Source organism: Lolium rigidum, chromosome 7 (genome assembly GCF_022539505.1).
Source record: "Lolium rigidum isolate FL_2022 chromosome 7, APGP_CSIRO_Lrig_0.1, whole genome shotgun sequence".
In the NCBI taxonomy this organism is placed as follows: Eukaryota; Viridiplantae; Streptophyta; class Magnoliopsida; order Poales; family Poaceae; genus Lolium; species Lolium rigidum.
In genome coordinates this window covers 73,420,702-73,488,536 of record NC_061514.1, presented here as the reverse complement: position 1 = coordinate 73,488,536, position 67,835 = coordinate 73,420,702, and the positions used below count along the sequence as shown (strand labels likewise).

General features: G+C 44.2%; 1 protein-coding gene and 1 non-coding gene across 3 annotated transcripts; one reads left to right on the top strand and one right to left on the bottom strand.

The window, feature by feature from the left end:
* The first annotated feature begins 39,082 nt into the window (after window positions 1-39,082).
* On the top strand, window positions 39,083-39,154 carry TRNAP-CGG. The gene has a single exon. It is a non-coding gene; the product is annotated as a tRNA-Pro (tRNA).
* A 2,930-nt stretch (window positions 39,155-42,084) lies between these two features.
* LOC124676171 (SH3 domain-containing protein 2-like) lies at window positions 42,085-46,435 on the bottom strand. 2 transcript variants are annotated; one of them, XM_047212245.1, is made up of 10 exons: window positions 46,305-46,435; window positions 45,090-45,212; window positions 44,941-45,010; window positions 44,666-44,817; window positions 44,170-44,271; window positions 43,169-43,369; window positions 43,012-43,074; window positions 42,719-42,871; window positions 42,541-42,615; window positions 42,085-42,404 (listed from the first exon to the last, which is right to left on the bottom strand). In XM_047212245.1, the coding sequence occupies exons 1-10, from the start codon at window positions 46,356-46,358 to the stop codon at window positions 42,288-42,290; spliced, it is 1,110 nt and encodes a 369-aa protein (XP_047068201.1). In that variant the 5' UTR covers window positions 46,359-46,435; the 3' UTR covers window positions 42,085-42,287. The 2 variants fall into 2 exon arrangements, with proteins under 2 accessions (XP_047068201.1, XP_047068202.1); XM_047212246.1 differs by having other exon boundaries at window positions 44,941-44,999; window positions 46,305-46,411.
* Between the last annotated feature and the right edge of the window lie 21,400 nt (window positions 46,436-67,835).

Sequence of the window (67,835 nt, the reverse complement as noted above, 5' to 3'; positions counted from 1 at the left end):
TGGGTAGGTTGGAAAGGAAATCTCCCGTGGCGCCTTCTCGAAGATATCGACCGGTGCACACACCGCAGCCTCGGTATCTTTGGAGTTTAACTCCTCGAGAGCCACTGTAAGCCGGTGAGAACGAAGACGGGCGGCTGAGGCAGGCGGGAAGGGCCCGGGGCCGGCGGGAGGGGACCAGTAGGAAAGAACAGAGCGAGAAGGGGCCGGCTGGCCCGAGACAGGCGGCCGGGGAAGGCGGTAGGAGAACTGGTGGGAAGAGAGAGGCGGAAAGATTTTAAATGAATTAGTTTTATTTTCTGAAGATTTTGATATATATTATTTTGTGTTTAGTTACTAAACTAGTTAGTTTTATTTTCTGAATTTCTTGGATATATTATTGTATTTTTAAGATTTTAAATAAGATTATTTTTGGTTTTTCTGGAATTTTTTGATATATTATTTGTATTTTGATTTTGGAAATAGATTAGTTTTAATTTTTACATGGATTAGTGATATATTATTGTGTTTTTAGATTTTTAAATAATTAGTTTATTTTCTAATTTATTGATATATTATTTGTATAAGATTTTGAAATAGATTAGTTTAATTTACCTGGGTATTAATGTGTGTATTTTAGATTTTAAATAGATGCAGGTTTTAATTTTAGTCTATTGTTATATTATATGTATTTTTAGCATTTGAAAAAAAGAAAAAGTAATTTGTATATACGCTGACCTAAAGGGTATTTTACGCCGAAAGCGAAGCCACGGCGAAAAATACCCTTTGATGCATGATTAAGGAGGAGAATCCTAACATGAACAAAGTGCCCCCATGGGTCATGATTGTAACTAACTATAGGCGCAGGTGGGCCCTCTTAAGCTTCGGCAGCTGCCCAGTGTGCGCGAACTACTTCATCTCCTTCTGAGCGGCGCTAGCCGCTCACCTACGCAGGCCAGCGCCCGTCGGCTGCGCCAACATACGCGCTCTCCTCCGCCAGCAGCGACATGACGAACGCGGCTTCTACGGACCTTGTGGCAGCTCTCCTCTCGATCGCGCCGCGCCGCGCCGTAAGTAGTAGCCACATACGTCACTGTTGACCGCCCGCAGTCATGGCAGCAGCTTGCAGTATCGCGCGTGCACATGGCTGCGCCATCCGCCCTCCGCCATGGGCACTGCAGTGGCGCCAGCTAACCCTACGTTCCCGGCCGTGGGGCGCAGCCGGCCCCTATCCTGCCATGGCACGAAAGCCGCGCCCGTGGCAGCCCCTGCCTTACAGCCCAGCGCTTCCTCTCTTTTAACTTAAGAGGTTGTTCTAAACTAAAATTAAACAAATTAAACTTAAAATATAAAAAAAGAGCTAACTTAAGGATATGGTTCTAAACTAAAGTAAACTTAAATAAAAAAGTATATGGAGTCCCGATACCAAAAGTATACGCGGAACATTTTATTAAAGCAACCTCGTGTTTCTTTCTTTACATTTTCCTGCTCCCTCCCACATATCTCTTTCTTTCCAAAACCGCACCTCGCGTTGACCCAGGAGAGGAAGTCCTGTCTGGTGCTCGCCGCGATCGTCGCTGCCATCAGTACGCGGGGTCAGCGCCATTGAGCAACGGTGAGGGAGGGTTGCAGGAGGCGAGGATGGCTCTCCCGGGGCTGCGGCGGTGGATGCAGCGATCGAAGGCACTTGGCGACCCTGCTTGAACTTCCCCAGTTGGTCTCCTCGGGTAGTAGCCCGTGTGCACCGCCCGGCTGGAAGCAGCCTCAGGCCGCTAACCCTCCCGGCGGAGCTAGTAGGCCGGCTTGCAGTGACAGCCAGCCACACAGTGTGCGAACCGCACTTCTCATTATGGCGGACGAGAGTATAAAAAGATATAATAAAAAGAAAGTACTTAACAAAAGAAAATCGTGCGCGAGAGGAAAGCAGAAGAAGAAGAAGATAGAGATGGATACAGCATGTCACACTTAACTTCGCCCATATAGGTCTCTCGATCCGCGGTCAGCTATGGTATCCTCTCGCCTCCTAGTGCGTCCTCTCTCTTTTATATGTGAAGAGATGTGATAATACATATGCACACAAATTGTTATTTCTTTACATGTTTACAGATGGAGCATATGGCGGGCTGATAGAGCCCCGGTGATTGTAGCCAGCGCTATGATCCGGAAGGTGAAGAACATACTATGTTAGCCTCATAAGCGGCGATATTCTTTGTGTCTTAGACGTCCAGAAAAGATGAGAAAGAGATCTCTTCTTATCGCAGACGGCGGGGTGAAGGAGAAATGAAGGCCGTCAGCAGATGATGCCGGAGTTTCTTGTCGATAAAACGATCTTGATTAGATAACAACCACACCTCCGGTAATAGGGGTATATATATGCAGTGACCTCTGGTGATCTAAACTTGATTTAAATAAATATGTGTGTGTACCTAACGCATGCGACTCTTTCTTATTTTGGCCTACGGGCGGAGGATGCGTCCCAGTAATGCAGGTGCGTGGTCAGAAGCGGTGGCATAGCCAGGGATGGAAACAAAGGAGAAACATGTATATCGGGATTGTCGGCGGTGCAACGGTATTGTTTGGAGCCCGGAAGCATCGCAAGTTTGATCGCCAATGCGAAGCGTTGTTGAAAGCGTCCTAGAATCACCGTGCGAAGTGGAACAAACGAAGGCGCGTCTTGGTTTCACTTTTTGTCGAAGGGATAAAAAGATTATGAAAAAACATAGATCATTTCGTTCTACCTCCAGGCCCTGAGTCCGATGATGAGGGTAACAGGATAAGGAAAAACAAGGAGGAGAGGAATTTGGTCAAATAGTTAAGCTCAACTACATAAGATCTTGGCATGTCAGAAGTGTAAATATTGTGACTATGTCAAGCAAAGACAAAGACTCGGATTACAAGGCGGTGAGAAAGCGAAACGCGATTGAAAGCGAAATTTGTGGGCAAAGAAATGGAAGGCAGTTCATTAAACTCTCGAAAAAATAAGAAAAATGTGGCTAGAAGAGTACAATCATATTATGAGAGCCAGGAAGAGTGTCATATTTAGGGCCTCAGAGTGGGAAAGATGGAAGAGACAGCTGAGGCGCGGAATCGTCCAGTGCGGAGATGGACCAGGGCAAAAAGCTGGTAATGCGGGTATAGAGAGCCTTTACACACGAGCAGTGTATTCCACCGAAGAGGAACAAACGTTTACCACCAGCCCTTATTGGCGTAATAGGGGATACTCAGAGGAAGATCAAGTTCGTGAAACATGTGGCAAGCAGCCTGGGAATCGGTTTTCGCGAAGGGCGGTAATATAACGCTATCGAACACGTTCTGACGTTGAATAGGATTCTCCCGAAAGATGACCGCTCTGATTCTGGAGAGAAATTCGTAAGAAGAAAAGATGGATAAGATCACCCAGATGTTGTGTGCAGTTGGCATCAGGAATTCAATAAGAGATGAAGGCGTAGATATACTAGTCTAAAAGAAGATGGCATTAGACATGAGAATCATCAGGAGTGGATCTCGGGAAAACAGTAGGCTGCTGATGGCTTCCCGCAGGCCCATAATGGATACGTTTATCTACCCAAACTTGCCGGATGCACATATAGGAGCCTCCGTGATCAAATACACGCGAGGAGCCTCATAAGCTACCGCGTGGGCGATGTAAAGAGATGAAGAATAATAAATGCAGCCAGTATCAATTGAACATGATAAATGTGCCATCGAGCAGTGCTTACCATAGTAAGCTGGGACTATCCATACATGAAGTTATTTCAAAATGTAAGCTATGCTGCGTGTCTGATTAGGACATAATCAGGGTTTACAGGGACAAGATTAACATTGCTACACACCGAAGGAGAAAGAACTGGAATGTCAATAAATTTCATTCTGGCAAAAGAAGTTTTATCAAGTTTCTGAGTGAGCACCAGGCAAACGAGTCCCAGCCTCCTGGTGGTAGTGGCGATGTTGTGATGGTGGTGGTGGTAGTGCTTCCCCTCTCACACTCCTTCCCAGCAATAATAGCACTTTAATTCACCTCCGGCTTGGTAGGTGATCCTTGTGATCGCCAGTAAATAAAAGCGAGCAACCAATAGTACCTCAGGCAGGCGGATCTGGACTATCAGCAGGACCCTTATGTACCTAAGACCACAAAGAATAGGAACCATCACTTTGGCTCACTCTCCACCCACAAGGCAGGAACGTAGTGCCCGAGGAAATCAGCAGCGGCGCAGCTGCACGATTATGAGAAATGGAAGGCGGACTCTGCGGAAAAAAGAGACGCATTAAGCGATTATTTTTCCGATGAGCAAGAAGTGAACTCGTCATTTTCGACACACCGTCCCAAGCGGCGAGTCTGAAGCTGAGCTGTGCGTGAAGACTTCGTAAAATGGCACTCATGTTGAAGAAAAGAAAGCGGGGCGGAGAAACAGGAAGAAGCATTGGAGGCGAAAAGATTATCGTAAAGTAGGCAGGTTACTTGGCTCAGAGGGAACAAATACAATCGATTGCAGCTCTCTGGTGGCCCATGTCGGATGCCCCGATATCACGCCAGCAGCTGCGGCACTGAGAGATTGGCTATATGAAGTGCCCAGGGAACAAGCGACCAACAGGTATGACTCTTGGGTAAGTGTTAGGCGCGAGAAGGCGCCAATGAGTAAACCGGTCATTGCACCATAATGAATAGGCCTAAGTCGAGCTGCATGAGGAAGAGGATGCCTCAACAAATGAAAAATCACTAACTAGAAGAAGGTGGGTACAAGGGTTGCATAAAAATAAAAGCATCAAGAATATATTGTGAGTTAGACTATGAGCATCGACTAGAAAACATTACTATATAGTAGTTATTCACGGAAATTGGGTGTTTCTGACTCATCTGCTTGCAGGGAAACTCGACAAATCTGTCTTCAGTTGCTACAATTATGTAAGTGATTTATTTCTGCCCCATCTGGTTCATTGCCTGCTTTATATATGTCCCTAACTATATTGTTATGTCTATAATACGAGAGATGAAAGATCAGGAATACGGGAGTAAGGAGCATCATGAATGTTAGGTTCATTATTACACATGGGTCAATGAATATGTGTTAAAACATCACACAACCCGGCGTGGAAGACTGTGGTTCTTGATAAGCGGGAGACTTTCAAAAGTGATATTCTGTTGCCGGTTTAGGTGAGTGTTGCGTCTTCGGCACATTCTCTTTGTTTTTACAGCGATGCGTCTCCGACGCCGTCGATAATTTCTTGTGTTCACATGCCCTTAGTATTGATGAAAGTACCTGCATGTTTTATGCACTTTGCTATGTCATATTCGTAGCATTTTACGGAACAACCTATTAACAAGATAGCCGAAAGAAGCCACGGTTCAACGTTGCTACCTGTTGTTTGGTTCAAATCCTAACGAGTAATATTCTCGGGCGTGGAGCGGGACAATCTGACGCCGAGGGCCTATTTTGCCACACAGACTTCCAGAAGACGAAGAACATACGAAGTGGAGCCACGACGCCGTGCCGTACACCACGAGCGAGCATGCGGCCCGGGCGGCCGACTGTCGCGCCTAAGGTGTGGCCCGGCTCGTCGGCCCCCGACGTCTGCCCTTCATTAGCCAGACTTAAAGCCTCCCGACGCGGCCTTTACGATGCGAAAAACCACGATCACGAGGAAAAACCTTCCCGGAGGCGCCGCCGCCGCCGATCCCATCACCGGGGGGATGCGGAGATCTCCCTCGGCACCTGCCGGAGGGGTGATCATCTCCCGGAGGACTCTACACCCCCATGGTCGCCTCCGGAGTGATGAGTGAGTAGTTCACCCCTGGACTATGGGTCCATAGCAGTAGCTAGATGGTTGTGTTCTCCTCATTGTGCTTCATTGTTGGATCTTGTGAGCTGCCTAACATGATCAAGATCATCTATCTGTAATTCTATATGTTGTGTTTGTCGGGATCCGATGGATAGAGAATACCATGTCATGTTAATTATCAAGTTATTACATATGTGTTGTTTATGATCTTGCATGCTCTCCGTTACTAGTAGAGGCTCTGGCCAAGTTTTTGCTTTTAACTCCAAGAGGGAGTATTTATGCTCGATAGTGGGTTCATGCCTCGCATTGACACCGGGACAGATGATGCGAAAGTTCTAAGGTTGTGTTGTGTCTGTTGCCACTAGGGATAAAACATTGGCGCTATGTCCGAGGATGTAGTTGTTGATTACATTACGCACCATACTTAATGCAATTGTCCGTTGCTTTGCAACTTAATACCGGAAGGGGTTCGGACGATAACCCGAAGGTGGACTTTTTAGGCATAGATGCGGTTGGATGGCGGTCTATGTACTTTGTCGTAATGCCCAATTAAATCTCACTATACTTATCATGTCATGTATGTGCATTGTTATGCCCTCTCTATTTGTCAATTGCCCGACCGTAATTTGTTCACCCAACATGCTTTTATCTTATGGGAGAGACACCTCTAGTGAACCGTGGACCCCGGTCCATTCTTTAATACTGAAATACAAATCTGCTGCAATACTTGTTTTACTCGTTTTCTCTCGCAAACAATCATCTTCCACACAATACGGTTAATCCTTTGTTACAGCAAGCCGGTGAGATTGACAACCTCACTCGTTTCGTTGGGGCAAAGTACTTTGGTTGTGTTGTGCGGGTTCCACGTTGGCGCCGGAATCTCCGGTGTTGCGCCGCACTACATCCCGCCGCCATCAACCTTCAACGTGCTTCTTGGCTCCTCCCGGTTCGATAAACCTTGGTTTCTTTCCGAGGGAAAACTTGTTGCTCGTGCGCATCATACCTTCCTCTTGGGGTTGCCCAACGAACGTGTGAAATACACGCCATCAAGCTCTTTTTCTGGCGCCGTTGCCGGGGAGATCAAGACACGCTGCAAGGGGAGTCTCCACTTCTCAATCTCTTTACTTTGTTTTTGTCTTGCTTTGTTTTATTTACTACTTTGTTTGCTGCACTTATATCAAAACACAAAAAAATTAGTTGCTAGTTTTACTTTATCTACTGTCTTGCACTCTATATCAAAAACACAAAAAAAAATAGTTTACTTGCATTTACTTTACTTGATTCATCATGTTTCCTTTTAATTTTACCACAAAGAACATACCGGTAGGACAAGGGTCTATAATTGGGAGAAACAATATAGAAGAATTTTTCACTCATGTCAGTACCACTGAAGATTTTGAAGATAGACACTTGGTAGAACTTGCTCCCACTTATGAAATTGCTGCCGCTGCCTTAGTTCGCATGTTGGAAACTAAATTTGTTAATCTCAATCCTATAATCCAACACATGTTTTTTACACTTGGTGATTTGGAAAAGGGGGGAAAGAAAGATTTTGTTTTAGAAACCCTTCTTAGAGAATTTGGTGGTCTAGCAAGAGAGGCTAGAAAGGTCTTTGCTAAATTTAATATGCTTGGTTCTCATACTAATTTTGTTAGTCTCCTTGAAAAAATGGATATGGATAGAATAAGGTACACTAAAAATACTAATGATGGTGGAGAGATCAAAGCACCAATACCATGTAAACTCCTAGCTATGAATGATGCACTAGAACATAACTATGCTTGGCTTGTTCTCGAAAATTTGTTCGATGAGAGTAGCAAGCCCAAGACTAATGAAAAGGGAGACGCTGAAACTTATGTATCCAATATACTATGCATGGTTGAGAAAACTCCAAACCCCGCTGTAGGTGCACCACCCTTTGATAATACTTGAGATACACTTTCGCGCCTAGGCGAAAGGCGTTAAGAAAAGCGCTTATGGGAGACAACCCATGTTTTTACTACAGTATTTTTGTTTTATATTTGAGTCTTGGAATTTGTTTACTACTGTAGCAACCTCTCCTTATCTTAGTTTTATGTTTTGTTGTGCCAAGTAAAGTCTTTGATAGAAAAGTAAGTACTAGATTTGGATTACTGCGCAGTTCCAGATTTCTTTGCTCGTCACGAATCTGGGTCTATCTCCCTGTAGGTAGCTCAGAAAATTAAGCCAATTTACGAGCATGATCCTCGGATATGTACGCAACTTTCATTCAATTTGAGCATTTTCGTTTGAGCAAGTCTGGTGGCCTAATAAAATCCATCTTTACGGACTGTTCTGTTTTGACGGATTCTGTCTTTTATTTCGCATTGCCTCTTTTGCTATGTTGGATGAATTTCTTTGATCCATTGATGTCCGATAGCTTTATGCAATGTCCGAAGTGTTCAGTAATGATTGTGTCACCTCCGAACATGTGAATTTTTATTATGCACTAACCCTCTAATGAGTTGTTTCGAGTTTGGTGTGGAGGAAGTTTTCAAGGATCAAGAGAGGAGTATGATGCAATATGATCAAGGAGAGTGAAAGCTCTAAGCTTGGGGATGCCCCGGTGGTTCACCCTCGCATATTCTAAGAAGACTCAAGCGTCTAAGCTTGGGGATGCCCAAGGCATCCCCTTCTTCATCGACAACATTATCGGGTTCCTCCCTCGAAACTATATTTTTATTCCGTCACATCTTATGTACTTTGCTTGGAGCGTCGGTTTGTTTTTGTTTTTGTTTTGTTTGAATAAAATGGATCCTTGCATTCACTTTATGGGAGAGAGACACGCTCCGTCTGTAGCATATGGACAAATATGTCCTTAGGCTCTACTCATAGTATTCATGGCGAAGTTTCTTCTTCGTTAAATTGTTATATGGTTGGAATTGGAAAATGATACATGTAGTAAAATGCTATAATGTCTTGGATAATTTGATACTTGGCAATTATTGTGCTCATGTTTAAGCTCTTGCATCATATACTTTGCACCCATTAATGAAGAAATACTTAGAGCTTGCTAATTTGCTTTGCATATTTGGTTTCTCTAGAGTCTAGATAACATCTAGTATTGAGTTTTGAACAACAAGGAAGACGGTATGGAGTCTTATAATGTTTACCATATGTCTTTTATGTGAGTTTTGCTGTACCGTTCATCCTTGTGTTTGTTTCAAATAACCTTGCTAGCCTAAACCTTGTATCGAGAGGGAATACTTCTCATGCATCCAAAATACTTGAGCCAACCACTATGCCATTTGTGTCCACCATACCTACCTACTACATGGTATTTATCCGCCATTCCAAAGTAAATTGCTTGAGTGCTACCTTTAAAATTCCATCATTCACCTTTGTAATATATAGCTCATGGGACAAATAGCTTAAAAACTATTGTGGTATTGAATATGTACTTATGCACTTTATCTCTTATTAAGTTGCTTGTTGTGCGATAACCATGTTTCTGGGACGCCATCAACTATTCTTTGTTGGATATCATGTGAGTTGCTATGCATGTCCGTCTTGTCTGAAGTAAGAGAGATCTACCACCTTTATGGTTGGAGCATGCATGTTGTTAGAGAAGAACTTTGGGCCGCTAGCTAAAGCCATGATTCATGGTGGAAGTTTCAGTTTGGACATATATCCTCAATCTCATATGAGAATAATAATTGTTGCCACATGCTTATGCATTAAAGAGGAGTCCATTATCTGTTGTCCATGTTGTCCCGGTATGGATGTCTAAGTTGAGAATAATCAAAAGCGAGAAATCCAAAATGCGAGCTTTCTCCTTAGACCTTTGTACAGGCGGCATGGAGGTACCCCATTGTGACACTTGGTCAAAACATGTGCATTGCAAAGATCCGGTAGTCCAAGTTAATTAGGACAAGGTGCGGGCACTATTAGTATACTATGCATGAGACTTGCAACTTGTAAGATATAATGTACATAACTCATATGCTTTATTACTACCGTTGACAAAATTGTTTCATGTTTTCAAAATAAAAGCTCTAGCACAAATATAGCAATCGATGCTTTCCTCTTTGAAGGACCATTCTTTTTACTTTTATGTTGAGTCGCTTCACCTATCTCTCTCCACCTCAAGAAGCAAACACTTGTGTGAAGCTGTGCATTGATTCCTACATACTTGCATATTGTACTTGTTATATTACTCTATGTTGACTATTATCCATGAGATATACATGTTACAAGTTGAAAGCAACCGCTGAAACTTAATCTTCCTTTGTGTTGCGTCAATACCTTTACTTTGATTTATTGCTTTATGAGTTAACTCTTATGCAAGACTTATTAATACTCGTCTTGAAGTACTATTCATGAAAAGTCTTTGCTATATGATTCACTTGTTTACTCATGTCATTACCATTGTTTTGATCGCTACATCCACTACATATGTTTACAAATAGTATGATCAAGGTTATGATGGCATATCACTTCGAAATTATCTTTGTTATCGTTTTACTCGCTCGGGACGAGCGGAACTAAGCTTGGGGATGCCGATACGTCTCCGACGTATCGATAATTTCTTATGTTCTATGCCATATTATTGATGATACCTACATGTTTTATGCACACTTTATGTCATATTCGTGCATTTTCCGGAACTAACCTATTAACAAGATGCCGAAGTGCCAGCTCTCGTTTTCTCGCTGTTTTTGGTTTCGAAATCCTAGCAACGAAATATTCTCGAATTGGACGAAACAAAGACCCAGGGGCCTATTTTTCCACGGAGCTTCCAGAAGACCGAAGAACATACGAAGTGGGGCCACGAGGTGGCGACACCACGAGGCGGCGCGGCCGGGGGGGCCCGCGCCGCCCTATGGTGTGGCCCCCTCGTCTGGCCCCCGACTCTGCCCTTCCGCCTACTTAAAGCCTCCGTCGCGAAACCCCTGATGCGAAAAACCACGATACGGAAAACCTTCCAGAGACGCCGCCGCCGATCCCATCTCGGGGGATTCTGGAGATCTCCTCCGGCACCCTGCCGGAGAGGGGATTCATCTCCCGGAGGACTCTACACCGCCATGGTCGCCTCCGGAGTGATGAGTGAGTAGTTCACCCCTGGACTATGGGTCCATAGCAGTAGCTAGATGGTTGTCTTCTCCTCATTGTGCTTCATTGTTGGATCTTGTGAGCTGCCTAACATGATCAAGATCATCTATCTGTAATTCTATATGTTGTGTTTGTCGGGATCCGATGGATAGAGAATAGCATGTCATGTTAATTATCAAGTTATTACATATGTGTTGTTTATGATCTTGCATGCTCTCCGTTACGAGTAGAGGCTACGGCCAAGTTTTTGCTTTTAACTCCAAGCGGGAGTATTTATGCTCGATAGTGGGTTCATGCCCGCATTGACACCGGGACAGTGTGACGAAAGTTCTAAGGTTGTGTTGTGCTTGTTGCCACTAGGGATAAAACATTGGCGCTATGTCCGAGGATGTAGTTGTTGATTACATTACGCACCATACTTAATGCAATTGTCCGTTGCTTTGCAACTTAATACCTGGAAGGGGTTCGGACGATAACCCGAAGGTGGACTTTTTAGGCATAGATGCGATTGGATGGCGGTCTATGTACTTTGTCGTAATGCCCAATTAAATCTCACTATACTTATCATGTCATGTATGTGCATTGTTATGCCCTCTCTATTTGTCAATTGCCCGACCGTAATTTGTTCACCCAACATGCTTTTATCTTATGGGAGAGACACCTCTAGTGAACTGTGGACCCCGGTCCATTCTTTAATACCGAAATACAAATCTGCTCGCAATACTTGTTTTCCTGTTTTCTCCGCAAACAATCATCTTCCACACAATACGGTTAATCCTTTGTTACAGACAAGCCGGTGAGATTGACAACCTCACCGTTTCGTTGGGGCAAAGTACTTTGGTTGTGTTGTGCGGGTTCCACGTTGGCGCCGGAATCTCCGGTGTTGCGCCGCACTACATCCCGCCGCCATCAACCTTCAACGTGCTTCTTGGCTCCTCCTGGTTCGATAAACCTTGGTTTCTTTCTGAGGGAAAACTTGCTGCTGTGCGCATCATACCTTCCTCTTGGGGTTGCCCAAAGAACGTGTGAAATACACGCCATCAGTCAACACCTTCTGCTCCTCGTTGGGATCGACATTCTTACTTATCGAAGATACTACGATACACCCCCTATACTTGTGGGTCATCAGGGGCCCACACCACAGGGCGGCGCGGGCCCCCCCTTGGCCGCGCCGCCATGTGGTTTGGCCACCTCGTGGCCCCACTTCGTATGCTCTTCGGTCTTCCGGAAGGTTCGTAGCGAAATAGGCCCCCGGGTCTTCGTTTCGTCCAATTCCGAGAATATTTCGTTACTAGGATTTCTGAAACCAAAAACAGCGAAAACAACGAATCGGCACTTCGGCATCTTGTTAATAGGTTAGTTCCGGAAAATGCACGAATATGACATAAAGTGTGCATAAAACATGTAGGTATCATCAATAATATGGCATAGAACATAAGAAATTATCGATACGTCGGAGACGTATCAAGCATCCCCAAGCTTAGTTCGCTCGTCCCGAGCGAGGTAAAACGATAACAAAGATAATTTCGAAGTGATATGCCATCATAACCTTGATCATACTATTTGTAAACATATGTAGTGGATGCAGCGATCAAAACAATGGTAATGACATGAGTAAAACAAGTGAATCATAAAGCAAAGACTTTTCATGAATAGTACTTCAAGACAAGTATTAATAAGTCTTGCATAAGAGTTAACTCATAAAGCAATAAATCAAAGTAAAGGTATTGAAGCAACACAAAGGAAGATTAAGTTTCAGCGGTTGCTTTCAACTTGTAACATGTATATCTCATGGATAATAGTCAACATAGAGTAATATAACAAGTACAATATGCAAGTATGTAGGAATCAATGCAAAGTTCACACAAGTGTTTGCTTCTTGAGGTGGAGAGAGATAGGTGAACTGACTCAACATAAAAGTAAAAGAATGGTCCTTCAAAGAGGAAAGCATCGATTGCTATATTTGTGCTAGAGCTTTTATTTTGAAAACATGAAACAATTTTGTCAATGGTAGTAATAAAGCATATGAGTTATGAAAGTTATATCTTACAAGTTGCAAGTCTCATGCATAGTATACTAATAGTGCCCGCACCTTGTCCTAATTAGCTTGGACTACCGGATCTTTGCAATGCACATGTTTTAACCAAGTGTCACAATGGGGTACCTCCATGCCGCTTGTACGAAGGTCTAAGGAGAAAGCTCGCATTTTGGATTTCTCGCATTTGATTATTCTCAACTTAGACATCCATACCGGGACAACATGGACAACAGATAATGGACTCCTCTTTAATGCATAAGCATGTGGCAACAATTATTATTCTCATATGAGATTGAGGATATGTGTCCAAAACTGAAACTTCCACCATGGATCATGGCTTTAGTTAGCGGCCCAATGTTCTTCTCTAACAATATGCATGCTCCAACCATAAAGGTGGTAGATCTCTCTTACTTCAGACAAGACGGACATGCATAGCAACTCACATGATATTCAACAAAGAATAGTTGATGGCGTCCCCGTAAGCATGGTTATCGCACAACAAGCAACTTAATAAGAGATAAAGTGCATAAGTACATATTCAATACCACAATAGTTTTTAAGCTATTTGTCCCATGATCTATATATTGCAAAGGTGAATGATGGAATTTTAAAGGTAGCACTCAAGCAATTTACTTTGGAATGGCGGATAAATACCATGTAGTAGGTAGGTATGGTGGACACAAATGGCATAGTGGTTGGCTAAAGGATTTTGGATGCATGAGAAGTATTCCCTCTCGATACAAGGTTTAGGCTAGCAAGGTTATTTGAAACAAACACAAGGATGAACGGTACAGCAAAACTCACATAAAAGACATATTGTAAACATTATAAGACTCCATACCATCTTCCTTGTTGTTCAAAACTCAATACTAGATGTTATCTAGACTCTAGAGAAACCAAATATGCAAACCAAATTAGCAAGCTCTAAGTGTTTCTTCATTAATGGGTGCAAAGTATATGATGCAAGAGCTTAAACATGAGCACAACAATTGCCAAGTATCAAATTATCCAAGACATTTTAGAATTACTACATGTAGCATTTTCCAATTCCAACCATATAACAAATTAACGAAGAAGAAACTTCGCCATGAATACTATGAGTAGAGCCTAAGGACATATTTGTCCATATGCTACAGCGGAGCGTGTCTCTCTCCCATAAAGTGAATGCTAGGATCCATTTTATTCAAACAAAACAAAAACAAATTGACGCTCCACGCAAAGTACATAAGATGTGATGGAATAAAAATATAGTTTCAGGGGAGGAACCTGATAATGTTGTCGATGAAGAAGGGGATGCCTTGGGCATCCCCAAGCTTAGACGCTTGAGTCTTCTTAGAATATGCAGGGGTGAACCACCGGGGCATCCCCAAGCTTAGAGCTTTCACTCTCCTTGATCATATTGCATCATACTCCTCTCTTGATCCTTGAAAACTTCCTCCACACCAAACTCGAAACAACTCATTAGAGGGTTAGTGCATAATAAAAATTCACATGTTCAGAGGTGACACAATCATTCTTAACACTTCTGGACATTGCATAAAGCTACTGGACATTAATGGATCAAAGAAATTCATCCGACATAACAAAAGAGGCAATGCAAAATAAAAGGCAGAATCTGTCAAAACAGAACAGTTTGTAAAGATGGATTTTATTAGGCCACCAGACTTGCTCAAATTAAAATGCTCAAATTGAATAAAAGTTGCGTACATATCTGAGGATCATGCACGTAAATTGGCATAATTTTCTGAGCTACCTACAGGGAGGTAGACCCAGATTCGTGACAAGCAAAGAAATCCGGAACTGCGCAATAATCCAAATCTAGTACTTACTTTTCTATCAAAGACTTTACTTGGCACAACAAAACTCAAAACTAAGATAAGGAGAGGTTGCTACATTAGTAAACAACTTCCAAGACACAAATATAAAACAAAAGTACTGCAGTAAAAACATGGGTTGTCTCCCATAAGCGCTTTTCTTTAACGCCTTTCAACTAGGCGCAGAAAGTGTAACTCAAGTAACATCGAGAGATGGAGCATCAACATCATAATTTGTTCTAATAATAGAATAATAAGGTAACTTCATTATCTTTCTAGGGAAGTGTTCTATACCTTTCTTGAGAGGAAATTGATATTTAATATTACCTTCCTTCATATCAATAGTAGCACCAACGGTTCGAAGAAAAGGTCTTCCCAATATAATGGGGCAAGATGCATTGCATTCAATATCCAAGACAACAAAATCAACGGGGACAAGGTTATTGTTAAACATAATATGAACATTATCAACTTTCCCCAAAGGTTTCTTTTTAGCATTATCGGCGAGATTAACATCCGGATAACAATTTTTCAATGGTGGCAAGTCAAGCATATCATAGACTTTTTTAGGCATAACGAAATACTTGCACCAAGATCACATAAAGCATTACAATCAAAATCTTTGACTCTCATTTTAATGATGGGCTCCCAACCATCCTCTAGCTTTCTAGGAATAGAAGTTTCAAGTTTTAGTTTCTTTTCTCTAGCTTTTATGAGAGCATTTGTAATATGTTTTGTGAAAGCCAAGTTTATAGCACTAGCATTAGGACTCTTAGCAAGTTTTTGCAAGAACTTTATAACTTCAGAGATGTGGAATCATCAAAATCTAAATCATTACAATTTAAAGCAATGGGATTATCATCCCCAAGGTTGGAAAAAATTTCAGCAGTTTTAGCAGTTTCAGGTAATTTTGCGCGCTTTGCACTAGGAGTAGAAGCATTGCCAACACCAATTATTTTACCATTGATAGTAGGAGGTGTAGCAACATGTGAATTATTAGCATTGCTAGTGGTGGTAATAGTCCAAACTTTAGCTACATTTTCCTTTTTAGCTAGTTTTTCATTTTCTTCTCTATCCCACCTAGCACGCAGTTCAGCCATTAATCTTATATTCTCATTAATTCTAACTTGGATGGCATTTGCTGTAGTAACAATTTTATTTTCAATATCCCTATTAGGCATAACTTTCGATTTCAAAAGATCAACATCAGCGGCAAGAATATCAACTCTAGAAACAAGAATATCAATTTTATTGAGCTTTTCCTCAACAGATTTGTTAAAGGCAGTTTGTGTACTAATAAATTCTTTAATAATGGCTTCAAGTCCAGGGGGTGTATTCCTATTATTGTTGTAAGAATTCCCATAAGAATTAGCATAACCGTTACCATTATTATAAGGATATGGCCTATAGTTATTACTAGAATTGTTCTGATAAGCATTGTTGTTGAAATTATTATTTTTAATGAAGTTTACATCAACATGTTCTTCTTGGGCAACCAATGAAGCTAATGGAACATTATTAGGATCAACATTAGTCCTATCATTCGCAAGCATAGACATAATAGCATCAACCTTATCATTCAAGGAAGAGGATTCTTCAACGAATTTACCTTCTTACCTTGTGGAGCTCTTTCCGTGTGCCATTCAGAGTAATTAACCATCATGTTATCAAGGAGCTTTGTTGCTTCACCAAGAGTGATGGACATAAAGGTACCTCCAGCAGCTGAATCCAATAAATTCCGTGAAGAAAAATTTAGTCCTGCATAGAAGGTTTGGATGATCATCCAAGTAGTCGATCCATGGGTTGGGCAATTTTTAACCGAGAGATTTCATTCTTTCCCAAGCTTGAGCAACATGTTCATTATCCAATTGTTTAAAATTCATTATGCTACTCCTCAAAGATATAATTTTAGCAGGGGGATAATATCTACCAATAAAAGCATCCTTGCATTTAGTCCATGAATCAATACTATTCTTAGGCGAGAGATAGCAACCAATCTTTAGCTCTTCCTCTTAATGAGAAAGGAAACAATTTTAATTTTATAATATCACCATCTACATCTTTATATTTTTGCATTTCACACAATTCAACAAAATTATTGAGATGGGCAACTGCATCTATGCCTAAAAAGTCCACCTTCAGGTTATCGTCCGAACCCCTTCCAGTATTAAGTTGCAAAGCAACAGACAATTGCATTAAGTATGGTGCGTAATGTAATCAACAACTACATCCTCGGACATAGCGCCAATGTTTTATCCCTAGTGGCAACAAGCACAACACAACCTTAGAACTTTCTGTCACTCGTCCCGGTGTCAATGCGGGCATGAACCCACTATCGAGCATAAATACTCCCTCTTGGAGTTAAAAGCAAAAACTTGGCCAGAGCCTCTACTAGTAACGGAGAGAATGCAAGATCATAAACAACACATATGTAATAACTTGATAATTAACATAACATGGTATTCTCTCTATCCATCGGATCCCGACAAACACAACATAGAGTATTACAGATAGATGATCTTGATCATGTTAGGCAGCTCACAAGATCCAACAATGAAGCACAATGAGGAGAAGACAACCATCTAGCTACTGCTATGGACCCATAGTCCAGGGGTGAACTACTCACTCATCACTCCGGAGGCGACCATGGCGGTGTAGAGTCCTCCGGGAGATGAATCCCCTCTCCGGCGGGGTGCCGGAGGAGATCTCCGGAATCCCCGAGATGGGATCGGCGGCGGCGGCGTCTCAGTAAGGTTTTCCGTATCGTGGTTTTTCGCATCAGGGTTTTCGCGACGGAGGCTTTAAGTAGGCGGAAGGGCAGAGTCGGGGGGCTAACGAGGGGCCCACACCACAGGGCGGCGCGGGCCCCCCCTTAGCCGCGCCGCCATGTGGTTTGGCCACCTCGTGGCCCCACTTCGTATGCTCTTCGGTCTTCTGGAAGGTTCGTGGTGAAATAGGCCCCTGGGTCTTCGTTTCGTCCAATTCCGAGAATATTTCGTTACTAGGATTTCGAAACCAAAAACAGCAGAAAACAAGCAATCGGCACTTCGGCATCTTGTTAATAGGTTAGTTCCGGAAAATGCACGAATATGACATAAAGTGTGCATAAAACATGTAGGTATCATCAATAATATGGCATAGAACATAAGAAATTATCGATACGTCGGAGACGTATCAAGCATCCCCAAGCTTAGTTCTCGCTCGTCCCGAGCGGGTAAAACGATAACAAAGATAATTTCTGAAGTGATATGCCATCATAACCTTGATCATACTATTTGTAAACATATGTAGTGGATGCAGCGATCAAAACAATGGTAATGACATGAGTAAAACAAGTGAATCATAAAGCAAAGACTTTTCATGAATAGTACTTCAAGACAAGTATTAATAAGTCTTGCATAAGAGTTAACTCATAAAGCAATAAATCAAAGTAAAGGTATTGAAGGAACACAAAGGAAGATTAAGTTTCAGCGGTTGCTTTCAACTTGTAACATGTATATCTCATGGATAATAGTCAACATAGAGTAATATAACAAGTACAATATGCAAGTATGTAGGAATCAATGCAAAGTTCACACAAGTGTTTGCTTCTTGAGGTGGAGAGAGATAGGTGAACTGACTCAACATAAAAGTAAAAGAATGGTCCTTCAAAGAGGAAAGCATCGATTGCTAAATTTGTGCTAGAGCTTTTATTTTGAAAACATGAAACAATTTTGTCAATGGTAGTAATAAAGCATATGAGTTATGAAAGTAATATCTTACAAGTTGCAAGTCTCATGCATAGTATACTAATAGTGCCCGCACCTTGTCCTAATTAGCTTGGACTACCGGATCTTTGCAATGCACATGTTTTAACCAAGTGTCACAATGGGGTACCTCCATGCCGCCCGTACGAAGGTCTAAGGAGAAAGCTCGCATTTTGAATTTCTCGCTTTTGATTATTCTCAACTTAGACATCCATACCGGGACAACATGGACAACGAGATAATGGACTCCTCTTTAATGCATAAGCATGTGGCAACAATTATTATTCTCATATGAGATTGAGGATATGTGTCCAAAACTGAAACTTCCACCATGGATCATGGCTTTAGTTAGCGGCCCAATGTTCTTCTCTAACAATATGCATGCTCCAACCATAAAGGTGGTAGATCTCTCTTACTTCAGACAAGACGGACATGCATAGCAACTCACATGATATTCAACAAAGAATAGTTGATGGCGTCCCGAGAAGCATGGTTATCGCACAACAAGCAACTTAATAAGAGATAAAGTGCATAAGTACATATTCAATACCACAATAGTTTTTAAGCTATTTGTCCCATGAGCTATATATTGCAAAGGTGAATGATGGAATTTTAAAGGTAGCACTCAAGCAATTTACTTTGGAATGGCGGATAAATACCATGTAGTAGGTAGGTATGGTGGACACAAATGGCATAGTGGTTGGCTCAAGGATTTTGGATGCATGAGAAGTATTCCCTCTCGATACAAGGTATAGGCTAGCAAGGTTATTTGAAACAAACACAAGGATGAACGGTACAGCAAAACTCACATAAAATACATATTGTAAACATTATAAGACTCCATACCGTCTTCCTTGTTGTTCAAAACTCAATACTAGATGTTATCTAGACTCTAGAGAAACCAAATATGCAAACCAAATTAGCAAGCTCTAAGTGTTTCTTCATTAATGGGTGCAAAGTATATGATGCAAGCGCTTAAACATGAGCACAACAATTGCCAAGTATCAAATTATCCAAGACATTTTAGAATTACTACATGTAGCATTTTCCAATTCCAACCATATAACAAATTAACGAAGAAGAAACTTCGCCATGAATACTATGAGTAGAGCCTAAGGACATATTTGTCCATATGCTACAGCGGAGCGTGTCTCTCTCCCATAAAGTGAATGCTAGGATCCATTTTATTCAAACAAAACAAAAACAAAAACAAACCGACGCTCCAAGCAAAGTACATAAGATGTGATGGAATAAAAATATAGTTTCGGGGGAGGAACCCGATAATGTTGTCGATGAAGAAGGGGATGCCTTGGGCATCCCCAAGCTTAGACGCTTGAGTCTTCTTAGAATATGCAGGGGTGAACCACCGGGGCATCCCCAAGCTTAGAGCTTTCACTCTCCTTGATCATATTGCATCATACTCCTCTCTTGATCCTTGAAAACGTCCTCCACACCAAACTCGAAACAACTCATTAGAGGGTTAGTGCATAATAAAAATTCACATGTTCAGAGGTGACACAATCATTCTTAACACTTCTGGACATTGCATAAAGCTACTGTACATTAATGGATCAAAGAAATTCATCCGACATAGCAAAAGAGGCAATGCAAAATAAAAGGCAGAATCTGTCAAAACAGAACAGTCCGTAAAGATGGATTTTATTAGGCCACCAGACTTGCTCAAATAAAAATGCTCAAATTGAATAAAAGTTGCGTACATATCTGAGGATCATGCACGTAAATTGGCATAATTTTCTGAGCTACCTACAGGGAGGTAGACCCAGATTCGTGACAGCAAAGAAATCTGGAACTGCGCAGTAATCCAAATCTAGTACTTACTTTTCTATCAAAGACTTTACTTGGCACAACAAAACTCAAAACTAAGATAAGGAGAGGTTGCTACAGTAGTAAACAACTTCCAAGACACAAATATAAAACAAAAGTACTGGAGTAAAAACATGGGTTGTCTCCCATAAGCGCTTTTCTTTAACGCCTTTCAGCTAGGCGCAGAAAGTGTAACTCAAGTAACATCGAGAGATGGAGCATCAACATCATAATTTGTTCTAATAATAGAATAATAAGGTAACTTCATTCTCTTTCTAGGGAAGTGTTCCATACCTTTCTTGAGAGGAAATTGATATTTAATATTACCTTCCTTCATATCAATAGTAGCACCAACGGTTCGAAGAAAAGGTCTTCCCAATATAATAGGGCAAGATGCATTGCATTCAATATCCAAGACAACAAAATCAACGGGGACAAGGTTATTGTTAACCATAATATGAACATTATCAACTTTCCCCAAAGGTTTCTTTTTAGCATTATCGGCGAGATTAACATCCAGATAACAATTTTTCAATGGTGGCAAGTCAAGCATATCATAGACTTTTTTAGGCATAACAGAAATACTTGCACCAAGATCACATAAAGCATTAAAATCAAAATCTTTGACTCTCATTTTAATGATGGGCTCCCAACCATCCTCTAGCTTTCTAGGAATAGAAGTTTCAAGTTTTAGTTTCTCTTCTCTAGCTTTTATGAGAGCATTTGTAATATGTTTTGTGAAAGCCAAGTTTATAGCACTAGCATTAGGACTCTTAGCAAGTTTTTGCAAGAACTTTATAACTTCAGAGATGTGGCAATCATCAAAATCTAAATCATTACAATTTAAAGCAATGTGATTATCATCCCCAAGGTTGGAAAAAATTTCAGCAGTTTTAGCAGTTTCAGGTAATTTTGCGCGCTTTGCACTAGGAGTAGAAGTATTGCCAACACCAATTATTTTACCATTGATAGTAGGAGGTGTAGCAACATGTGAATTATTAGCATTGCTAGTGGTGGTAATAGTCCAAACTTTAGCTACATTTTCCTTTTTAGCTAGTTTTTCATTTTCTTCTCTATCCCACCTAGCACGCAGTTCAGCCATTAATCTTATATTCTCATTAATTCTAACTTGGATAGCATTTGCTGTAGTAACAATTTTATTTTCAATATCCCTATTAGGCATAACTTTCGATTTCAAAAGATCAACATCAGCGGCAAGACTATCAACTCTAGAAACAAGAATATCAATTTTATTGAGCTTTTCCTCAACAGATTTGTTAAAGGCAGTTTGTGTACTAATAAATTCTTTAAGCATGGCTTCAAGTCCAGGGGGTGTATTCCTATTATTGTTGTAAGAATTCCCATAAGAATTAGCATAACCGTTACCATTATTATAAGATATGGCCTATAGTTATTACTAGAATTGTTCCGATAAGCATTGTTGTTGAAATTATTATTTTTAATGAAGTTTACATCAACATGTTCTTCTTGGGCAACCAATGAAGCTAATGGAACATTATTAGGATCAACATTTGTCCTATCATTCGCAAGCATAGACATAATAGCATCAACCTTATCATTCAAGGAAGAGGATTCTTCAACAGAATTTACCTTCTTACCTTGTGGAGCTCTTTCCGTGTGCCATTCAGAGTAATTAACCATCATGTTATCAAGGAGATTTGTTGCTTAACCAAGAGTGATGGACATAAAGGTACCTCCAGCAGCTGAATCCAATAAATTCCGCGAAGAAAAATTTAGTCCTGCATAGAAGGTTTGGATGATCATCCAAGTAGTCGATCCATGGGTTGGGCAATTTTTAACCAGAGATTTCATTCTTTCCCAAGCTTGAGCAACATGTTCATTATCCAATTGTTTAAAATTCATTATGCTACTCCTCAAAGATATAATTTTAGCAGGGGGATAATATCTACCAATAAAAGCATCCTTGCATTTAGTCCATGAATCAATACTATTCTTAGGCAGAGCTAGCATCCAATCTTTAGCTCTTCCTCTTAATGAGAAAGGAAACAATTTTAATTTTATAATATCACCATCTACATCTTTATATTTTTGCATTTCACACAATTCAACAAAATTATTGAGATGGGCAACTGCATCTATGCCTAAAAAGTCCACCTTCAGAGTTATCGTCCGAACCCCTTCCGGTATTAAGTTGCAAAGCAACGAGACAATTGCATTAAGTATGGTGCGTAATGTAATCAACAACTACATCCTCGGACATAGCGCCAATGTTTTATCCCTAGTGGCAACAGACACAACACAACCTTAGAACTTTCCGTCACTCGTCCCGTGTGTCAATGCGAGCATGAACCCACTATCGAGCATAAATACTCCCTCTTGGAGTTAAAAGCAAAAACTTGGCCAGAGCCTCTACTAGTAACGGAGAGCATGCAAGATCATAAACAACACATATGTAATAACTTGATAATTAACATAACATGGTATTCTCTCTATCCATCGGATCCCGACAAACACAACATAGAGTATTACAGATAGATGATCTTGATCATGTTAGGCAGCTCACAAGATCCAACAATGAAGCACAATGAGGAGAAGACAACCATCTAGCTACTTGCTATGGACCCATAGTCCAGGGGTGAACTACTCACTCATCACTCCGGATGCGACCATGGCGGTGTAGAGTCCTCCGGGAGATGAATCCCCTCTCCGGCAGGGTGCCGGAGGAGATCTCCAAAATCCCCCGAGATGGGATTGGCGGCGGCGGCGTCTCAGTAAGGTTTTCCGTATCGTGGTTTTTCGCATCAGGGTTTTCGCGACGGAGGCTTTAAGTAGGCGGAAGGGCAGAGTCGGGGGGCTAACGAGGGGCCCACACCACAGGGTGGCGCGGGCCCCCCCTTAGCCGCGCCGCCATGTGGTTTGGCCACCTCGTGGCCCCACTTCGTATGCTCTTCGGTCTTCTGGAAGATTCGTGGCGAAATAGGCCCCTGGGTCTTCGTTTCGTCCAATTCCGAGAATATTTCGTTACTAGGATTTCTGAAACCAAAAACAGCAGAAAACAGCAGAATCGGCACTTCGGCATCTTGTTAATAGGTTAGTTCCAGAAAATGCACGAATATGACATAAAGTGTGCATAAAACATGTAGGTATCATCAATAATATGGCATAGAACATAAGAAATTATCGATACGTCGGAGACGTATCACATCTCAAGAAGTATTTCCCAAGTATGTGAGATGATGGGCAGTAAAATATTGGGGCCGATGTATGAAATCGGCAGGTAAATTTTTTTTCCGCAAAGTACAGCCGATGCACGGACATCGACTTTAGAATAAAAAAGCCGATGCGCAGCCATCGACTCTAGAGGTTACCGTTTGAATTTGGGAAAAGTATGCTTGGACCTGTCAAATTAGGTAACTGAATTTGGCCTTATTGGCGTTGTTTTTGGTGAAAGACCGATGCGTTGCTATCGGTTCTTGGTGCGTGGATTTACTTTGGCAATCGGAAGAGCTAAATTGGACAAATTGGAGAAATCAAATTGGGAAACATTCTACTTTGATAGGAGGATTTTTTACAAGTAAGAGCCGATTGCTCTCAAAAGGATGATCTACTGCCTAATGCACTACTACTAGCCCTGCTAGTCCCTAATCTACGGGCCGTCGCTGCCCTCGTCGTCGCCGTCTGCGTCGCTTTCGGCGCTGCTGCCGGCGACGTCCTCTTCGTTGCTGAAGCCCTTGGCGGGAGCTTCGTCTTCATCTTCATCATCGTCGTCGTCGTCGTCCGACCCGGCGCGGAAGCGCTTCATCGGAGGGTGCTCGTCGGAGGAAGAGTCATCCTCCGCTTCTTCCTCCTCGTCGGAAGAGGAGAAGCCGTCCCAGGAGAAGAGGTCGTCGTCGCTCTCCTCCTCCAACCCCCCATCCACAAGGAACTGGAGGTTGTCCTCCCCGTCGGTCAGGGAGGCGTCATCCTCTGACCTGTCGGTGAAGATCCAATCCCTCTCGTCCCACCATTCTGGGGCGAGGGCCTCGTACGCTGTCATCAGGTCGAATTCCGGCTCCAGCTCGCTAGAGGAGGAGGATTGGAAGGATAGGCCCGAGGAGGAAGAGGAGGAGGAATCCATGGTGGAAGAAGGGTTCTCGAGTGCTACAGAGGAACAGAGGATGAGGAGGCGATGAGGAAGCAAACTGCTCAGATGAGTTTAAATAAAGGGGATCTAGTGAAAGACGATTCAATGCTGTGGTGGTTTCCGAGGACATGGTGCCAAAACTGTCAAATCGTGCAGAGAAGTTGAGAAGGCAAGGCATCATGATGAAAGGATACTGTGACGGTTCTGCTCTGGCACGACGTGACCCTACGAAGAAAAAACAGAGTGGTTTGAAATTATCATTACCAAAACCAGGGGGGCATGTGTTATCACCAAAATTTAGCCAGAGCAGGAGATGGGCCGTGATTGAGATGGGCTTGGAGGATATGCGCATGAAGTGTCTCTAAATCGTCCGTGTACGAGAGTTTGGGCTAGATTGCCCGTGTATCTGTATATTATGGTAGATTTGTTAGAATCAAGAGATAGAGTTTAGCTCGTACACGGTTAGGTTTATTCCCGAATTAGAAAGTACACGGACTATAAATATGTACCTAGGGTTATTGAGAAAGGAGGACGACCACGTTCACAACAAACACAATCCAGGCGCATCGCCACCCCTTGTTTTGAGGGTTTCTTCCGGGTAAGCATCATGCTGCCTAGATCGCATCTTGCGATCTAGGCAGTATCGGTTTATTCGTTATCTGGTGTTGCTCGTACTGAAGCCTTGTTGATGGCGAGTAACACCCTTATCATAGATGTTTTGGGGCTTGCATCGATGTTTCTCTGAATACGTTTGCTTAGATATGCGACCCCTCGATATCTAGCTGCCTTTACACCTAATCTTAGGTGTAAGGGCAGCACCTTGCTTCTTCTTTATTTAGTAGATCTGATCTGTTATAGTTGTTCCTTGTTCTTCAAGGATTAGTTTGATATCCGCATGATTAGGCCTTGCAAACGGGTTGAACGGTCCGGTAGTGCGTAAGGCATGGTTTGCTAGTCCTAGAAGGGATTGTTCCAGGAATTGACTTCATGTTGGTTTTTAGGCCTCTTTTAGGACTAGTTTTCCATTATCTTACGTATCTGATAGGCTCGACTACGTGTAGGATGTTCCGATTATGCGGTGAAAACCCTAAACTGTCGTAGATTGATTTAACTTTGTATTGATCAAGCAGGATCCCCATGTCATCGTAAATCCAACGTGAACCATGGGGCAATCGGCTCTTTGAGCCGATCGGGCTCGTATTTAATGTTTACGTGTCTACCATGCAGGAAGCTAATCGAAGCAATCCAACACCTTCCTGACCAGGTATAGGTCAGGTGGCACGCCCTTGCAACCGCCAGGACGTGTGCCGGAGCATTGCGGGCCGTTGCCCGAGGGACCAGGGCACACCAGCAGTCCTGGGAGCCTCCCGGCTCTTCGTGTTGCTCGTCGCTGCTCGCCGGTGGGTTTTGGCAGGCAACAGATAGAAATCATTTTTGCACTTAATAATGCGCCTGGGCGAAAGGACAATTCGAGTACAACTTCCAGGGAGTTTAACGGGCATCAGTACAGGCAGAGCCCGCCCGTACCACCCGCCAGGAGCACCGCCTCGTCAAATACTTTCACCTCCCGCATACGGATCAGAGAGCAGATACTCTCAGCTTTGCGAAACCGAGAAACATCGCCCCAGATCAGATCTCAAGAAGGAACTTTGGAGAAGACAAGATACGAGCTGTTACGTGGATCCTCGGAGGACATGTCATCATCCCCTTCATCCTCATCAACCGTTGCACCGTCATCACCATCATTCTCTAACCATAGTTGTAATCTTGATTGCTATTGTGGATTTGTATTCGAATTCGTTCCATTCCTCTCATTCATTCCACAAGATTATGATGATGTTCTTGATTGTCTCCATGTGTGCGTAGTCTTATTAGTTCTTGGGGAGATGGATAAACCCTAGCATGTACATGAGATGAATCTAAGATAATTTATAGTTTCAAGTATTAATGTGTGTTAGTTATCTCTCTTGTTATTACATGGTGTGCACCATGTAATATTGCCCATTGGTCTTGAGAGGGAACTACTCTTTAAAGTGTGGTAAAGCAAACGACGAGAAGTGACATTACCGTATCAGCGCTTTGACACATGAATAAGGAGGATAAGAGGGATTCATAAAGCTCATATCGATGACCGTGGGGTTTACCCCTTAATAGCACTAGTCCATATGTTGACGCAAAAGGCTAGGTGTTGTGGTTATTTAGAGATGCGATGACCGATGGCTTTCTGGGCGCATCTTATTACAGAGCTCTCCCACACACAACATGCTTGAAAGCATATTTCATCTTGATTAACATGAGTTCTAGTGCTAGTGGTGAATTCAATAATCGCTGAGAACACTTTGTCTTATAAAGTTCCATCCCTTTTTATATATCGTTTTTACTGCTTTACTTACTTTTCCTGCAACCATTTACATCACCCTCTTTTATCATTTTGAGATTAGAAAATAATTATTAAGTAATCTCTAGTAGAAAGTAGCAAGGGATATCAAGATCATTATTAGTAGCTCCTCGCGGTTCGATACTCTTGTTTCAAAACTAGCAACAACTGATCTCTGTAGTTGCAGTAATCAAGCTATTTTCCGGCGCCGTTGCCGAGGAGCTCAGCGTTTTTGGTCTTTATTCTTAGTTGCTTATCTATTATTATTTTTACTAAAGTTGTTTGATAGTTTCCAGGTAGTATCATGGCAGCTCTAGGGCTTATGAATAAGCTTGATGCATCTAAATATCTCGAAAGATTTAACCGTAGGAATTTCCAACATCAGCAGACGTAGATAGTAAAAAGAAGAAAGTCATAGACAAATTCGTAGACTTTATATAATTCAACCGTTTGGCTGTTAAGTTGCCGGTGACTTGTAAACATATTTATCAACATAATCAAGACAGAAGCAGGTCTTTATCTTCACCGTGACGGGCTGAACCTGGGAAATAATGTTTGGATCAATCTTATACATGACATCCAATATCGTCATCGTCGATCTTCACCTCATTTAAGCTACTTTGTAGCATTTTTTTGTCTCAACAATACGATGGACATAGACAGTTAAAAGAAAGAAAAGTCATAAACAAATTCATAAACTTTATCTAATAATTCAACCGTTTGGCTGGTACGTTGCCGTGGCACTCGAGTGGCTTCACCAGACGCGTGTACTATGCATGTGGATGGCGTCGCCAGAACTGACCCAGGAGCATGAATGAAGTTACGGAAATGGCCCCATGAAAATATCAAAGCGTTGTCCCGGCCGCCGGCCGCCGGCGGGGCCGCACCATGATTCGACCGCGCCGACGAGGGAAAAAAAAAAGAGAGCCTAAACCGCGGTTCCCGCGCTCCGTGCTAGGGGCAGTTTCGGTATCTGTCCGGTAGCGTTGCTTGGAAGCACAGCCTCTTCTCCGGCAGCATGCACTGCCAGCCCAGCGCTCTGTTATTCGAGGCACGTCGCGTCACGTAAACTGCTACCCACGTAACGCATCTTGGGTGTCAGTCCCAGACCGGCGGCCCACATGTCATCGAGCGACGAGCTAGAGCTTTCTTCGGCACGGGTTTACAGAAGGTCCCATGGCGCCGAGTCGTCGTCCAGCCTGGCCGGTGAGCCGACGCGTCATGCCGCTGACGTGGCCAGCTCCGAATGGGCGCAGGACTTGGAGCAGACATAGTCTTTGAACGGCTGTCTGTTAAAGACGACGACGACGACGAGGTGACGGCTGCACGCCGGGGTTTTTTTAAGCTTGAGCTGGCGAAAGTCTATGGAACCGTAGACCGGTCATTTACCTTGTCAGGTTCCCATCGACGCAGGGTAAAATGTGAAACGTCTCGCTGTGAAGTCGTACTCCTGCATTTACTGTGCTACTTGGTCTAGCCTTGCAATTGCAACGTACTGTACGGTCGACGCAGATGCTTCCGTCGAGGTAGATGTTCACCACTTTAGTTCTTGCGAGGGCATCTTCAGCTGGGCGATCTAAATAGACATTGCGTGACCGTTTGCGTTCGTGCAGATCGGTAATGCGTCTGCTCTCTACTCCAGAGGGGCGACACATAGTAGCTGGGTCGTCCGCGGAGACGCAAACGCGGCTCGAAAATACAGTACGTTTGCGTGTCCGCGGACGCTGCATAGTCGCACTGAGCGTTTGCTCGCTTCTCCCACAGATCCGTCTGGCAACGACCGTGGCTCGATCCGGCGCGATGCACAACAACTGCCGGGGAGGGCAACCGCCCTAATCGACGCACGAACCACCAGAATGGAGCATCGAACCGCCGTAGAACAACAACCGCATCTCTCTTCGTTATACGCGCCGCCATTAATCCCCGCTCAAGTAAGATCCATGCACCTGCGCTAATTCATCTCCAACCAGACTGCCATTCATCTTCATCTCCAACATCGGCGTGCCACCTGCGTGAAGCTATGAGCAACCTATCGTTGCCATCGGACACCGACAACGAGGGGAAGCCGCAAGGATGGCGGTATTGGTGGGATAGAGCTGCCACACCGAGCAGCTCTAGCTCCCAGCCGACAGAGGGCGGGGGGAGGGGGAGGCTGTCGATGAGAAGGGGGACGCCATTAGCCACGACGGCCAGGACGAGGAGGAAAAGGAAGAGGATTCAGATGCAAGGTGAACACGGCTGTAGGCGGAGGAGGCGGCCGAGGAGACGACGGGGGCAAGGAAGGAGGCAAGGGCCCGAGCTAGGGCACAGGCGCAGGCGGAGGCTCATCATCCATTCACCGACGACGAGAAAGACCCCAATGACCACTCGTCAAAGGGGGACTCAACCCCGTCGGACGCGTCGACCGACACTACCTCTTCGGACGAGGTGACATGCAGGAAGCGCGTCCGTGAGGATGATGAGGCGAGGCCTTCAAACAAGAAGTAGCTAGTTTATATGTTTTCGCAGTTTGTATGTTTAATTTGTTTGAACTTGTTGTACTAATTTTAAAATATCGATTCTACTTAGAAATGTGGGGACAACGATTTATACTTCGCATGTCATGATCAAACACTCGTTGGAGATACTTCGCATAGGCAGCCGTGGAAGCAATTTGGGAAGGGATTCATGCAAACTTTAATCAAAGAAGTATCTCCAAAATATCAATTCTACTTAGAAATGCGTCGGGCTGCTGGAGTTGACTCCCGACGCAAACGGATAATTTGTGCCTAGCGACCATTTCGACGTTCACGGGCCGACACAAACGAAAACGCGAATAATTTAAACGTCTAAAATGCGACGCCCTGTTGGAGATGAACTGAACTCTCTACATTGCTTGTTCTAGTGGAAATTGGGTAGGCCCCAGCAGAAACGTAAGAAAACAAAAGGGGTGAAAATTCATAGCATGTCCCGCTCGTCTAAATAAAAAGACTTCTCAAATTCGAAAACCTTAAATGTAGCCCGGATTACATGTAGCTTGGTTTTCTTTTTCTTTTTTCAATGAGCCAAACTTTGAAACTTTTATTTAAAGTTTTAGAAAATTTTGCAATAAAATACATAGACGTAGAGAATATTGTAATCTATGAGCTTGTAAATTTTCATATTGAAATACATTATATTTTCCCTTGGTAAGAATACAAAATCGCAAAAAATGATAAAATATATATTTTAGTGTACCCTTCATTACTGTTCACCAGTGATGAAATCAAGATTTATTATTTTTGTGGAGCCTAAAATACAACATATGTCATTCTGAAAATTTACATACTTGTAGATTACAATATTATATATATTACAATATTTTTTCAAAAAAATAGCATGTTCGAAATGAAATTTTCATAGGTTCAAAAAACGGCCTACACGAGGTACGCCAAGCTACAAAAGTCCATTCTCTTATGAGATGTCAATACAAAATAATAATAGTGTACATATATCCACGTCTTACGCGTAGAATTTTTTTTGTTACATGCTTAAATAATAAATCTGTTGCTCTAAAAAATTCTTTTTTTTACTGCACAACCTTTTTGATTTTTCCGCAGAGCACAAAATTTCTATTCTATTCATATAACTTTGCATGCATAAAGTAAAACACGTCAACGTGTACAACATGAAGAAATAGAAATTTCATGAATTACTTTAAAATATTTTATATAATATTTTTGTACATCTAGGAACATTTGCTTCTCGAAGCCAAAACGCAGCGTCCAAAAAAGGGTAGTTGGCTTGTAGAGCGAGTATAATATGCAGAAAATGATAAGCTGTGAAATCAAGAGTTCATTTATAAACCATACTCCCTCTGTTTTGAAATAGTCTATATTTTAGCCTCGAGATTTAAACGTTGTGTCATGTCAAACCCTACGCGAACCTAAAAAACATAATTATAGAGGAGTATATGAATTATGTCGGTGGCATGACATGGTTGTCATAGAAATAAAGGATTGTTTCCACTTGGTTTGACTCAAGGAGCTGCACCAAGGTGGAGTACAGGAGAAGTTCGATTGTTTGAAACCATTCAAATCAAACAAGTCTCATATAAAAAAATATCCTAAGGAATGTCATCCAATGACTAAGAGCATGTACAATAGAGCCTAGTCAGCTGGCTCTAAAAAATTAAATATTATATTTTGGCTGAGTTGGATGAGAGAGAAGAGGAGAGAGAAGGGGAGTGGGCTCTCATGGAAGAGGTAGGTCTTGCACGTGCTCCTAGGCATGTTGTGAGAGTGAATGGTGGACCATGTACCACTAAAGTAGTACTTTTATGTAGCTCACTATTGTACATATTGACTATAAGATTGGCTATATGAGACATGGCAATGTATTATAGCCAACGATTGACTCTAATATTGTTCTTGCTCTAAACAATATCCAATCCAATGTACAAGTAGCTAGCACCAGAATACGTTGGCTGTAGCAGGCGGAGAGACCGAGAGGGTGCAACTGCAAGCCACGGCTGGGTGGGTTTGTTTAAAGTGGAGTGCCCGGGAATTTTGTTACGAGGAGGTTTTTGACGGATCGTGAGAAGTCGCACTCGGCCGGCGCGGATAAGTCCACGGGGCCTGCGAGGAATCATGCTGCTGCAACTGCACCGCACTGCGCACCGAATCCAGCACTCATCGATTCCCGATTTTTCTATGGAAGAAAAATTAATAAACTCTCGTCACTCACGTGAGCCCACCGGGCCCACCCGCGTCGGCGCGTCCGTCCGGTCCTGCGCATTCAAACCCTTCACGCAAAAGTCGGTCTGCCCCTCCCTTCCTACGTACTCAGACCAAGATGCTGATGAGAGTCGATCAGTGACTTATAAGGCATTAAATATTATATTTTAGATGAGTTGGAGGAGAGAGAAGAGGAGAGAGAAGGGAGTTGGGCTACTATGCAATAGCCAGCTCTTGCACGTGCTCCTAGGCACCTTGTGAGAGTAAAATGTGGGCCATATATTGGTAAAATACTACATTCTTATAGCCAACTATTGTACATGTTAGCTATATGATGACTACAAATAATATGACATCTTGTTATAGCCAACAGTTGGTTATACTATTGGAATTGCTCTCAAACGAATGAATGGCCTAGTAGCGGTACGGTGGCGTATTGACTTGTGGGTAGCTCTGTCTATACTGAAATCGCCTAGTAATGTAATGGAGCCCTTGGGGATCCGGTATTTTTCTTGACATTCAATTTCCCTCTTGCATGGTATACGGCGTTTCGGTGTGTGAGGAGCGTGGTGGGACTTCTTCGGAAAGGTGTAGCGGTTGCGGATTGTATTAGTTTTTGTCCAACTGCTAATGTCGGTATTTGTTTCTCCATTCTTTCTCTGTCTTTAGAGCTTGGTTGTGTTGCGGTCCAAGCATCTTCGTTGTATCGTGTGTTTGGACAAAAGCCTATTTCGAGGAGTAGGATGCGAGATATGTTGTGCACCTGGCATTTGATTACCAGCATTCACAAGCAAGTTCACAAGCATGGACAATTAAAGGCAGCCATGCCGTCGGTTGCAATGTTGAGGTCATGGGAAGTTTGGAAGGAAAGAAATGTCCGGGTGTTCCGAAATGAGGTTTCTACTTCAAACATGATCTATTCTATTATATACTAAAAGCAAAATAAGGGTGTTTTTCGTGGCACCAGGTTAATCCACATATGCTTAAAAAATATAGACCCATGATTTTAATATTAACGTATGAGATTGAAAGATAAAAAGTGTTACGTACAACAATATATATGTACAAAAGAAACCAATGACACGTAGACTATTAAATATTTAATATTTGTAACTTTTGCAACTAACAGATCGTGAGACTACTCATATACCGTTTAAAAGAGAGAGAAAAGAGTCTGTGCACAGTACTATACGGTTTCAAATAGAAAAAAGAGTTTGTGCACAACGCAAGTCGTGGTAGCTGCTCATATAAAGGAGTTTGTGTACAACACGGACATGTAGACACGTTGATTTTGGTACATGTGCAATTTTCATCATCAAAAAATAATACTGCGGTAGGTGTTTCCATCTAGGTATCACTAGGAGATCATTAGGGAAAATACATGCAGAATATATTTGATGTAAACTAAGACATGGCGGGTAATACGTGCCAAATTACAAAGTGTTAAATTATTTTTCAATGCATAATATTTTTTTATCAAAACATAAAATATAAACACAAAAAGTTTCACATTAGCTCGCATATAAATTCACAACCAGACGTCTGATTGGCCCCTAAAGTTGAAAGAAGCCATAGAGACTGAAATCGTGTATAATTATGCGTCTCAATTTTCTGACTACATGACATTATTGTTTTTGGATTTGCAGGAAATATATTACTCCATCCGTATCTTGGCACATTTTCCTTCTATATACCACAATATTAGAGACAAGTAATATTGATCGGATGAAGTATTAACATTTTTTAGTGATTTTGGATTATACCATTTTTACTCTCCTCAAATTAATACTACCTCCGTTTCTGAAAAATCAACGCGCCCACCTGCCTAAGCACATGCACGCGCAGCTCTCCCTCTGTGTCGATTAAATCCGACTGGAGGGAGTATGGACATATTTCTTACAATGATTTTGCTTTAATTTGTTTTTTTATTAAAAAGGTACGATAGGAGAAATACACACACTCTTTAGATATGTAGTTTAATGCCTCTGGATGATTAATGGAACGCTAAAGATAATAAGGCTTGATAGAGATAAAAACGGTAGTTGATTGTCCTATCATGCATCTTATTTTACGTATAAACATTTTCAAAGTCCTACGCCAGCATGAGAAAATAAACTTATCTAACTTCATTATTATATTTAAATAATCTAGATTGCGTAATTTTCTACCGACTTAGACGAAGCATCTAGACTATATTTGCGTACTTTTCACAAGAAAATAGAGAAAAAAAGTCGGTAAGTCATCGATAATTTAGAATTGTTTGCATCTTTCTATATTATATTTAAATAAGGACTTGCATGTTGACTGAAAAACACACGAGAGTTTCACATTAGCTCGCATATAAATTCACAACCTGACGTCTGATTGGCCCCTGAAGTTGAAAGAAGCCATAGAGACTGAAATCGTGTATAATTATGCGTCTCAATTTTCTGACTACATGACATTATTGTTTTTGGATTTGCAGGAAATATATTACTCCATCCGTATCTTGACACATTTTCCTTCTATATACGTCAATATTAGAGACAAGTAATATTGATCGGATGAAGTATTAACATTTTTTAGTGATTTTGGATTATACCATTTTTACTCTCCTCAAATTAATACTACCTCCGTTTCTGAAAAATCAACGCGCACACCTGCCTAAGCACATGCATGCGCAACTCTCCCTCTGTGTCGATTAAATCCGACTGGAGGGAGTATGAACATATTTCTTACAATGATTTTGCTTTAATTTGTTTTTTTATTAAAAAGGTACGATAGGAGAAATACACACACTCTTTTGATATGTAGTTTCATGCCTCTCGATGATTAATGGAACGCTAAAGATAATAAGGCTTGATAGAGATAAAAACGGTAGTTGATTGTCCTATCATGCATCTTATTTTACGTATAAACATTTTCAAAGTCCTACGCCAGCATGAGAAAATAAACTTATCTTACTTCATTATTTATATTTAAATAATCAAGAATGCGTAATTTTCTACCGACTTAGACGAAGCATCTAGACTATATTTGCGTACTTTTCACATTGTTTATTCTTAGAAAATAGAGAAAAAAAAGTCGGTAAGTCATCGATAATTTAGAATTGTTTGCATCTTTCTATATTATATTTAAATAAGGACTTGCATGTTGACTGAAAAACACACGAGTCAAATATATATTACTTTGATTATCGTTGTGAAGAGTGTCGATGCCTAAAGGTTCATATATTTTTTATCAAAGAAGAATATCACATGTCTAAAAATATAGGAAACAAAAGAGAAAAATAAGATATCTGAATGTTTTCATGGCTTATTAACAAAAATGGTCTTTCTTAAGAAAATTTGTTTTCCTCCTCCATTGCAAATATCACATAAACACATCATCTTGCACTTCTCATGTGGACTAGTATTTTTGATCATGACACATATAATTTTATTGCTAATTACTGCTAATCTAAATATTATGACTGCATAATATTCCAAAAACACATCAATGTGTTAAGCAAATATCATGTATCGATGACATGGCTGGTCATTAATATTATATTCTAGGAATGGACCAATAATTATTCACCTATAAATTAGAAAGATGTCCCTCACTTAGGTGGTATTTAGCTTTAGCATAATATTTGTGTTGATTTTATATCTCTATCTATTTGTAACATATAATAAATATGTGTGTAAAATAATATATTTATTTTCCATTCAATTTTGGAAACACTATGATGATGCCCTCGCATTTGTGAGGGCCACCCTGCTAGTTTTTTTAAAAGTTATATAAGAGGTGACGATGTGGAGTCTCGGTGGGTTACAACGTTGAGTAATGTGATGCCGCGGGAGTAGTCTTTGTGCCGTTGTTCTTGACCTTTGGTGAAGATTTGTTTGGTTTGTAAAACCTCTAAAACCTTGTTTTCGATTAATAAAAAGAGATTTGCTAGTTCTCGAGAACTAGATTCGTAGTCAAGTCTTACGCCGTTTGATTTGCATCTTGATTCGGGTTAGTCATGAGTTACAACATGACTTGCAACTGAGATTTGATGACATCATCTGACAAAGAACTAGGAAATAGTTACACCCTAATAAAAATAGCATTTTTTCCTTGTTTCAGAATAAAATACCAGTCGTTCGTTAGCTAAACAAATAGTGGAAACCGTGCGAAGAAATGGACAAGTCCAATTCATTCTTGGCCATAGTCTTCTTTGGTGCAAGGCCGGCATATCGGTAAGCAATTCTTTTTAATTGCAAGCTGACAAGCTAGACGTGGTAGTGCAGCGTATTTTAAGCAAGGATGGTCGAAACTGTGGAAAGATTCGAGCTACTCGCAGAGTTTCTGGAGTTTGTTTCTTGTGCCACTCCCGCTTCGCTTGTGAAGAAGAAAAGTTATGGACCGGCGCTGATCAAGTTAGGTCGACGAACTCTGAAGAAAAGGGAGCACCTCTGCAGTAGTCTAGTCTCGGCGCTATCGTTCGAACATTCTGCAGTGGTTTATCGGCTCATTCAACGATGATTACATGACAGCATGTCTTTGGGTGGGAAGCAACGATTCGTGTGGCGGAAGATCGTTTGAGCTGCCGTTGGCCTCGCTTTTCATCCCGGCCATCCAAGTGTCATGTTATATATTCGGGTAGATCGGAATGGAAATCTTTTATCTGAGATCGATCGGAATTGAAAGTACAAAGAAGGAGCTGAACCACGTCGAGCCCACCACCACACAGGCCAAGAAAAGCTCTGGCCTGCCGCGTGTGGAGCAGTTGAATCATAGCGATCCGAGCGTTGCGCGACCCACAGTTGCTGGTTGGTTCTGTATAATGCCCCTACATAGCCACATGGACACAGGCTCAATAATGCACAGCACACCAGCGAGAAGTTGCTCAAAATGGAGAGCATTATGCTGAGAACGACCATACTCTCGCAAGCTCCATCTACAGGAGTAGTAGTCCACCGGCCACACACACCATACTCGATATAGCAGCTCCAGCCCTTGCTCCACACGACACGCGCAAAATGGTTGGGCTACCGCAGATCAAGCAGCAACATGTGGTGAGCGGCCCACGTACTGACGATCGATTCCTCGCAACAAGTCAAAAGAGCGTCACGGCTGGCACAGCCATCACACCCCTACCTATGTGAGTGCTAGCTCGAGTATTGCACTACAGCCCTGCTGCCCTGTATACGCATAGAATAAACCGGCGGCTCTTCGGGCTTTTCTCGCCGTTGATTCCGTGCCGCAGCTCTAGCCCAGAACAGCATGCGCCAGGACATGAAAAAATTATACTCAAAGCCCGGGAAAAGCAAGGAAGGCGATAATAGGCTTGCGGCACACAAGGCGTGCGTGCTGGAACAAGAAAGAGAGCTCTCTCTCTCACGGGTCCTGTCAGTGTGGGCATTGGAATGATCAGTGTTACGCTAAAGCGGGGCACCTGGTGATTACAAGGATGGAGCAATGATTAGCAGGGTTTGTTAACACAGTGAGTCAGTCCTGTCGAAGTGTCGATTAGGGCAAGGTATATTTGGAGGGGCGTGCGCCGGCCCTGTTTTTCTTTTCCTTGAGCTACGCACACTGGTAAAGAGAAGGCCTGCACAGCATCACAGGCATGATGGTTCATGGCGGAAAGATGCGTACGGCCAGTATTCTCACTCACTCACACAGTCACACTGGCGCGCGCTCGGTCTCACTCACTGACTCACTCTGATGACTGATGAGTCGCTGGATGTGCGTGAGCGCCGGCCCCTGACTGCTCCTTCCCGTTTGGTCTCGTCCTGCTTGTCCTCTCCAATGGCGCTTGCTTTTGACCACCCCCTCTCTTTGCAACACGCGCTGGGCCTGGGCAATGGCCGTAGCAAAATCCGATGATGCAGATCTCAGTTTTTCAAAAGCCGGTACACATCATAGTTAACTTTGATTTACATCTGATTAGTGCTGCGTCATACTCTCATCGCCCATCAGGCTCATCTAATCACACTATTCCACTAGATCCATGATTTTTTCCCGTTACAAGATGGAACATATTTGCAGATGCATATTACTACTCTCTTCGCATCGAAAATGATGCAATATCTCTAGCCCGGGTGGTTCACAAATCACAAATGGTAGATGGATCTATGGTTCAACCGGATGGTCCAGTCGTTGATTGATCAAGATGGGAAGTCCATGATCAGAATCTCTAGCCGGATCCGTACCGACATATAGGTTAGCCAGTTCTTTACATGTACAACAAGTTATACCAGGTTAGGTTAGGTTAGTGCTAACAGAGTTCGACCTGGACTACTCCGTGTAACCCTAGATCATGGCACCTTTACAAGCTAGATCTCGGGAGCCCTTGAGGCAGAACCCTGATGACAGTCAATCGAGATTTTTATCACCTGTCGATTTACAAGGGAATATGGGAATGGTCGAGCCATGGAAGCCTCCTCGAATGCATGAAGATATTAGCCAGTTTTGGATGAGGTGCTTTGAAAAGTTTGGCTTGACAAGGTCATGCAATGGGATTGTTGGATTAAGCCATGCTCATCAACCCTAAAACAAAAACTCCATATTATCCGAGAACAAAAATTTTGTTTCCGCGACTGCTCCGCTGAAAAACGATGTTCCGTATTTATCTCCATTTCCACCAATAATTTTCCTTTTCCATGTTTAGAAAAAATTCCATACACTGTATTTCCATTCCATTTTCGCTTTTACGCGAAGAAATAAAAAAAATTCCACTCTATTTTCATCCCTACTCGTGCCTCACAATACCGATGGAAAGAGACTAGGACCGGTACTTGTAAAATACTTTTGTTTTTTATCCTTGGCGCTCCCAAGAAAACCCTAGCTTAAACGCAGGTGTTAAGTATGCACAAATCTTTGGATAATTATCTGTTTTATGTGGTAAGTTCTCGTTTTCTACTCTCTTTTTTTGCGGGTAAAAGTTTCTACTTAATTAATAGTATGGGCTACAGCTTTTGGCCCCGTTTAAAAATAAAGATACTATCATCACCCATCAGGTTCATGTGCTCACACTAGTCCACTAGATCCTTAATTTCCGGTAGAAGGCCTAACATTTTTGCGGACACATCATATTACTATCTCCGCGCCGAAAAGGATGCAATATCAAGATACATCTAGATTAATTGAGACCTATGTGGACGGAGAGAGTACTATTACATGTGTCCATAATTTTTGTCGTGGTTTTAATTCAAATATGAACTAACACCACGGCAAAAGATTATGAAACCGAGATAGTGGCGGCGTAGGTTGCACAAAGGTGATGGGCAGTCGGCCGACGTTGTTATCACCTGTCGACTCGCTTACAGGACGAGTGACTCGGTTCTTATCACCTAGTCAGTGGCGCGCACTGGTGTGCAGGCTAACGGATTTCTGCTTACACGATCGCCAAGGATACAAGTGCTGCTGATTCGGTAGCTCACCAGAAAGTGAGGCCACTCTGCCTAAAGTCATGCGCGCTAGCTGCATCATCTGCATGACACATGGGCAGTTAGGCTCGGAGTGGGTGCAGCTACGACGAGGTAACATTTGGTACACTTTTGGTCACATTTGAAAGGTGAAGACTGACCAAGGGAAATGAATCGAGCGGCATATGCATGTTGATAAACAGCCACAAACCAACCAACACAAGACCGTGGGAGCTCAAAAGTTAGTATTAGTTGCAAGAATTTTCGTTTATAATCAATCAGGGTGTTTGGTCTAGTGGTATGATTCTCGCTTCGGGTGCGAGAGGTCGCGAGTTCGATTCTCGCAACACCCCAATTTTTGTTTCCTTTTTTTGCTATTTCTCTCCAAGGAAACCATTCTGCTTTTTTTTTAGCAGCCATTCTGCTTTTGCTATGGGTCATGCTGATAATCCTCCGGAGGATCAAAGGCCCCGAACCTCCGACTGGAGCGTTCGACACGTGTCCCTTCCCCTGTCATTTCTCTCTCCAGAAATAAACCCAAAAGGCTAACGAGAAACTCGTCTGCTCGCACAACCACTCTTTCCCCCACATCATGTTCTGGTGGCGTCGCTACTCCCGTGACGCACGCCCGCCGCCGTCGAACCAAGTCGAGACCGTCGCCGGAGAACAACGTCGAGGGCTTCGCCGGAGAAAATCGTCGGGGATTTGCCATAGAACCACGTCGAGGGCGTTGCTGATGCAGCATCCTCTCCCCGCGCCGTGCATCCCCTCCATTCCACGCCGGCGTCGCTGCTCCGTCGTCGTAGAACGCTAACGCGACGTCGCCGGTGGAGCAGCACCGCCGTCCACCATTGCAGTAACATCTTTGGCCCCTTAAGCACCACCACACACTAGCGGTAGCATCGCCTCCCCCGCTTGCAGCATCCCGCCCCGATTTGCAGCTGCGCCGCCTGCTCCCACGTAGCTCCGTGACCCACCCTTGCAGCAACGCCGGTGGTCTTATGTAGCACCAGTGCACACCTTCAGTAGCTGCGCCGCTGCCTGTTTGCAGCATCCCAGTGGCAGCGCCACCAACGGACGATGGAAGCATCTTGGGAGGCCCGCGGGAGCACCACCGACGGACGATGGGAGCATCGGCGGCCGCCCATGTGAGCAGCACCGGCTGCCCGTGGGAGCAGCGCCGACCGCCCGTGGGAGCATCCCCGGCCGCTGTTGGAAGCATCGCCGGCCGCCGTGGGAGCATCACCGGCTGCTCATGGAAGCAGTGTCGGGCGCCCGTGGGAGCATCGCCGGCCGCCGTGGGAGCATCACCGGCTGCTCATGGGAGCAGTGTCGAGCGCCCGTGGGAGCATCTCCGCCAGCCCGTGGGAGCATCGCTGGCCGCCGTGGGAGCATCACCGGCTGCTCATGGGAGCAAATGTCGGGCGCCCGTGGGAGCATCGCCCTGCTTCTCTCGCCGTCAGTAGATCCCCTCGCGAAAGCTAATCGATATCGGGATCGACGGCGGCGCCGCGGGCGAGGGAGAGGGACGGTGGCGGCGAGCTGGTCGGAGTAGAGGTCACTGGCGCGGCGTCGGCCTGGTTCTTCGATTCCTGCTCGGTGGCGTGAATGAGAAAGAGGATGGGGGATTTTTCTGTGAGATGAGGACGTGGGGATTGAGTGGACGGGGGAGTTGGGACGAGGAGATAAGGCAGTGGGCCCCGCAGCACATGTCCGTTTTGTTTCTCTCGTTGTCTCGCACAAGAGGGACGCGTGGCGCAAGCTCGATCCGGAGGCCACGCGCGACGGAGCCTCCGGCCGGATATAAGCATTTTCCTTTTGCTATTCCCACCATTCTGTATTCATTATGTACTCTCTGGATACGCAAAAGTGGCCCGCTCGATGGCCCAAAGCCCAGCCAATTTAGCTGAAGCGCCTTTTTGTCGTTTGGCTATCCTGGAGACCACGACGTTGGCCTCACAGCACTGATATAAACCCTGCTCTAGGAGTACAATTGTTTCGTTGCTTTCCTTGGCGCTGCCAGAGAGCCCCAGATAAAGCATCCCTTATCGAAAAAAAATCAGGTATACACAAATCTTGGGATCATTACCTTTGCGTAAATTTCGCCTGCAGTTTAGACATCGTCCGGTTTTTATCTGGAGTTGTGTAGGCAAAGCCATTGGTGCACCAAGTAGACATGGGGGGTTCTCACAGTTCTTATGGTGGTTTCTCCAGTTCGTTCCCGTTTCATAAAATGTTCAGATTGCCAGCTTGGCAGCCATATGCTAGGCAATTTGAAAGCTTCAAAGCAGGGCCTGTTTTGCCAATCCTCTCTCCACTCCGGTGCCAATGCTGTGGTGAATACATTGATGCATGTCATGCGATCTGTATCATCCTAATCTGGAGTTCCACGCCTGGAAGATAAACCTCAGGATGATCCTCAAAGAGACTGATTCCTTCTGCTGTTGATACGTGCTCACTCCTGGAGCAGGTCCTTGCGCTGGCTGGAGTTTTCTTCTGATGTCCAACGTCGTGTCAGACATGGCCGAAAAATGTTGGATGTGGTGCCTTTTTGAGCTCCTCATGTTGTGTAGCTTTATTTACAGACTCCTAGTAACGTACACTAGCAGTAGGCAGTGTTTTCTTTTGTACTCTGGTTGTAACTGGGCGTTGGCACTCTGTTTCCGTTGCTTCATAATGGAAAATCGATCTCTGTCAAGATCTCTTGGAAAAAAAGACATCGTCCGGTTTGGAGGTAGGAATAGGAATGTAGGATACGGCCACGATCCGGACGCCGGTATACAAGGTGCAATGTATGGGCTATGGCGCAAAGAATCGTTCTGCTTAGGGCGTGGCTGACGGTTCTCCGCCAGGTGTCGGCGTCGCTACTGCAGTCCAGGGAGTCTATACAAAGGATCGGAATCGTTCCGTTTACGGCAACGTTGATGTGCCCTGGAACAAACGTTGATTTCCACGCTATCCTGCTCCAGAACAAATCAACAACAACACCCTCTTCGTTTTTTTTTTGAGTTTTACAGCCCCTTCGTTTTCTGGATATGCCTTGTACCCAGGTCCCAGGATGATAGATTTGGTTGGCTGAACTATCTTCCCAATGTGAGATGCTATTACTATTGACCATTTCACCTCCAGGCTCCAGGCTCCAGCAGCAGGTCTCCTCTAGCGTGGATGCAGGAGTCATGGCCAAATTAAGATGGGCCTATTTTTCTTCTGGTTTCACATTGTACATTCACACACCTACTATCGTAACGGAAACTATAGTATGTACTGTACAGAAATTCATCAGTTCAAACAACAAACACAAAACTCGCTTCAGTGTTTTGAAATGTAACATCTTCACAGCCTGTCTTAACAGGACGAAAATTTTATCTATACACATGACTTACATTAAGAAATACTACTGTAGGAGCCTGCTAATAGGGGAGGGGTGGAGACAGACACTGTTCAACTATTAAAATCAAACACCTATACCTATATATGTTCCAACTCCTAGAAAATGTGCGGAACTTTGCTCGCTAGAACACGCTCGCGCCTCTCGATATAAGCATGCGGGAACCAGCCTGCTTTCCCCTTGCATTCACCTTCCGCCCAACCATTGCTTGATATCTGAGTTTGGACGAGACAACATCAGATGAAGGTAAGTGTAGGTTCTCAGACCACTTAATAGAGAAGCCTTGAATCCATTACTAACTTAGGAGAAGCGTACAAAACAAGGAAACGGAAAATAGAAAAATATTATTACCTGTCGGACGATAACAATGTCGCCAACTGACAAGTTAAGTTCAAACTCACTCTCAGCCTTGAAGGAACCGAGGGCCTGCATCACAAGGAATATAAAGAACTTATTTAACAAGAATCCCTCATATTGCCAACTTCATGTACATTTAGCATTGTATTTTTTATACAGGACTATGCCCCACCTCTCCCAAGAAGAAATCCACAGAGTTGACTGACTGATCAGCAGAAGTGGACGCAAACATGTCATTAACTTCATCATATGATGGTGGTGGTGGCATATAACTTTCTGCTGCAGGGGTTGGAGGTGCTTCGATTTTTTGGCGCTCAGACACCATCTAGCAATCAAAATATTATTATTAAATTGATGCATGCCGTGTTTCTGCATGCTTCACATTGCACAATTATGGAGGTGCCAATTAAAAGACTAAGATACAAATGTAAGCAGATGTAACAAATGCTGGAATCCCATACTTACTTCTTCCTCCAAACGGTCAAGTATCTCCAGAACATTCTGATGGTAAGCTCTCTCGGCCTCAACCTTTGGGCCAGAGAAAGAATGTCAGCGACCACATAGTTTTCTGATATAATGTGCATAACAAAATGTTGGAATGAATGTTACTCTTGATGTTCACCATTGCAATGAGACGTTGTAATGTCAATCTTTGCTGCTGCCCCTCTACAGCAGCCATTGCTGAAACAGCTTCCTTTCCTAATCCCACCATATTTGACTTCAGTTCTTCAAGTTTATACTCAGCTGCTTCCAACTTTGATATAACTTCTCCATTCCCAGCTGATTCTCTTACTCTGTTTTGGCGTCTCGAAACTTCAACAACCTGCGAAAGGCAAAAGTAAGCAAGATAAATAATGTTGTTTGCCTGTTCAGACTAACGAAACGATGTATCCCGAAAGCGCAAGAATGTGACTGACTAGATTAAACATGACCTGACATTGTAATAAGATACTGTATAAATGTTATGTGGAGAGCCACGTATGGGCCCCAGCCCTGACTGCACAACCTCATGGTCCAGCTCAAAGTGGCTAGGATGTCCTTATTAGTATAGAGTATTGATTAGGTTCAAATTCGGATTAGGTACAGAGTCCTGTTTAGATTAGTTTTAGAGTCCAGATTGTATCACGTTTGAGTCGGCTTGTCAGCCAAGATATCTCTCCTATATATTGGGCTTCTCCCACGTTCAATAAAGCATGAGAATTCAGAGTATTAATTTTTATTAGGCTTAGGGCAATTAGAGTTTGTTCCAATAAAGTGCTTCAATGCAATGGAAGCTTATCAGAAGAGGCTGAATTAGTCTATCCATAGACACGGTAACAGTGTGATCGTTCCTGTACACAAAAAATACAATTGTCCAAGTTGAGAACTTCTATGGAACAAAGCCAGTTCAGGGAGTCTCAATATATTCCTCATTTTACTCTATGCATAGAACTTTCTCAACTATTCATCTATAAGGCTTGCAGTATATGAATACATAGTAGTAGGAACATAAACTAAACATGATATAATAGTGTTGAGGTGTGGTACATATAGATTATGTAGCTCTTGAATGAGTGTTGTCCTGAACTTCCAAAATAACTACAAGGGCATTATTACAGAATTACAGAAGCAATGATTTTTCACCTGAGCATCAGCTTCTTGCCTCATTCTGTCGTATCTCTGGGCTAGATGTCTAGCATCCTCCAGAGGGGCACCCATTACCATTGCCCGTAGCGGCTCAGCCACCTAGAATTCAACAATTAATTACACACTATCAGACATACTCTACCCCCTGGTTAGACAATTGGATGTAAGAACATAAAAAAATACTCACTCCGATCCATAATAAGTGTCATGGTTTTAGTTAAAATCGACACTTATTATGGATCGAGAGAGTATATCTTTCCAGTTATCCCAAATATTATTATACAATCTATAAGAAGCAAATATCCTTAGATATCACAGTAGTTATGCATTTTCCACCATATATCATATATCCTAGCAAATTCATTTGACTATTTGCAAGAGTTATGCATATGAGTTAACTACAATAAAAAAACAGGGTGCATTCAAATTTACCAGCTATGTGGATCGTAAGTGTCACAAGGTAAGAAACACATCTAGCGGTTGGAGAACATACCTGTGTACCAAATGCTTTAAGCATGTTCCCTCGTTCCTTTTCTATGAGTGAACGTGCCTTTCCAAAGTATGTAGCAGCTCTGGATAAAGTATTACCACTTGTACATGTGTTTTCAATGCCGTATTTCTGGCTATCGTCCGACAATTTGTTCCCTACAAATGTAGATTGCATAGCAAATCAGCATACATTAATGTAAATATGGAATTACAAATATAGCAGACCATTTGTAATGCTAGGATCAAAATTACTCTTAAGACATAATTGGAGGAACATACCTATCTCCACTTGCTTAGATCCTGTCACTATGTAGCCCTCCACACCCCGAACAATGTCCCTTTGAAAATGCTGGCAAAAGATGCCAATGTTTTAATCAAAAGGAAACGAGGTAGAAATAAAAGAGATGATATAATTGAGTTACTCATACTTTGGCAGCACGAGTTGATAAGTAAAGTTTTTCCAGTCTCTGGTGTAGTTTAACTTCTGATTCGTCTGTAAACGGATTATCAGAATTTCCATAGGCACCAGCCCCAAACTGCTTAAATACTCCCTGCAATGGTACAGATAGTTGCAATGTTATTTTGTTCATACCAAATTTGAATGTTTGACTTATTGATGCCACTTCATAGCAGGGATTTGGACATTTAAAAAACAGCCATGTTGCTGAAGTACATACCATACAGTACATGTGGCCAGTTATAACTTACTAATAGTAGTCCCTATTCAGTATAGAGGTTACATCCTCTTTTTTTTGCGGGGAGTGTACAGGTTACAGCTAGGTGATTCAGTTTTGCAATGCGTGAGAGGCAGACTTCGAAGTGGGGTGCCGCTGAATTTCCTTGGCACGGCGCAAGCATCAGTACAAAAATACTGATATGTGTAGTTTCAGTATTAAATATTATAAATTCAGCTCAGAACCTGAGATCTCCTTACTCAGCTAGCAGTTCTTATCATAATTTCATTGAAGCGGAACAGCAATGCATAGCAATTAGTACAAGTGAGTATTTCCAAACAGCATAGTTATCTCAAAGGCGAACCAAATCATGATACATGTTTACAGCCTTCTTAGCCCAATAATAGCCTCAACCTGAACACTTAATGTAAGTCTTTAACTTCATAGGATCATCATCCAGTTAAGCAAGATGGATGCAAAGCGATCAGGTTGTATTAATCAAAACCGTGTACCGGGACTGATTATGTTCATGCAGTTCTCTATTTCGAGGAGTAATCATAATTCATGAGCAATTATTTCATCTAAAACCCACACATACATAATTGTAACCAACCTCTGTTTTTTTTTGAGTAAGAACATTGATTTCTTTTAGAAAGAAAAACAACCAATTTGATCACACCTCTGCCTCTCTGTACTTATCTATCTATTCATTTCTCCGGTTCCCGGCATCAATATATCTCTCAATATAACTGCCAAGACCAAACTGTGTAGACAGAAAAATCCTATGCAAGCACTCTGCCTTTCCAGCAGATACAGATAAATCAGGCACCAAGTCAACTACCACTCCTACATCTGATCACCAAACAACCACGATGACACGGTCGGTGCGCGTTCAGCCGAGCCGTAAAGGGCACTCTACCCAGATCGGTCGAGAAAATTGCGAGAGGCGATCAGGAGAGACGGGCTAACCTGGCGCGCGACCTGCTCCTTGAGCCTGGAGGCCTGCTTCCACAGGGCCTCCATGGCCGGATTCGCGGGCGGCGGAGCAGACGGTTTGGGGGATTTGGGGAGGACCGCCGGACGGGACGGGTCGCGCGCGGCGGAGACGACGAACGGGCAACGACGGCTTGGTCTCCCCTTTTGTCAGACGAGAAGGACGAGGCCGCCAGCGGCTCCGATGTGTCGGTGGTGGTTAGCTGGCTCCACGGCCGTGCCCGCTGGAACCGCGTCGCCGGAACAATAAAACGGTTCTGCCGCCCGGGCCCACTTGAAGGTAGGCGTACGTCCGTGTCAGTGTGCCTAACATGGGCCCAAAAAGCCCAATGCTTAAACATAGGCCCGATTATGGCCTAAACTTAAGGCTAACAAATCAGGCCTGAACGCGGTCCAACAACCGGCTCAGTTGTCCTGGCCCAGTCCTTGCATAAAGTCTGAGTAAATGACAAAAAAAAAAACTACGAGCAGTGTCACGGAACTACCAAACGTGTTCGTTTTGTCACATGACTACCACTATTGAGACATGTGTGCGACGCGGAGCACTGATTTTTCAATTTGTGTGTTTTAATCCCGTTTCTGGTAGTTAGGATCCACTGTCAGTTCCTACGTGGCAAAAACAAATAGGACGCTAATTTTACAAAAGACCCCTATCTCCCTTTCTAAAAAGCAATCAGGTCCCATCCCACTGGCAGGTCCTAAGTAGTAGAATGCGGTTCATCCCCACGAAAAATAAAACTAGCAGTTAGGTTTTCATCTGCTACGTAGTCTTGGCATGTGGGCTCGAATAGTAAAAAAAAAACGGTTTAACACGTCTAAATAATGAAATCAGTGCTTCGTGTCGCAAACATGCCTCAGTAGTGGTAGTAATGTGACAAAACGAACATGTTTGGTAGTTCTGTGACACGACTGTCTCAATTGTGGTATTTTTTTTTGTCATTTACTCCCTACAGTCAGCATTATGTTATGTAGGGCCATGCTTGGCCCAGCCCAACGTTCGGGCTCATAAATCATGCCTGAGCCCAGCATGGCCCGTGATTTTTGGTTGGGCCGAGGAGGACGGCTCTGTACCGTACCCTCAGCTGTGGGTTTGTTTATACTCCCTCTATTTAAAAATATAACACGTTTTAGACATTCAAAATAAACTAGATACATACTATAATAAGTAAATCTACACCCTAAAATAAGATTAGATATGTAGCAAAATTGATAAATCTACAAGAAGATAATACATCTTACAAATGGAGGAAGTATGAACCATCTGTGAAGTGGATCAGTTGCGAGATGACAAAGCTGCTTGTAGCTCTAAATTAGATTTTGTCCACTATGCTTTGGGCTTAATAAATGCCCTAACGCATGGTCTCTTGCTAGCCTAGACATTGGGGGTACTCCAAGGTCAGTTTGACTTTCGATAATCAAGAGCACCATGCACAATGGAGGATGTCTCTACGAAATCATAACATCTACTACGTCCGTTTTAAGGAATAAGGCACACGCTTATTTTAAGATGAACTTTAACTCTAAAAATTGAGCAACAAAATCTTGATTATATTATATGTAATTAGTATCATTAGATTCGTATTGAAAAGAACTTTTTAATGATACTAATTTTATACAAACAATGTTTATCTATTTAAAGTAATTCTTGGTCAAACAAAAAATACGTAAAACGAGAGCGTCTTATTCCTTGAAACGGAGGTAGTATCATTCATTGTTGTTATCACTTACCCCTTCCGTCATAGTTTACTACTTTTCCCCGTATCCCTAGGTTGCTAATTTGACCTATATAATTTAAATTATATAATGCAAAATTTATATCATTAGAAAATTATATAATTTAATTCTGTCATTCATTTGTTATTCTATTTTCTAATGATATAATTTTTATAACATATAACTAATGCTAACATGATCAAATTTGCGAACCTAGGGTACGCTGATGTCTACGGGTGCTTCTATTCTTGTAGACAGTGTTGGGCCTCCAAGAGCAGAGGTTTGTAGAACAGCAGCAAGTTTCCCTTAAATGGATCACCCAAGGTTTATCGAACTCGGGGAGGAAGAGGTCAAAGATATCCCTCTCATGCAACCTCGCAACCACAAAGCAAGAAGTCTCTTGTGTCCCCAACACACCTAAGAGGTGCACTAGTTCGGCGAAGAGATAGTAAAATACAGGTGGTATGAATAAGTAGTAGCAACGGCAACGGCACCAGAAAAGTGCTTTGCCCAGGACAGTAAACAAGCGATAGTAATGCGAAGCAGAGTAACGCAGAGTAAACCGTAAACAAGCAGACGATAGCGTATTTAGGAACAAGGCCTAGGGATTACACTTTCACTAGTGGACACTCTCAACATTGATCACATAACAGAATAGATAAATGCATACTCTACACTCTTGTTGGATGATGAACACATTGCGTAGAATTACACGAACCCTCAATGCCGGAGTTAACAAGCTCCACAATTCAATGTTCATATTTAAATAACCTTAGAGTGCAAGAAAGATCAATACGACTAAACCAAGTACTAACATAGCATGCACACTCGTCACCTTCACGCCACGTAGGAGGAATAGATCACATCAATACTATCATAATGATAATTAACTCCACAATCTACAAGAGATCATGATCATAGCATACGCCAAGTACTAACACGGATGCACACCTTGTCACCATTACACCGTGCGGGAGGAATAAACTACTTTAATAACATCACTAGAGTAGCACATAGATAAATTGTGATACAAAACACATTGCAATCATAAAGAGATATAAATAAGTACTTCACTACGCCATTCATAACGGTGAGTAAGTATTACGTGAAATATAGCCTAAGAGACCCACACGGTGCACACACTGTCACCTTTACACACGTGGGACAAGGAGTCTCCGGAGATCACATAAGTAAAACTCACTTGACTAGCATAGCGACATCTAGATTACAAGCATCATCATATGAATCTCAATCATGTAAGGCAGCTCATGAGATTATTGTATTGAAGTACATAGGAGAGAGATGAACCACATAGCTACCGGTACAGCCCCGAGCCTTGATGGAGAACTACTCCTCCTCATGGGAGCGACGGCGGTGATGAAGATGGCGGTGGAGATGGCAGCGGTGTCGATGGAGAAGCCTTCCGGGGCACTTCCCCGCTCCGGCGGGTGCCGGAACGGAGACTCCTGTCCCCCGGATCTTGGCTTCGCGATGGCGGCGGCTGCGGAAGGTTTTCCGTATCGTGGTTCTTCGCATCGGGGGTTTCACGACGGAGGCTTTAAGTAGGCGGAAGGGCGAGTCGGGGGCTAACGAGGGGCCCACACCACGGGGCGGCGCGGGCCCCCTTGGCCGCGCCGCCTTGTGGTTTGGCCACCTCGTGGCCCCACTTCGTATGCTCTTCGGTCTTACGGAAGGTTCGTGGCGAAATAGGCCCCTGGGTCTTTGTTTCGTCCAATTCCGAGAATATTTCGTTACTAGGATTTACGAAACCAAAAAAGCGGAAAACAGAATCGGCACTTCGGCATCTTGTTAATAGGTTAGTTCCAGAAAATGCACGAATATGACATAAAGTGTGCATAAAACATGTAGGTATCATCAATAATATGGCATAGAACATAAGAAATTATCGATACGTCGGAGACGTATCAAGCATCCCCAAGCTTAGTTACTGCTCGTCCCGAGCGAGTAAAACGATAACAAAGATAATTTCTGAAGTGATATGCCATCATAACCTTGATCATACTATTTGTAAACATATGTAATGGATGCAGCGATCATAACAATGGTAATGATATGAGTAAACAAGTGAATCATAAAGCAAAGACTTTTCATGAATAGTACTTCAAGACAAGTATTAATAAGTCTTGCATAAGAGTTAACTCATAAAGCAATAAATCAAAGTAAAGGTATTGAAGCAACACAAAGGAAGATTAAGTTTCAGCGGTTGCTTTCAACTTGTAACATGTATATCTCATGGATAATTGTCAACATAGAGTAATATAACAAGTACAATATGCAAATATGTAGGAATCAATGCATAGTTCACACAAGTGTTTGCTTCTTGAGGTGGAGAGAGATAGGTGAACTGACTCAACATAAAAGTAAAAGAATGGTCCTTCAAAGAGGAAAGCATCGATTGCTATATTTGTGCTAGAGCTTTTATTTTGAAAACATGAAACAATTTTGTCAACGGTAGTAATAAAGCATATGAGTTATGAAAGTTATATCTTACAAGTTGCAAGCCTCATGCATAATATACTAATAGTGCCCGCACCTTGTCCTAATTAGCTTGGACTACCGGATCTTTGCAATGCACATGTTTTAACCAAGTGTCACAATGGGGTACCTCCATGCCGCCTGTACAAAGGTCTAAGGAGAAAGCTCGCATTTTGGATTTCTCGCTTTTGATTATTCTCAACTTAGACATCCATACCGGGACAACATGGACAACGAGATAATGGACTCCTCTTTAATGCATAAGCATGTGGCAACAATTATTATTCTCATATGAGATTGAGGATATATGTCCAAAACTGAAACTTCCACCATGATTCATGGCTTTAGTTAGCGGCCCAATGTTCTTCTCTAACAATATGCATGCTCCAACCATAAAGGTGGTAGATCTCTCTTACTTCGGACAAGACGGACATGCATAGCAACTCACATGATATTCAACAAAGAATAGTTGATGGCGTCCCCGAAGCATGGTTATCGCACAACAAGCAACTTAATAAGAGATAAAGTGCATAAGTACATATTCAATACCACAATAGTTTTTAAGCTATTTGTCCCATGAGCTATATATTGCAAAGGTGAATGATGGAATTTTAAAGGTAGCACTCAAGCAATTTACTTTGGAATGGCGGATAAATACCATGTAGTAGGTAGGTATGGTGGACACAAATGGCATAGTAGTTGGCTCAAGGATTTTGGATGCATGAGAAGTATTCTCTCTCAATACAAGGTTTAGGCTAGCAAGGTTATTTGAAACAAACACAAGGATGAACGGTGCAGCAAAACTCACATAAAAGACATATTTTAAACATTATAAGACTCCACACCGTCTTCCTTGTTGTTTAAAACTCAATACTAGATGTTATCTAGACTCTAGAGAAACTAAATATGCAAACCAAATTAGCAAGCTCTAAGTGTTTCTTCATTAATGGGTGCAAAGTATATGATGCAAGAGTTTAAACATGAGCACAACAATTGCCAAGTATCAAATTATCCAAGACATTTTAGAGTTACTACATGTAGCATTTTCCAATTCCAACCATATAACAATTTAACGAAGAAGAAACTTCGCCATGAATACTATGAGTAGAGCCTAAGGACATATTTGTCCATATGCTACAGCGGAGCGTGTCTCTCTCCCATAAAGTGAATGCTAGGATCCATTTTATTCAAACAAAACAAAAAACAAAAACAAACCGACGCTCCAAGCAAAGTGCATAAGATGTGACGGAATAAAAATATAGTTTCGGGGGAGGAACATGATAATGTTGTCGATGAAGAAGGGGATGCCTTGGGCATCCCCAAGCTTAGACGCTTGAGTCTTCTTAGAATATGCAGGGGTGAACCACCGGGGCATCCCCAAGCTTAGAGCTTTCACTCTCCTTGATCATATTGCATCATACTCCTCTCTTGATCCTTGAAAACTTCCTCCACACCAAACTCGAAACAACTCATTAGAGGGTTAGTGCATAATAAAAATTCACATGTTCAGAGGTGACACAATCATTCTTAACACTTCTGGACATTGCATAAAGCTACTGCACATTAATGGATCAAAGAAATTCATCCAACATAGCAAAAGAGGCAATGCAAAATAAAAGGCAGAATCTGTCAAAACAGAACAGTCCGTAAAGATGGATTTTATTAGGCCACCAGACTTGCTCAAATGAAAATACTCAAATTGAATGAAAGTTGCGTACATATCTGAGGATCATGCACGTAAATTGGCTTAATTATCTGAGCTACCTACAGGGAGGTAGACCCAGATTCGTGACAGCAAAGAAATCTGGAACTGCGCAGTAATCCAAATCTAGTACTTACTTTACTATCAAAGACTTTACTTGGCACAACAAAACTCAAAACTAAGATAAGGAGAGGTTGCTACAGTAGTAAACAACTTCCAAGACTCAAATATAAAACAAAGTACTGTAGCAAAATAACACATGGGTTATCTCCCAAGAAGTTCTTTCTTTATAGCCGTTAAGATGGGCTCAGCAGTTTTAATGATGCACTCGCAAGAAATAGTATTTGAAGCAAAAGAGAGCATCAAGAGGCAAATTCAAAACATATTTAAGTATAACATGCTTCCTATGGATAGGAATCTTGTAAATAAACAAGTTCATGAAGAGCAAAGTAACAAGCATAGGAAGATAAAACAAGTATAGCTTCAAAAATTTCAGCACATAGAGAGGTGTTTTAGTAACATGAAAATTTCTACAACCATATTTTCCTCTCTCATAATAACTTTCAGTAGCATCATGAGCAAACTCAACAATATAACTATCACATAAAGCATTCTTATCATGAGTCTCATGCATAAAATTATTACTCTCCACATAGGCATAATCAATTTTATTAGTTGTAGCGGGAGCAAATTCAACAAAGTAGCTATCATTATTATTCTCATCAAGTGTAGGAGGCATAGTATAATCACAATAAAATTTACTTTCCATAGTAGGTTGTACCAAAAGACCACTATCATTATAATCATCATAAATAGGAGGCAAAGTATCATCAAAGAAAATTTTCTCCTCAATGCTTGGGGGACTAAAAAGATTATGAAAACCAGCTTCCCCAAGCTTAGAACTTTCTACATTATTATCAACAATGGTGTTCAAAGCGTTCATACTAATATTACTACCAGCATGCAAATAAGATTCCATAGGTTTTTTTAATTTTCGCATCAAACAATCCATGTTTTAAATCAGGAAATAGAATAAGAAGCTCATTGTTGTCCATTATGCCAAACTAGTGTAAACAAGAAACAAAAATATGCAATTGCAGGATCTAAAGGAAATAGCTTCGAGCACACACACGACGGCGCCAGAAAAGTACTTTACCTGAGACCGGAGTATGAGTGCCTTTTACCTTTCCTCCCCGACAACGGCGCCGAGAAAAGTGCTTGATGTCTACGGGTGCTTCTATTCTTGTAGACGAGTGTTGGGCCTCCAAGAGCGAGAGGTTTGTAGAACAAGCAGCAAGTTTCCCTTAAGTGGATCACCCAAGGTTTATCGAACTCAGGGAGGAAGAGGTCAAAGATATCCCTCTCATGCAACCCTGCAACCACAAAGCAAGAAGTCTCTTGTGTCCCCAACACACCTAAGAGGTGCACTAGTTCGGCGAAGAGATAGTAAAATACAGGTGGTATGAATAAGTAGTAGCAACGGCAACGGCACCAGAAAAGTGCTTTGCCCGGGACGAGTAAACAAGCGAGTAGTAATGCAAGCAGTAGTAACGCAAGTAAAACAAGTAATCAAGCAGCGATAGCGATATTTAGGAACAAGGCCTAGGGATTACACTTTCACTAGTGGACACTCTCAACATTGATCACATAACAGAATAGATAAATGCATACTCTACACTCTTGTTGGATGATGAACACATTGCGTAGGATTACACGAACCCTCAATGCCGGAGTTAACAAGCTCCACAATTCAATGTTCATATTTAAATAACCTTAGAGTGCAAGAAAGATCAATACGACTAAACCAAGTACTAACATAGCATGCACACTGTCACCTTCACGCCATGTAGGAGGAATAGATCACATCAATACTATCATAATGATAATTAACTCCACAATCTACAAGAGATCATGATCATAGCATACGCCAAGTACTAACACGGATGCACACACTGTCACCATTTCACCGTGCAGGAGGAATAAACTACTTTAATAACATCACTAGAGTAGCACATAGATAAATTGTGATACAAAACACATTGCAATCATAAAGAGATATAAATAAGCACTTCACTACGCCATTCATAACGGTGAGTAAGTATTCTGTGAAATATAGCCTAAGAGACCCACACGGTGCACACACTCGTCACCTTTACACACGTGGGACAAGGAGTCTCCGGAGATCACATAAGTAAAACTCACTTGACTAGCATAGCGACATCTAGATTACAAGCATCATCATATGAATCTCAATCATGTAAGGCAGCTCATGAGATTATTGTATTGAAGTACATAGGAGAGAGATGAACCACATAGCTACCGGTACAGCCCCGAGCCTTGATGGAGAACTACTCCCTCCTCATGGGAGCAGCAGCGGTGATGAAGATGGCGGTGGAGATGGCAGCGGTATCGATGGAGAAGCCTTCCGGGGCACTTCCCCGCTCCGGCAGGGGTGCCGGAACGGAGACTCCTGTCCCCCGGATCTTGGCTTCGCGATGGCGGCGGCTCGCGGAAGGTTTTCCGTATCGTGGTTCTTCGCATCGGGGGTTTCGCGACGGAGGCTTTAAGTAGGCGGAAGGGCGAGTCGGGGGGCTAACGAGGGGCCCACACCACAGGGCGGCGCGGCCCCCTTGGCCGCGCCGCCTTGTGGTTTGGCCACCTCGTGGCCCCACTTCGTATGCTCTTCGGTCTTCCGGAAGGTTCGTGGCGAAATAGGCCCCGGGTCTTTGTTTCGTCCAATTCCGAGAATATTTCGTTACTAGGATTTCGAAACCAAAAACAACGAGAAAACGAGCAATCGGCACTTCGGCATCTTGTTAATAGGTTAGTTCCAGAAAATGCACGAATATGACATAAAGTGTGCATAAAACATGTAGGTATCATCAATAATATGGCATAGAACATAAGAAATTATCGATACGTCGGAGACGTATCATACGCGCACGCCTAATAAACTGTGAGAGAGGGAGTAGCAAAGATTCTCTGAATGGTGCATTAATGTTGCTAGATAAGCTAACCTTTTTTTTTTGAACAGGTAAGGGTCTCGAAGGACCCAGAGCCGCTTAAATATTGATCTTATCCATAGTACAACAGGCAGCAGGACCCAGAAACAAAACAAAAGTACAACATGGTCCAACACTTTTACAAACAGGACCCCGTAAAGTAAAACTAGATCTCAATGTGGCCCTTCTTCCTCTACGCATCTTCAAGCAGGAAACGAGAAGGTTGAAACCGGGGACAACACCACTTGGTTCAATTCCCGCGCCGCGCCACCGGTACCGGATTTCAGCAGTAAAAGTCGACGCAAGCGCCCTGCCGAAGAAGCCCTGCCTCCCTTTTGGCACCATGGCCTGGAGGTAAGACAAGAGCCGGCGCCATATACTTCTATCTGCAGACGCCCTAGCTCGAACCGGCCGCCTTTCAGCCAGAGAATACCGCGGCTGGGCGGAGATTTCCGCGCAGGAAGCCGCTGGTGATGAGCTCCATAAGTTGCTGCATCTCATCCTTTGCTTTGAGCTCTGGATCAAAGAGACACCTCTGCAAATCGCTACACGTAGTTGCAAGCCCTCTGCACCTTCTCCGGCACCACGGCGGCACAAGAAGGAGGGGAAAAGTGCAACTACGGTTAGACCTGGAGGACTCACGAGCTTATTGGAGGCGAAGCCATGGCCAGGTCTTCTCACCGCCGCCATCCTCCATGGATGCCGACCAGCAGGGGAGTCGTGCCATCTCTTGGCGCTGCTCGCGAACGCCAAAATCAAGCTTCGAGACGGCATATCGCCAGACGCCACGGGGGCAACACCGAAAGACTAAACCTAGACTACTGCTTTACAGGGATGGGACCCTCACACGTCTTGACGCCGGCCACCGCCGGAGAGGAGAGGTGAGGGGCCGAACGTCCCTGGATCTGGAGGAAACGAAGAGAGAAGGTGGGGGAGAGAGACCGGTAGCCCTTACTTATGTTGGGAACTTGTTATAAGCTAAACCCAGTAGCACATGAATTAGATAGCAAGGCAAAAAACTTTTACTTGTAAAGCATGGTAAGAAAATCCACCTCTACAATGTAAAACTCGCTACGCCCCAATGAATAATGCTTATATCTTTTTTTTTCAAAATTTAAACTAAGTAAAGTTTGATAATTTTTTTAGAAATTTATTAATATGTATTCAATATAAAATCGATATCGTTAGATACACCATGAAATATATTTTTACATGGTATCTATATGATATGTAGTTCTTGATAGCTCTCCTAAAAGTTTGGAGAAACCTTACTTGGTTGACTTTTCAAAAAAACTACATGCCTTATTCATTGGAACGGACAAAGTACCTCTTTCGCTGAAAGGTGTAACCGTTATCATGAATGAATGAATAAAGATGTTTTATAGGGTAAGAAATGTTGAAATTATTGGGCCAATCCCAATAATTAGCAATAACTTTTAGAGAAGAATTAGAGGTCCATTTGACTCATTCACTACTAGGAAAAGGCATATAGCCGCAAACATTATTGCCGGCGCACCAAAAACTGTTCCCGCCAGTACTAAATAGTGCCGGCGCACCATGTTTCCGCCGCACCAGTGATGACCCAATACCGTCGGCGCAGAAAAAATTTAGTGCGCCGGGGATAAGGGTGAACCAGGTTCCAGGCCAACTTGAAAATCGGTGCCACCTTAGTGTCGGTGCATCACCATGTTGGTGCACCGGTGGTTAATTTGGTTACCACCAGCGCACCTACATGGTGGTGCGCCGGCAGTAAGGGGAGATGCAATTTTCCATCTCCACACCCCTCGTGGATCGCCTTTCCAGTTTTCGAAAAAATAAAAAAAAATTATAGAAAATTCAAAAAATAAAATCCTCTGAACTTCCCATGTATTATGTAATCTAGTTTTAATGAAAATTTTAAAACGAGATTTATGGTTGCATACGACCTCCGATGAAAACCTTTTTATAGCAAAATGTATCTAAAAAAATTTCTATCCGAATTCAACCACCTACGGTAGTTTGGAAGAAAATTAGATTCAACAAATTCAAAACAGAAACAAGACTTTTTTCAGGATTTAGATTTGGATGAAAAAATAGGAAAAATTATTGCCGGCGCACCACCATATTTGGTGCGCCGACGGTAACCTATGTTATATATACTCCAAACCAGTCTGTGGTCCTCACTTTCCCCTTTTCCTTCTCTTTTCCTCCTCCTCCCCCTCCCCCTCTTCTACACCGACAACCTTCTCCGGTTGTTGTGGCGAGCTACTCCGGCGACCTACTCACCCGCATGGCCTCCTCCACCACCTTCGGCCTCCTCCACCACCTCCGGCCTCCTCCACCTCCTCTAGGCTCCTCCACCTCCAACCTACTCCTCCTCCTCCTTGTCCTCCTCACCCCCTCCTTCTACACCGGCGGGACCACCTCGGGAACTTCCGGCATCCTCCTGCACCTCTTACACCGGCGCAAAGACGACAACCACGGTTGACGAGCTAGATTTGATTTTTTTCTTGTATAACTTACCGCCGGCGCACTAGACAGGTGCGCTGGGGATAACGCGAGTTACCGGCGGCGCACTAGATAGGTGCGATTGGGATAATCTATTACCACCGGCCTGTTCCCACCGGCGGGTTCTAGTGCACCGACAATAGCCTTTTTTGGTGCGCCGGCTATAAGTTTTTTCCTAGTAGTGATTCATGCATGACAATAGGTGAAACTAAAGTTTAATTTCATGATGCTAATTTAGAAGTAGTTGGACGTCCTTATATAGGAGTATTGTTCACTTGGTGTATGTGAGTGAGAAAAAAGAGACCTGCATGTGTGCTCCTCCTCCACCACCCGTCTCGTCACGGCGCGCGTCATTCTTTTTGCCACACATGTTTTAAAACATTGAACGGATGTTCTATCCAAAGCTGAAACGTTTTCGTGTCTAACACGTGGGGAAGACGAATCTGATCATTCCATCTCCTCGGCTTTTGTGTGATATTTCCTCTGTCTATAAAGAGGCCGCACTTCACCATAGACGCAACACATGAGACTAACTTGTTCCACGATGTTGCATCGCCACCCATGTCTTTCGCATCCCATCTTCCAGTGTACACAGAAGGACGGGACAGTAGGCATCCGTAACCCCACCTCTCGTAGATATGTACGAGTAAGTGGCGATCGGGTTTCTTTAAGAGTGTGGTGGCACGATTACTAGAACCACCATGTTCGAGGAATCCTTCCCCGAGGTAGACAACACCAAGTGTTGCAGAGACACATGATTTACTCATCCGTTTAAGATAATATATTATATTCTAAAATTACTTTTATAAATATCTAATAAATCTGCCAAAAGTGAAAATGAAAGGAAACAAATCTAAAGACACACAAAACCCCCAAAAATTAGAAAACCCACGTTAGGAAAGGGACGCTTCGCCTGCTTGTGCATTCTTTACTTTTTGAGAGATAGCAAGCTTTGTTGATGGAATTATGATATTAAACAAATCGAATTGTGTAACATGAACACCAAGTGTCAAAAGATCGTGAAACAAAAGCTACATTGTAGCCTTTTGAAGTTTTTTTTTCAGTTTTAAGGCAATCGTATCTGCTATCCGATTAGAGAGAAAAAAGTGTTTATGTACATAGTTTTGGTAGGCTACTACAATGACATCTCAAGCCTTTTGAAGTTAGCGCCTCAAGCCTTAGCATATTGACTTTTCTATGTACATCCAAAGAAAAAGCACTAGATGAACAAATATGCAGAATTCTAAATAACTTGAAAGGTTTAGCAGAGCGATATGATTTTTCCACTACAAGCTATGAGAACCTGAGACCGTTGACCGCACTACTATGGTAAGGGACACACCACATGTTTTTGAACTCTTATTTCCGACACGAGAACGCCATAGAAGAAGACCAAGCCTATCATCAAAAGAGAAGACACAACCTAAAACGGGAGAACTGCACATAAAAAACCAAGCCTATCATCAAAAGAGAAGACCGTCCAAACCGTCCGATTAGGAGATCCATGTGAAGCAAACACCACTGGCTCCTTTGCATCGGCAACGATGACATACAAGGATAGAGTTGATATAGACTTTTATGCCACACGACGATGTCTCCACCGTCCTAATGCCACACTAAGGATACACAAACTTGACAAAAAAAAACCCAATGAATTACCAATCTTAACGCCAATCCAAGACCCTCCCATCTCTTGGCGCTACATTAGCCACCAGAGGCTAGGATTTTTGGAGTGAGTATTGTGCATGACTACATGTGCCCTCTTTTTTGTTCTTTGAGATTCTTTTTTGTTATAAGGAAATCATTTTAGATGATGTATTGCCCTATGTGTGAATCGTGGCATTGGCCCCATGCTTCATGTTTGTTATCATCTGGGCCTTCTCTGGGCTAGAGTATTGTGGACTTCCTGACAATAGCAAATGCTTACCTGCTGGCCCATCACTCTCCGAGTATTATAAATTGTCGTCGCAGGGAGGCCATCGACAAGAACATAATACAAATCCTGTTTCGTTCGACCTTTGGAGTTCCGCTCACTTTCAACGAAGGAAGAAAACATCGCTACTGAATCTGAAGTTCTGAACTCTGAAGTACTGTCCCGACAAAACCATACTTCTCTCCGAGCATTGGAGGAAACGAAGCAGGCGGTTGTTCGATCACCGAGTGTCGATCGGTCGCGGATAAGATAAAGTTGACCGCGCGGCCATGCATGAACCTCCTCAGAGAAGAACACAAAAGCGCATGGCACGTCGCTGTATGCTCTTTGCGTGGTGTAGAATACATACGGCATCACAGTCATCCGAGAAGCTGGTCGTATTCACGTGGATAACAAGTGCTACGGGACGTGGCTTTCGTATCATGTGGATCGATCACACGAGATGCGCAGCAAATCACCGCTTGACTTTCTGAGAAAGACAGGTCTACGTGGCCTGTATCAGTGGTATCTGCAAGAAGTTTTCCGGATGAGAACCAAGGGGAAAGTTTTGTTATCTAGGCCATGATCGAGCACTAAGCTACAATGCTCTGACGCCAGACATAAAAAGTGCGAGAGAACGGGCGCTGGCCCTTGAACTCAGAAGGGCAGAGCAGGTATCAGCATCTGCTAGCCACTTGCCTCGGTTCGCTCTGATGCCGACATAATAATCAGGCCAGTGATCGGGCCTCCTTTTTTAATCCATGCTGAAGGCGAAGCTGATTTGGGCAAATGAATCAACCAACTAAAAGCATCTCCAGTCGCGTCCCCCAAACCGTCCCCCAAACCGCGCCGGATCGAGCGTTTGGGGGACGTGTTTTGTTCGTGCCACGTTTGGGAGACGTCGCTCCCCAGCCGCGTCCCCCAAACGCCGCCCCCAAATGAATATTTGTGCACGAAAATAAAGGTTTTCATTCAATTTTGATTATATATTACAAAGTTTGAATGAAAACGGCTAGATTTCATCTAAACCTAGACTATCGACCGCCGGCGGCGCGTTCGACGGCCCCGCCCCGTCGTCGCCTCCCCTACGCCGCAGCTCCTCCTGCGCGCGCCTCCTCTCCTTGCGTTCGGCGGTGGCCGGATGGTGCCGCTCCCGCCGATAGTCCTCCTCCGCCCTCCCTCGCCGGGCCGCCCGGAGGGAGAGCTCGACGGCGCGACGAATCCGCGCCTCTTCGCGGGCACGGGCGTCGTCCCGGAGCTTCTTCTCCGACTCGAAGGACTCGACGAGGGCGCGTTGCCGATCGGCCGTCTCGTCCGGGTGCGGGGCGTCGTCGTCGGACCGGTCGAACTCGTCGTCGTCGTCGTCGTCCTCCACCTCGGTCTCCTCCGCCTCGGCCTCCTCCTCCATTGGCGCCTCCTCCTCCACATCCGTTGGCGCCTCCATCATCGCCGCCGCAAACTCGTCGGCCGCCGCCAACCGCTCCGCCCGCCTCCCCATAGCGCCGTAAGCGCCGACTCCCGCTGTCGACGCTCCTCCGCCGTCGCTCGCTGCCGGAGCTCGATCGACTCACGCCGGCGGCGCTCGATCGAGTCACGCCGTTCACGGAACGGCGCCGCCGCTCATCGCGGCGGCGCCGGCGCTCGTCGCCCCATCGCTCGCTCCATCTCCTCCCGGTACCGGCGCCGTCGCGCCTCTTGTCCCGTCGAGGCGTCGAACGCCGCAACGGTGTCGCACTGCTCGCTCCCGCCACGCTGCTGCCGCCGCGGCCTCCTCAGCTGCGGAGGCAGGGGCGGAGAACGCCGCTAGATCCGCTGGCGGGCCTCCTCCTCGAGTGCCTCCTCGAGTGCCGCACGCCGCTGCCGGCTCGTCAATGGAGGAGACGGCGGTGGAGGGAAGTGGCCATCGCCGGGGCGGTTCGCCATTGCCACCGGTGATGGAGGAGACGGCCGTGGAGCGACGAGGGTTGTGTTTGTTACCGGCGGGGTGTGGTGGCTACCATTGATGAGCCGGGAGACCTTTTATAGACGCCGGCGTCGGGAAGAAAGCGCGGGAACGGACGAGAAGAGGCGGGAAGATCGCGCGGGAACGGGCGGTGGCGTGCGAACGCCGGCGACGCGTGGAGGCTGCGCGGCGACCGACGAGACGTCTCGCCCGCCCCTCCGTCGCCATTAAGGCAAAGATGCCGCCGCGCGCGAATAACTTCCGTCGCGAGGTAGGCGACGGTTAGGTTAAAATTAACCGTGCCGGCCGACGCGTCGGCCCCGCGCCTCCTCGCCTCTCATTTCGTTGTGTCCGGCGTGCCCGGTGCGTCCCCTGTGGGACGGGGACGGGCTCGGGGCGCCGGACACCGTATAGGGGCGCGCCGGACAAAAAAGGGCTTTGGAGGACGCGGCTGGAACGCTTTTTTTGTTCGGCGCGCCCCAAATCCCTTTGGGGGACGGTTTGGGGGACGCGACTGGAGATGCTCTAATAGCTGTGTGTGAACGGATCCAGGCGTATCTTCAGATTGCGGCGGGGCACCGGCCGGCCTATCAGCTGCGGTTGTTGATGCGTGAACGCGGCCTAGATACCATTTTCATCGGCGCAGCTTCGGTGGCTGGCTGCGTATACGTGTGCAAATCTACGGGCCGTCGTGGCCGCAAACAGAATGCGGCCAAAGGTGACCTTTTCGGTCTCGCGTGAACAGTTAGCTGAGCTAGCTATACCCAGCTGCGTGCGCTTCTTTTCCCTGGCGTGTGCACCTGACCCGACTCTTACGGCTGTTTGGAAAAACTTGTTCAACCCAACAAAGATGGAAGCCGCAGCCAGCTAGCACGTGTATTGCGTTTTAGGGCTTGTTTGATTCAAATGAATGCCATGGGAATTTTGTAAGGTTTTTCATTTTTTTGAATTTTTTCTATGTGCGCTATCTTTTTTTCGAAATGTGGGAAATATCGTCTCAGCTTCTGCATCCAAGGGATGCACACGGCTTTTTTATTAGATTATTCACAACACCTTATAAGAGTAATACAAAAGATCAAACTCGAAACCACCTCGTTAAACCTACAGAGGGATGAAGGGGGTGACAATTCACCAACTCACATCAACCAAAAACCAAATGCCTTCCCAGGCTGCTCAATAGCAGATGAGAAGCACATGCAGTCAAGCAGACTCTCAGCATACGCCAACGCACACGCCATAGAAGTTGCTACCGCCGTCTTCCTCAACTCCATTTTCAAGAGAGATCATCGCATTGATCATGCTAGACCTGCCATCGATGCCGCCACGGCGCCAGATGACTCCACCATCCTGCGCGAGTCCATTACACTGCATCCATCCCGAGACACCACTGCACCATGCCGCGGCGAAACGACGACGCCGACACAGCAAAATCACACCGCTCCACCTCAGCACCACCGCCATCCGTTGTCTGCTCCAAAAACGATGCCCCCAACAGGGAGAACGGCGTTGCGCGCCGCCATCGTCCGATCCAGGAGACCTGGGTCTAGGGTTTCCCCTGGAGCAGCCCATGCGAAGAACGCAGACTGCAGAGACAATGCCTTCAACGAGGTAACGACGAAACACACCGCCATCATCTGCCATCATCCGCCATGACCGAAGTCCAGGCCGGCTTTCACCGGCAACTGCGCCTCACCATCGGGAGCTAGGCGACGGATCGCGAGGTCTGCCACGGCTAGCCACACAACTAGCCGATCTCCTCCGGTGAGAGAGAAGACCACCACCGTGGTGCCACGGTCAGCAGCACCAGACGTCCGCCACCTGCCACCAGGTCGACGATGTCCCCGCCATCTAGGGCCGCCGCCCTTGAGGCCGTGGCCCCAGACCTTGACGAGGAGCAGTACGAGATCCGTCCCCATCACCGCCTGCGCTATCTGACTCTTAGGATTGAAATCCTTATGAATGTATAGGAATGTTCCTATAGAATTGCATTTTAGTATGTTTTGGAGGAAACACTACAAGGGAAAGGCCTACTGCCGGCGCACCAAATAGGCTTATTGCCGGCGCACCTAAACCCGCCGGTGCGAACGGGCCGGTGATAACAGCTCATTGCCGGCGCGCCTGGATGTTCGCCGGCGGTAAGGCAGCTCATCGCCGGCGCACCGGCCCTTATTCGCCGGCAACTACATTATTCCACCGGCGCACTTGTTGCTTGCGCCGGTAGTAGGGATGCCGACGATCGGCGCGTGCTTTGTGCGCCGACGGTAGGTAATGTAGGTTCGCCGGCAGTAGCAGATCGAAAATACAATTTTATAGCCATTTTCCAGCTTATTACAATGCATATTTGCAAATTTATACAACGAGTTCATATTTGTACAGCAGCACATGCAATATGAGAAGCACATAGAGAGTCAAGTATCATTTCGGTATCAATACACAAATACACAAGTCTCGTTCCAGAATGTTGATTCATACAACACATGTGCATATGCAACACCGAACGACGAAGTTTCACAAAGTTAGAAGTCTCGGTACATAGTCGTCACAAGTATCGTCATACACCTCACAATGTAGGTCCTAACCTAAACTACAATCACATAGAACATGACCAACATGGTCATGATGACCATCATCACGAAGGCCATGGTCTTCATCCGGTTCCTCCTCATGTACCTCATCTCTCCCGCTACATAACGGGCGTATCTTCCTTCCGCCTCCACCCTAGTGGGGTATCCCTTGTAGCTGTTGCCGCTGAAACGGTGCACCTGTCTCCGACAGTCCTCCCAGTCGTCGTAGACTCCAGGAACCCTCCCCTTGTACACGAAATATGTCGTCGGCATCTCCATTCACAAGACAAGTAAAACGTTAGTACCAATGCAATGAACAAGTGCCAACTCAAATAAGAGACAAGTAGTATGTACTAAATAGCATGTGCCTCATACTTTGTTGGTCGAAATAAATAATAACATACAGGGATGGGGTCAGCGAGGCTAGGTAGGATGCACAATAGATTGATATTTGTGGCCATCACACCAAGCCTCACTGGCCCCACCCCGAGTGTACAAGTGACCGAACATTTTAATCATCGGCCAATGCAATTAAGAAGTGCGAACTCAAATAAAAGACAAGTAGTACGAATTAAATAGCGTGCCTCATACTTTGTCGGTCGAAGCAAATATTAACATCCGGGGATGGAGTCGGTGAGGCTAGGTAGGATGCACAAGAGATTGATACTTGTGGCCGTCGCACCAAGGCTCACCGGCTCCACCCCGAGTGTACGAGTGACCGAACATTCTAATCATCGGCGAACTCCAAATACGAGGCAAGTAGTGGTCGAGTAAATGCAAATAATTATTAAGCTATCTACGCCATAATCTTGAAATATATAGCAAAGTAAATGAAACTATAGACACATGTTCACATGCACATTCATACAACTAAATAAAAGCAACAAGTCGATTCTATTGGAATATATAGCAATTATTACAATACGGAAGTTGAAGGACATATCGTTCAAGCTTTAGCAAGTGTTCCCGTCGTAGGATCGGGTTGTACGCCTAGGGGGAATGGACGGCAGCCCTCAAGCGAGTTGAACGGCCTCTCATCACGCGACATCTCCAAGCGGAGTTCTATCTCGTCATTAGGTGGTAGACCGTAGCCGTAGAAGAACTCGCCGGACCTACCGTTGACATCCTGCGGGATTACCATGCAAATGAACTGCTGGATGTGACCCCGGTTCTTTCTAATCTCTCTATCGGGGACATCCGCCATGTTTGCAAACCTGTTTACGAGATTCTCTCGGCAGCAACATGTCATCTGCGTACTTTATGTACTCCTGCATCCGAAGGATGGCGTACCACGCGTCCATCCCATTGTCTTGCGTCGATCGCCCGAGGCAGGGGAAGTTGGTTGTGTGGGTTAAGACCAAGCCTCCTCGGGATTTCCTCTCTACTTTGAGGGGCCTGCCTTGTTGGCGAAGCCGGTGAGAGCATCATTGAGAAGGGCCCCGATGTGGGTGTAGTCTTTCTTGCGGTCCCTACCCGAGTCGAGATAGGTCGCATGCGAGTGTTGCGGGTGCACGACGATGAGGGTGCAGAACTTGTCACTGCGGAAAACACACGGATTAACCTTTGGAAATGCAAATGGAGATATAGGATAGAATGGTGATGGGGGACTAGCGAGTGATTACTTACTCGGGGAAGTAAGGGATGAGAATGGCGCCCTTTTTAATGTTCGCCAGCATGAAATCCTCGACCTGCCGGGTGGCAATCGCGCGATCCCCGGCGTTGCGGATGATGCTCTCCCGCATATAGAAGGGGTCCATTATCGCGATGGTCGGCGTCCCCTCCTTAACAATCTGGGAAGACAAGCTAAGAGCAACTAGGCGAACCACACTAAAGTGGAGCGCTTGCATGCGATAGATGCTGAAGATGTCGTTGAACCGGATGAAGCACAAGTCCGCGGGGTACTTCTCGACGAAGTTCATACCAGTTGGCACCTTCGCCACGAAGAGAGGGTAACCAGGATCTTTTGATTTGAGAAGAAGGTTCTCCACATGCTCGACAGGTCTCATGCAAGCTCCTCATATCCGGGGTGAGTTTCTTCAGGACATGCTCCGGCAGCATCGGTTCACCCAAGTGATGCAGAGGTCGCCAATTGTTTGGCAACTTGTCAAGGAGGACCTTGTCCTTGGATGTGGCCGCCGCCTTGTCTTGGACGTCCTTCTTATTTGCCCTCTTCCTCTTCTTGGGTTGTAGTGCTGGACCATCCATCGCCGTAGTGGCCGTAGCACGGAGTGTGTTTGGGCTCAGCATCTTTTTAACGGCGGCGGTGGCGACCTCCTCCGGATTTTCCTCCTCAGCCGTTTCTTGAGAATCGAACAGCTTCTTGGAGCACACATATTTCGAGGCCGGCGCATCCTCATGGACAACTTGTGAAGACGTAGGAATATCCCATTGGAAGTCGTCACGTTCGTATTCCTCGGCCTCTGGCGCAGCTGGCTGTTGTGGTGGGGCGCTGACCTCTGGCGCAGCTGGCCGTTCTGGTGGGGCGATGACCACCGGCGCCGCCGGCTATCGTGGAGGGACGCCGACATGTGGCGCCGCAAGGTGCTTGTCTTTGCTTGCCGTCGACCCCGAGTAGGTGTTGATCCGAATTAGGGTCTTCGGCCATAGCAGTACCCAACCCTTCGGTGAGGCCGGATTCAACGGGCTATCGTCATCGGCACCATGCGGTTGATTAGGAGGAAACAAATCCTCATAGCCCGGTAACGCCCGATCCACTTCAACCCGGTAAACGTCATCCACCATATCTCGTGTGTGCCACTTCTTATCCAGGGGCCGAAGGATGGACCCCCTCGCGACGTCTTTGAGTTCGTCGTTTACTCTCATCAGGCAGGTGCATGGCGTTGAGAGCGCCTGCGAGAACATGTGTATGGCGTTAGAGAGAGGGCAAGGATGATGAAACTAATATATTAACTTGATGTACACATTAGTTAATTACCGTGAGGGCGTTGAGCTCGGCTAATGTCGACGGGCCGGCACATGCGGCGGCGGGCGTGCAAGTGACGGAGGGGCTGCTACCCGGCATGGACGGTGAATCCCTAGCACCAGCGACATTGCCGGCGGCCGGAGGAGTCTCCATTATAACATTGTCATTGCCGGCGGACGGCGGCGCCATCGAGTTGCTGCCGTCGAAGCTAACCACTTGCATTTTCGGGGGGGGGGGTGACATAGGCATCCCAAATGGGCCTGCCGAATATAGTACCCGGGGTTTGCTGAAGGCCCACTACCCGAAGAATAAGAAGACTCGGAAGCCCAAGATATTGTTAAGGAAAGCTAGAGTTGTAATAGGAAGCGATGTTGTAATCTTGCGGGAGGAGTTAGAAACCTTCCCGGACTGCGTAACTTGTACAATACGAATCCCTCGGCACCACCTCCTATATAAGGGGGGGTCGAGGGACAAAGAAGCATCGAATCATTGTTTCTCAAACCCTAGTTTCATAATCGTCGAGTACTTTTCGGCTGAAACCTTCGAGATCTACTTGCCCTCTACTTCCAACTAAACCCTAGTCTACAACCCGTAGGCATTGATAAGTTAATCCCTTGTCAATTGGCGCCGTCACGTGGGAATTAGAGGCGTCAAGGATCCGATCTCGATGGCACGTTCAAGATCGTCGACTTCATCAACCGCAAACAACGCAACGGATCGAGGTAAACGGATCACAACCGGTCTTGTCGATTTTGTTCCTCACCCA

Excerpts from the sequence above, each read along its gene's own strand:
- LOC124676171 (XM_047212245.1), bottom strand. The coding sequence starts at position 46,358 with ATGGAGGCCCTGTGGAAGCAGGCCTCCAGGCTCAAGGAGCAGGTCGCG. Across the intron at positions 45,213-46,304 it reads AGGAGCAGGTCGCGCGCCAG|GGAGTATTTAAGCAGTTTGG; the intron begins GTTAGCCCGTCT and ends GTACCATTGCAG. Across the intron at positions 44,818-44,940 it reads ATCTAAGCAAGTGGAGATAG|GGAACAAATTGTCGGACGAT; the intron begins GTATGTTCCTCC and ends CTACATTTGTAG.